We start from the raw sequence: 62,546 nt of genomic DNA, 5'->3' as shown, positions 1-62,546 counted from the left end.
CTCCATCATCTTATTAATACTCTCTTGCTTCTTCTTTTTTCCATGTCTCTACCAGAATAGATGTTTTATAAATAATAGCTCATTAGAGTTATGAAAAAACTTAAAGTGTTAATAAAAAAAAGTGTTTTAATGATTTTTACTTGAATGAATTAGAAAATAAAATAATATAATTCTCGCTTGCTGTGACCATGACGAGAAACTCCTTGTGATCTATTTTGTAATTAATTATGCAAGAATTAAAAAATAAGACATCGGCATGAAAAAAAAACATTATGTAAGAATTGTTTTTGTTAAACCTTTTTTTTAATTCATGTAATTTTTTTTTTACAAGTTCTTTTCATAAGAAGCATAATTGATTGAATAAAAAGTACCGGAGATTTGAAAAAAAAAATATTTGCAAGAGCTATAATAACACAAAACTTTATTATTATATAATATCTAAAACCTCAAACATAAAAAATAATATCTACATAAAAAGTTTACATATAATAACGAATAATATGATAAGCAACAATATAAAAAAGAATATAATTTTATTTGAAAATAAATGTTAAATCGAATGATATCTAATGAAATATTATCTTAAATCTATTTTTATTTATTTAATTATTATTGATTTTGGTTAAACTCTAAGAAAAATAATAATTATGAAGGGTTGTAAAAAAAGGCATTTATTCATATTATATATATAAAAAACTATTATAATCTTATTTGAAAATAAATTCAAAAGTAAGAGATATTTAAGGGGACAATAGCTTAAATGTTACAAGTTTTATTTTATTTTAATCAAATAAAAAAATATCATTAAAACAACTCAAACATTTAGACCCAATAGAAATAGGTTTTGACCCAAAATAGAGAGGGTAAAGTTTATATGGGCCTACAACACTAAACCCACATGACTATCTTTTTAATACTTTTTTTAAAAATATAACAAACGACGTGTTATTATTTATTGATTCAATTTCATCCATCGAAAGTAGAGGTTTGGACTTCTATAACCTAAACAACCTGTTTTTTAATTTTCTCATCTAAAAACATCTTAAAAAGACTGTTGAGACTAAATCTATTTTGGTTTTAAATTAACATTAAAGCAATTTAAAAATTATAAATCAATCTGAATCCAAAATTTTTCTAAACTTCAATTTATTTTTTTCAGGTAATATAAAAAGAAAAAAACACCTAAATAAAACTTATCTTGTCAAATAAAACATGGTAATATCAAAAACCGCTTGTTTTATTGTTAGAATTTAGCAAACTATTAACTTTCTTTCTCATTGTTATTTCTCTTTTCTTTTAATCCAAATACTAAAAAATTAATAAAATAAATTTTTAGATGAAAATTAAAATTTTAAAAACAAAGGGATTGCAAAAGAAGAAAAAGAAAAATAGATGCGTTAAACAATACCTTTTTTGCAAATTTGATATTGGCAACACAGTTTCCCCTTGTTCTATATTTTGTCCCTTTTCTTTTAATTTTGTTTTTCCACTGTAAACCAAAACTTCTGATTAAATTTCGCGAGGCTGCGGATGCAAGACAGGCTTTGAGTTCTGATGGTGTTTGCAATTGATTTTGTAAGGCGAATGTGTTTAGTTCAAATAGCAGAAAACAAACCTTCAACTGTTCAAGTCATTGGGTAAAATTGGATGGAAGGTTAGAATTGAGATCCTTCAGTAATGTTAAGGGAGAGGTAAAAATGACGGATTTTTGCAGTTAACCCTTTCTTGTATCTCGTATTTTTCTCAGATTGATCTACTGAATTAGTAGGGAAAGAAACAATAGATTGAAACAAGATTTTTCAGAGAATTGTAGAGTAAAATGACATGATATTTAAACACATCAAGTTACGTGAGAAGATGTTCAAAACATTTAATTCAATGAGATTCGACATCAAACATCCACTCCAAATAAACAGGATTTGGTAAGGGGGAAAAAAAAAAGAGAAGGAAATAAACGCTGTCTTGGCTTTTTCTACACAAAAGCTCCTGATAATCTTTGGTGGATAACAATGAAGGATGGCACAGTATTGTGCTTGATTCATAAATGGCAGTCACGCTCAATGTCACTATCAGACCTCAGCACGTTAACATTTACACTTCTACTGTATTCACTTTCGCTGCACAATCACTGCATGCTTAATTTACACAAGTATATAAGAATTTATGGAGTCCAACTATATCAAATCAATATCTTAGATACTTGTACTAGTGAGGTTAATTGGATTACTTTAAAGGTGCCTTCTGCAAAAAAAAAAAAAAAAAAAACAGATAATATAGAAGCTCAAGGAGTTCCCTCAAGCACTTCAAACAGTACCATGGGTTCTCAGCCAATTCAAACCTTCAGCGTTGAAGAGCAGCGGCGGCGGCATCTTAACATGGAAGATGCTACTAGTCAGCTTGAGATGGCACAGTGGGTGCTGAATTCTCCTGATCCACCAGGCCTATTGCAAGAGCTCAGTAGTTCAGTGAGAGAAATTATTTTCCCTCATGGAAAAAAGCACACTTCATCAACTGCGAGGCGAAAACAACAAAGCCGTGCCATGGAATTCTTGCAAGGGGTATTTCCGATCCTGAGATGGGGTAGGGATTACAAAGCTTCCATGTTTAAAAACGACCTAATGGCAGGTTTAACTCTTGCGAGCCTTAGCATTCCTCAGGTATAATGTGACTTCTAATTGTTTGGTCACAAAAGAATATTATGACCATGGTAAGGTTATATTTTCAGTCTCCTCTGACATGTATGTGTAAATTCTTTCTGCTAGAGTATTGGATATGCTAATTTAGCAAAACTTGATCCTCAGTATGGCCTGTGTAAGTTTCTGGGCTCAATTCTATCACTTTTTTGAGTTTTTCTGACTCTTATAATGCCTTGAAATTACTTCTTGCTAATATGTTGTCCTAAACTTTGGATTTATTGACTTAGATACTAGTGTTATCCCACCTCTGATTTATGCTATAATGGGAAGTTCAAGAGAGATAGCCATCGGCCCTGTAGCTGTGGTATCTATGCTGCTCTCTTCCATGATTGGGGAGATACAAGATCCTTTAGCTGATCCAGTTGCCTATAGAAACTTTGTTTTTACTGTTACCTTGTTTGCTGGAACCTTCCAAGCCATATTTGGACTGTTTAGGTACGTAATGCTTTCAAAATGAACTTTTAACTTCTCGTTGCTTTCTTCTCCAGAGACCAGACCAGTTGCTCAACCTTTATTATCTGCAGGTTGGGTTTTCTTGTGGACTTCCTTTCTCATGCATCCATTGTTGGATTTATGGGGGGTGCTGCCATTGTCATTGGTCTTCAGCAACTGAAAGGGCTGCTTGGAATCAGCCATTTCACCACCAAAACTGATGTGGTTTCAGTTCTTCACTCTGCTTTTACATCAATTGACCATCCAGTAAGTTCTGCTAGAAGATGCATGTTCCAAGCCAAGGGTTCATAATTAATCTTTCTTGAAAATTAATAAGAAAAAATGTCGTGAAACGACACACAGACATCACGAGTTAGCAAATAATTAGTGACTTGCTGAAATGATTCGTGCTTGGTTTTATTTTATTTTTATTTTTTTCCACTCTGTTCTTCTCCAGAATTCATTTGAGTAGATATATCAGAAAGAAATAGTACATCAGTTAAATTGTCACCAATTTGACAGTGTTCTTTTTTTTACCTTTCGCTGCTGATCATGACAGTGGAGCCCATTGAATTTCGTCCTCGGTTGTTCATTCCTAATTTTTCTCCTAATTGCCAGGTTTATTGTAAGTAATCACATGCTAGCATCCCCGCGTTTTCATGTTCAAGCAAGTTTTTTCTGTTTCATTGACTAATAAGTCTTGAGAAAACTGTTGCGTATGCAGGGAAGGAGAAACAAGAAGCTCTTCTGGTTCCCAGCTGTTGCTCCCCTCGTGTCAGTAATACTGTCCACTTTAATTGTGTTTTTGACAAAAGCTGACAAGCATGGAGTTAAGATTGTAAGACACATCAAAGGAGGCCTGAACCGGAGTTCAGTCCATGACTTACAACTCAGTGGCCCACGAGTGGGGCAAGCAGCCAAAATTGGGCTCATTTCTGCCATTGTTGCTCTTACCGTGCGTGTGCAAAACTTATGTCAAGTTTTTATCCAAAATTTTTTAGATAAGTTTCATGATGTTAGTTAAACATCTGCATCAGGAAGCCATTGCTGTTGGCCGGTCTTTTGCTTCCATAAAGGGCTACCACATTGATGGGAACAAGGAAATGCTTGCCTTAGGCTTCATGAACATTGCAGGATCTTTATCTTCTTGCTACGTTGCAACTGGTGAGCTCCATTGGCCTCCTATTCTAGTCACTAAATTCACACCAAATCAGTGGTATCCAATCAACTATTAGCCTGTAAACTCATATAAAATATTTAACTGATTTCGACATACTTCTGCAGGTTCATTCTCAAGAACTGCTGTGAATTTCAGCGCAGGATGCCAAACATTGGTGTCCAATATAGTAATGTCTATTACAGTACTTGTCTCACTAGAGGTGTTTACTAGGCTCTTGTACTACACTCCCACTGCGATCCTTGCTTCAATCATTCTGTCAGCTCTTCCTGGACTCATTGACATACGGGGAGCTTATTATATCTGGAAAGTTGATAAACTGGACTTCATCGCTTGCATTGGTGCTTTCTTTGGTGTCTTGTTTGCGTCAGTGGAGATTGGTCTTCTAGCTGCGGTAATTCCTATTAGTTTTCTGTTTTATTTAATTCCCATTCTATTCATTTACACGTAAGCCTCATCAAGAATCAATTAGCAAGACCATGAACAACAACAAAACAAAAAAAAACATCTATCGATCTTCAACGCAAAACTCATATATTAATGTGTCTTTAGAACCATGTCGGTCGAATCCAGATATTCAAATATAAATTTGGAGGAACTTAAGAATCTCGTGTCTGATGGGTGCGTCTCATAATTGAGTTATAATCATTCATCGAGCATCTGAAATTGATGGGGTATTCTCATCGTTGGACCCACTGACTTCCAAGTCAGCTGCCATGTTCTGTTTCTCACAACTTCGTGCCCACCACAACTTTTTGTCGTATGGATCTGATAGGAGTTGGGAGCTAAAAGAATCTTCACTTGACTGGTGAACAGTCTAGCACTTTGAAAAATGAGTTACTAGATGGGCTAGGATATAAGACCATATATCATATATGCCCGTGAAATGTGTACTGGTTGTGGAATAGTGGCTTGTAGTTGGGAATACTTTGGAATAGCGTAGGAATATTGAGAGTTTTAAACCTATCCCTGCTACTTATCAGTGCTTTCTGGCATCGAAATTTTTTTCAATGCCTTAAATCATCAAGTTGATTCGATTTTATATAACAAGTCAGGTAACAGTTCGCAGTCGTTTTTCTTGAAGCGAACACTGAGAGATTCCATGGGGGAACCTTAAAAGAAGTATTGTGGCTTCACGTATTTGCTATCTGTTTGATGTATAATGTGTTAACACGTGATCATAAATTACAGACCCCCTTCCCCATAATTAAGGCACTAAGCTAAATGTTCAATCAGCATATAGACTGTGTCTGACCCCAAATTTGATGGATTGCAGGTCACAATCTCATTTGCAAGGATATTGCTGAATGCCATTAGACCAGGCATAGAAGCACTTGGGAGACTACCAAGAGCTGATGTATACTGTGATATGAACCAATATCCCATGGCCGTTAAAACTCCCGGCATTTTAGCAGTCCGCATCAACTCTGCCTTGCTTTGCTTTGCGAATGCCAATTTTATAAGAGAAAGGTACAGATGTGTATGTATGTATATTTGGTTGTGTGTGTGTGTATATAGTCTGTACATGACACAAGAAGGCTGAAACGAATTAGTGCAGGTTGATTAAATAATTAGCTAAGAATTGCTCTTTGTTTCAGGATATTAAGGTGGGTGACAGAAGAAGTAAATGAAATTAAAGAAAGCACCGAGGGAGGGATTCAAGCAGTAATTCTTGACATGTCCAGTAAGTGTCTTGGATAAGATTGAAAACAAACCTTGTTTTGCTTCAATGTTCTTCATGAGCACAGATTGAACTTTTTAATTGTGTTTCGCTGCAGATGTAATGAACATTGACACGGCAGGAATTCTTGCGCTAGAAGAGCTGCACAAGGAGTTGCTCATTCATGAAGCACAAGTAAGACAAGTGACCTGCACAGCATTATATATATATATATATATATATATATATATATACACACACATACATACACCATCCCAGTTTTAATAAATTTGTTTCTGATATCACAAAATAAAAATAATTAATAAAAAAAAAACTCGTTCACTGTTTTCTTGCAGTTAGCTATAGCCAACCCCAAGTGGCAAGTGATTCACAAGCTAAGGTTGGCCAAATTTATAGACAGAATTGGAAGAGGGTGGATTTTCCTCACTGTCAGTGAAGCCGTAGATGCATGTGTTAGCTCTAAATTAACTGCCCTCGCAAACTGTTGATGCGGAGTTTGGCGGCCTCTTGCTTAACCGAATAAGCTCTTTTGCATGGAGTAAAAAAAAAAAAAAAGCCTCGTGAGAAATGAAATATTTAGCATAAATGTAATCCTGTGAGTCTACTTGGAGTTACATTTTTCATGGAGGTATGGTTGCGAAAAGTTTTTTTAAAAAAAGATGACTTGTTTAGTTCAATCCTATATATATTACAAGTCATTTGTTGCTTTAGAAAACAATAATATCAAGTACTTCATCACTATATTACAAGCCATTTGTTGAAATCAATACTCCATTTATTTACAATAAAAATATTATTCCAATAACAGTACGAGGGGGAAAATAATTTCCACTTGATGATGAGGAAGAAGAAGAAGAAGTGCGAATTACTTTGGAAGAAAAAAAAATGTTAAATTGAATTTGCTGGTCTTGAGAACGCATGATAGAATTTTACGTGTGCCTTATCATTTTCTTTTTAGCCATTAGACTTTAGAGTCGCAAAAATTATACAACACTTGCGTAATGAAATAGAAACTGTCAGAAACGCAAATTGATATACAGCAGTTAATATTTCATTATTGAACAGAAAACGAATCGATTTCTATTACACACGAACTACACAAACTATAAAGAGGACAAGGTCGATAACTATGCAAGTCACAACACTAGTTTAGATATAAAACAAACTGTATGCAGAATCCACGACCTTGGGCAAACATTGATGGCACTGCTTGCTTTACATGTATTTCCTTGCGTTAAAAGTTTCTGAAATTAACCTTACAATTCAAAGATTGTCTGGTGCTCTTGATCATCAAGTCGAGGTACTTTGTTGTCTTCATAGCTTGCGCCATCATTTTCCACCTGTAGATGGGGGCTGCTGATTGGAATCTCCACCTGCTCACGTGGCATCATATCTGGCATATTTGGTCCCACCATTTCATGCTGGTTGCATCATCATTTTTTCCATTATCAATTGCAATGTTTTCCAGAATTCTTAGAAGAAGAAGAAGAATAAAACTCTCTTTAATCTGGTTTTTGCATCAATGTTTTCACTTATGTTTCTTAAAAATGAGAGAAGCGAAAAGATAGTGATATTGGGGGGAAAAATAGCTGATGATGCCAGGTCCATAATTATAAACTGGATACTACTATGTTCTTTTGAACCTATCGATGTTAGAAAAGAACCTGAATTTGAGAGTATAAGGAAGGTGACATGGGGTTGGAGTGGAGCACCGTTGAACTATATGGTGGCCACTGTGGAAAGTTTCCATCACCAGGCCACTCCCTGAAGTTGTGTGCCTCTGCATTTGAGTGACTTCCTTGCAACAATGAATCATACATTGTGGATGAAAGATTCCTGCACACGGTAGAAGAATCTCTAGCTTAATTTTGTTGACTTTGGAAAGTTAATTCTAAAACAAACCTATTAATAGTATAAACGAGGAAGTAAATAGTTTTCAACTATAGTCTAGCCCATCTAGAACAATATCTTAGTTATTTGCATTAATTCAAGGAAATAATGAAGTGCGGAATTAAAACCTTAAAGCGTTCAGGGGAGTAGAAGCATTGAAGATTTGGGCGTGGTTGTGAGCTCCATGGTGCAAGATTTCGGCATGGTCGCTACCAGCATCAGGCAACCAATTTACCATATCATTATCGAAAGAGCTGGTTGGCATCCCATGCTGTGAATCGATCCATGTGTTTGAGTTCAATATTTCACTCGTAAAAATCGCTTTCATGCCTACATTTTAGTTACTTAGCATATCTAATTATAAGTAAGTAAATTACCTCTAGTCTTGATGGATTAAATGAAGATAGATGGTTGCTCAGGAGATACTCCTGTAACACCACAAACCAGACTCATTTTGAAAATTATAAATTAAAAGGGTAATTAACAAATAAGTATAAATTAGTTCTTCCAACCTTTCTTTGCATGACATGTGATAGGGTGTCAACAAGACGTTTTTCGCATGATTCTAGCTCCCCCATGGACGTGAATTTTATCGGGTCTGGCTCATATATCCTACGGTTTTAGAACCAATGAAGTTCACTTGCAGGTAAGTTTAGAACAAAAAAAGGCAAGAATAAGAATGGAGAACAACATACCCTTCTTCTTCTTGTTTTATATATATATATATATATATATATATTTCTTTAATTGATCCTAACCTTATCTGTTCCTCTGCTAGTTGAAGTCGCTGCAGTAACCTTGCAATTTCATGCTGGAGTTCCTGCAGTGAAAATCATTAACTAAGTTGGCAACTTCAAAAAAATGTTTTAACTGATAAAAAGGGTATTCCTTATCTCAACCTCCGAGTTAATTGCTGTTGGGCTTTCCAAGGAATGGAAGTGCATCGTTTAGGAACATTAGAACAAGAAGAAGAAGAAGAAAGATTAAGTTGTCACAAACAAATCATGAAAAATTAAAAAAACCAGAGAGATAGAATATAAAGAGAAATGGAGATATGAGTAGACAAACTTGGAAAGTTGAAGGGCGATATCACTCTCGTTCCTAAACTGTTGTAGTGTCCTAAACACATACTGCACCGGATAATGCATAACTTAATTGAAAATACTCAAAATCTCCGTACAATAAAACTGAGATCCCCCCTCTTCCCCGTCCTCTAGTTTTTCTTTTCCCTTTTTGGATGGGACTTGAGTGCACAAAACACAAAACAAGAAAAAAATGGCAATAGAATGTTAACTAAGAAATTTATAATTACTCAATTACCTCTTTGTTCTGAATATCACTGCAACAAGAGAAACTAAAAAAACTTAAATCAGGGCAGTATTAACCATACAAACAAAAAGGAAAAGAGATAAAACAAAGAGACTCGGCATGGCTAAGCCTACCGTTGATGTTGGCCTTGTTCAGGAAAAACTATAGCACTGCAAAGCGAAAAAAGAATACTGTGATATATATGTTAGACTTAGTAACTATAAAGAAAGAAAAACAATAAATTTAGTACATAATCTCTCTTTATAAAATCGTACAGTTGTCTTTCTTGGTCAGGGAGATTAACGAGACGAGCTAGCACATCCTCAATCCTGATTATCCAACATGGCAAATAAAATTACAGCAACGAAAAAGATGGTTCGAAGAAGAAAATGAAAATCGTGGAGTAGAACTACAGATGGACATGAATACATGCAAAAGTATATGATAAAAAAAAAAGTGAGAGTTTTATTAGATTTTTTGTTAGCTATTTAATGGTGGAATATCGAAAACACTGAAGAAATCTTGAAACCATAGGGGTAATATTAGAAAACGATAAACAGCTACGAGGAGAAAAGTGGAATATTAATGAATCGATAGGGGTGAAAGTGTACTCTACTTAACTTGAATAGTTCCAAAAATCGAATTCCTGCATGCTTCAAGCAGAGCAGCAGTAGACCATCAATTCCGCACCCATTATGCAGGGCCAAGAATATTGTTTATAAGTCTACCCAGAGATCCTCATTAATCCCTAATTAGGTTATTCACTTTTACAATTGTTAGTACTGTTAATAATCACAACAGTTTTACCAAGCTTGAATTTTTTCTGAAATGTGTCACCATTGTACTTGGGATTTCTCAAGCTAAGGAGAAAATTGCATGAGCTAGCTAGGATTGATCATGTTAAATAAACCAATATTTATAGGGATAATCTGATAATATTTCCTGGCCTTTTGACATAATTAAAACCGATTCTGGACAATCAACTGTTTATAGAAATGCCTTTATAATCAAAATATATGTTAAGAGCATTGACAATTTTATGACGAACTATGATGAGCTGGGACATCAAGAAGTGTAACAAAATCACGATTATTATGAATGAAAAGGGCTAATAACAAAAGCAAATTAATAAGCAAAGGACTTGGAGTTATCTGCGTAAGGAAATGATGAGAAGGCATAGGATGTATCACCTCTTTTTGCCAGAAAAGTGACTAAGACGGCCAGAGGGAGAGAACATGATAAGAGCAATATCAATGTCACAAAGGACAGAAAGCTCATATGCCTTCTTAATGAGTCCATTCCTTCGTTTTGAAAACGTAACCTGTCGATTGGTGTTGTTTTCTATTCTCTTGATCTCCAGCTTAACACGACCCATTTCTTGATCTGTCTCATTTATGTACACAAAGTCGCAAAAAAAGGAATGCTGAATCTTCTTTGAATCGCTTTAATTGGTTATTTTTAGAATAAGAGAGTTGTGCGTGACTCTCTCTCTCTCTCTCTATATATATATATATATATATATATATGCATGGACAAGGAGAGCCTTAAAATCAAACAAGGGCTGTTATTTACCTGTGTGCGTGAGAGAGAGGTAGAAGGTCATAAAATGGACGGAGATTGAGGGTTCTGTAAAAGAAGGGGTCATAGAACTGCGAAGATTTAGTGGTTGATTAGGTTCAGTTGTCTCTAGCTAGCATAGGCGCCTTGCTATTCTGGTGGTTGCAATCAAGATTTGGTTTTGTCGGTATTTGATATAAAGCCTCAAAATGCTCCCCTTTACTCTGATTACCAGTAATTTAAGAGCTAAATATTGTTCTCTAAACCAAACCGTCAATTAACTCATTATTGCATCTCATGATGATCCAACAATACGAGTAAATACCAAAGTTGCCAAAAAATCATAATATATGCTAAGCACGTAGTTGCTTATTAAACTGGACGTCCCATTTGGGATTTTAGTTGCCAAGTTCCAACGCCGAATTAAGGCCAAGTTATGGCTTTATCTGTCGGTGTTGTTTGATTTGTGTTCCTTTCCCATGAGAGCAGAAACGTGCTCGCCTAATAACAAAGTGCGACATGGATATACCAGAACAAGTTTCTCAGGATTCACTGAATTATCAACTGAAACAATCCATATATGTGGACTTCTTGGGGATTGGAGTTTTTGGACTCAATATCTTGTGATATGAGAACTCAACTGCGGCGCTCGCACTCTTCTGCAGCTTTATCATCCATGTCTCGGTTGTTGGGGTCAGCATATGATCTTTGGGCTGTTAGCCTTTTGTTTTGTGTAAATTGATCATCTTTTGCTCCAACGCCAGAGGATTTAGAATTCTAGTATACCAACCAATTGGACTTTTGGTCCATGTCGATTATATCGACTTTCCTTCTGCAGAAGAATAATAACCGGTTTAATATCGTAAACGATATCCATGGACCTTAAGCGTACAAGACACAGGGTTTGAATAAGCGATTGGGCTAACTCAACTTTGCTCCGCCCACCGGATAAATAGCCCCGGGGATCATGATCATTTCATACCTGGCGACGTAATTGCAAGTTTGGATTGAGCGCATCGATGGAGATGGAAGCCCCGCCATGTTGAAGAGTCCATTACCTTCAAAAGCCCCAAAGAAGGTGTAGTTGACTTCATACATCATACGATAACCTCCTCCTCATCCTCCTTTTTCCTTTTGATGATGCGAGAATACTATGCAATTTATCCTTAATAATCAAGTGTGTAGAAACTATATCAGTATAAAATGATTCCTCTGTAAGAATATATATGTTTAGTTGAATGAGTCGGTGAAATCAATCCAACAACATTGGCAAAAGATCGAGGGGATGTGTTAGACCTGCATCTGTATGCAGAAACGTCAAATTGTCGGTTCAGAATTAGTTCTTTTCTTGTAGGTGAGATGCTTTGTAAAGTCGAAAAATTGGCTAATCGCATTGAGTAATGATAAAAAAAAATGCCTGACGTTCCCTAATTTCATCTTCTCTTTCAACATACCAACTCGGATGGGAAACTCATGACTGACACTTCCATTGATATATATTGAATCCTTGCTGCACCAAGAAGCCACGAATTTAATAATGTGTTTTGGCCTTGTTGTGTTTGATGTGATGTGTTATGTCTGTCATGTTGTAAGATTGTACACATGAAGCTGTTCGGTGTCAAAATTATTGTGATAGTGTCAGGATTGAAAATATTGCTTTAATTGTTTAGAAATTTACTATCGTGCTCTATTTGAATTAAAATTATCATTAATTAAAAACATAACTTAAATTAAAATTAAAAAAACGAAAATATGAATTGCTTGAAAATGATTTGAAAAAAACATAATTAAATTATTTGATTTAAAGATATTTAAGGTTTTTAATTATATAATTAATAATTATATGTAAAGGAAAAAAGATTGAGATTGGTTAATTTTAAAATATTTAAGATTGTTTTTGTTACCTTTTCATCCCAAAATGCATCATATTCCTTGATTTTAAAGTGAAAGCTAATATATTTTTTAATTGTTTTTTAAAAAACAAATCACAATCCAGTACTCTCAAAATTAAGCAACTAATTTTTAAAATCTTCACTAAACATTTTTGTCACTTTTGCGGATAATCAAACCAAATTAGACAAAGAGTTGGGGCAGCCAGCAGTCTCGTTTCCTTTCTCTGGCGTTCCTGAGTTAATCCATCAAGCGAACCCATGTAATTAATTAGGAGGAGGAAGGTATTTATTTATAGTCTATGGTGACCAGAAAAGGCCGCTACATCTGCCCATAAACGTAAAAGAAGTGCCTCAGCATCATGCAAATGTCAATCACAGCAAAAAAGGAAGGAAAAAAAAAACACCACTACATAAATTATACAGAAGTAGCTGTCGCATAACCATGGATCCACACTCTTTCATCTACTATATTGGCCATATCGAAACCTCCACGTATCCACAACAAATACTCGAAAGAAAATTTTAAGAGTTTAGTAAACAAGATTATCAACACCAAATATCCTGATTAATTTAATTACCCTTCAACTTTACATTTTATTCTGCAGTACTCCAAATAATCTTACATGATGGAGCAGGCATTGGGGTTCTCATCGCTAAACATGTTGGTGTAGTTATCGTCCATGGTGGTCTCGCTGATAGTGGCTGTGACCGGAATTGCTCTAACATGATTCGGAGGTGCTTTCTTGTCATAAGCCTGTGAAACGTAGGGGTGTGCCACTAAAGTGTATGGCACATAAGGCCACATCTCTACCTTCTTCTTTGTTGATTGAGCTGCCTTCAACACTTTCTTCGGCTCTACGTTCCCAGTCACGGTCACCTTTTGTTGCTTCATGTCTACGCCCACAGATTTAACACCTGAAAGAAGTACATATTTTTGTAGGAAGCTCAATTTGTTTAGTCCCATGAAAAGAACGCAGAGAGTTAACATACAGAAAAGGTTACAAGAAGATGCATGTATATGCATGTAGCTAGAGAGAAGACAAAGATCAATCTATGCACAGATAACTACCTACCCTTAACTCCGGAGAGGACACTCTTGACCTTGCGTTCACAGCCCTCGCAGTCCATCCTGACTTTGAGAGCTACCGTTTGCATCTGCTTCTTTTTCCTTCTTCTCTTGACATTGCTCAGTAAATGAGAGAAATACTCCAAAGTTCCTGCAACTCCCATTCTGGGTTTCTTTTTCTCACTCTAGAAAGTAATGTAATTAATGGTTGATATATCTGATTTTAATTCGTTTCAAATATTGTGTATCAAGAGAAATGCATGAGACAGAGTACAAGGGGTGGAGAAGGATGATGATAAGTATTGACGAGAGGATAGTATTAACTCCAGCGCTCTATATTATATATGTAGTAACCAACTGATACATATATAGGTCCAAAAGAAAAAATATAAAAAATAAGAAAAAAAAATCTAGGGAAATCACAAAATAATAATGTGGGTTCTACACTAGCTAGAACCTGCAAGAAACTTCCTCCCAAGCTAGCTAGACCGTGTGGATTCTCTTCTTATTTAAAATTAAGACACATAATTAAGGAAGAAGATTTTGAAGGCTACTCATTTATTACTCTTTTATTTATATTTAAATATTAAAGTTGCTTGATATTTTTGGCAGCTGTTGTCTTAATCCGCTAAGTGAAAGCGATCTTCGATAACTAATTTGTTTACTCTTAGACAGATTAAATATATTTAAATTAAAATAAACCGCAGTGCTTTAGCTAAACAGATTAAAAAAAAAGGCCATAATATAATTAAGAGTATATATATATATACAATGAATATATACAAAACAAGTAGATAGACATGCATGGATATCTCATATATAAAATAATTAAACCAGCGCCTTGATAAAGGCTTCTTCTTCATCACAGGCGGCATCAAAGGGAGGAGGAGTGAATGGGTGGCTTTGAGTGAATCTCCAAAATCCAAATCTTTGTATGCATGCTTGGGTCCGGAGCTCGTCTCCTTGGGTACGTACACGAGAGATAAAGCAACAGTAAGAAAAGCCGATCAAAACGAAGACATGCATTCATTATTCAAGGACAAGTCTCTGAAGACGCATGCATTTAATAATGGGGTCGTATGGTATTGCACGGCACCATCAGATGCCACGTTCAGTGCGACACGTGTCCACGTGGGAATCTATTGGCTAAGTAGGGTTCCACGTGAGGCAAAAATACAAACATAGAGGTCTATCCTGGTAGCTTGGATGAGCCTGTTTGAAAGGAGTGTTGTTTACTGGTTATTGTCCACTACTGAATTGCTTGATTGATTGGAGAATTGATCTGTAATTGGGCGGTGGGGATGCCGGGGGGGAGGGGGGAAAAGGGGATAAAAAGAATAAAGAAATTCCCCGACGGAGACAGATGGCACCCGGCTAAAAGGTCAGTATTACATAAGCAACATCTTAACTTCTTTTTTCTTCCTAAAAGTTTTCACATTTCACTCCATTACTCTACTTCCATGAAAATGAAGTTTTTTTAATTATTCTTAAGGTTAATATATGGAAAATTATTCAGTTTCCCTTCTTCTCCCTAACAGCATGATAGGGTTAGTTAGTTAGTTAGTTATAAAGAGCAATTAAATGTTTTTGCGGTGCGTGTGCCCATGCTTTTCAAAAACAATAATTGGTATTGCAACCGTACGTTTCTTCTGGATTAAGGTTGTATGGAGCAGAGGAATGAGTGGGAAAGGAGAAAAGGCAGAATTCGTTGCATTTTATAAAAATTAATCACAATTAATAAGGTTTTAGATATTTGTTTTAAATATAATGTTAATCAAGTTTGCTAAATGATAAATCTCGGAAAAAACCAAACTCTTATTATTATTAAAATAATAACACATTCCACCACCTAATACTTTTTTAAAATTTATATTAATTTTTTCTAAATCATTCAAATACCTTCATATAATTTATATTATATTTAATATTTATCAATTTATTATCTTTATTAAAATAATATTTAACAGGATCAAAACATAATATTTTTTATATAAAATAATTTAATGATCTCAAGTTTAAAAATTACTTATACAATTATCCTCATAACCTGAAAACCTAAAAAAACAATCTAGATACCTTGATAAACCCACCAATAACCTTCACAAATCTAAAAAATTGAACAAAAACTCAAAATCAGTATGAAACCAAGAGTTTTTTCAAGCTTAGATTTGGTTTTTTAAGCAATTTAAATGTTAAAAAATCTAAGTAGAACTTTCCTCGTTAAATGGAGCATATAGACATCAAAATCAATATTTTGATGACCAAAATCAATGTTACTATTAGTTTTTTCTCTCTATCGCTGAAATCCAGTGATTTTTGTTTTTTTCTTTTAATCCATGAACTTAAAAATAAAAAAAATAAAATCTTGAATTAAAATTAATATTTTGAAAATCAAAAGGATCCGATATTTATAACTTGAAAAGTATAAGTTCACAATCCTTTGATTTCTTGTCTTTTAATATTATTATTTTCTAACAAATTTACTTAAATTAGTTTTCAATTTGGTCCTATAAAGACAAAATCAAAATATATAATGGGAAGGGAAAAAAACTAGTGAATCCGCAATGTTTTGTTAGAGCATATCATTATAATTTCACACAACGAATACTCCACGTCTTTTGGTGGTGGTTAATAAAGAACAGTTTGGCAAGCGAAATAATTTCGTCTGCTGAAGGCCCAATGTCCAAGATAAACATGAACCACTGAAGTCCTGTCACAGACGAGATTACAAGGCTAAAAGTAAAATCAATTATATTTGTTTTGCCCAATAACCCGTGCAAGTTAGTCTCCTTTACGAACTTGGAATGGCGAGCGAGATGCCAATCCAATTTGTGTCAAATGTGATCAAACACCAGGCGACAATAAAATGGTTTTTTTAGGTAAGGAATAAGGTGAAGGGTTCGAAGTGGAAGAACTTTACCCCTCGAAAAGTAAATAAATTCGAAATCCTAAACTACAAGGAAGTCGATTATTGTTCACGAGCATGCCCTTTTGGCAGCAATCCACATGAGCTCAAAGCAAATACTGGAAAAGCACGAGGATAATACATCAGATATCAGTTGCACCACAAGAGCTCCCGTCTGTGGTGTCACAAAACCAAAAAAAAAAAATCAACTGCATTGAGAATCATCGCCATTCGTTCAGCACTTTCTTTAGGCCGTTTCCACAAACACTAACTGCTCAAACCCGCCCCACCTTACTTTCCTACTTTCTGATAAAGAATTCTATGTCGAACGATAACTAAAAATAATTATGGTATGTTGACCAAATTATGAATCGTTTCTTTCATGTATTAAACATCTTTGTTTACTCCGTGTATCATCATTTCTGATTGTTCCACCAGGTTCTCATGTTAACATAACCCTACTTATCCTTTTTAATTAACAACAAAGAATTGGCCGAGTATTTAAAGACATTAGCCTACATTACTAATACCAGCAACAAAAATCATAATATCACATTCCACCTAAAGCCGGATCGTGAAACTATCAGTTCATGTCTTTAGTCAAACTACCTGTTTGAATAACACAATCACATATACAATGATGAAATGTCTCCATCCTTCCACGGGAAAAAGTGGCCAGCCCAATCACTAGGTTACTTAGGTCACTGGATCACCATAGATTAACCAGGATCATTAGCATAAGCCCTATCAGGTTTTATTTCATAAGCATACAGAATGTCTGCGCTCTCGGTAATACCTTAGCAAAACCTGGACCAAGGGAATTTTAGGAAAATACAAATAACTATACCTAGAATCAGCACCAGCACTAATAGATAAACGCACAAGAAAATGGGCAGAGCAAAACATAGATCACTAAATCAAAATGAGTCTTTCCCACCAACCATCACCACTACAGTGACCAGGAGAAAAAATGAAATTCCTTTAAAGTTGGGAGAGCTTGAAAACGAAAGACAGGATATACAAGTGAGACAGAAGAGATAAGCAAAATGGTTAGAAAGTTGAGATAAACATACATTTAACGAGTAGCAATAGCAATGAGATCATTAAATGGAGGAATGGAATGAGCAGGGAAGCCGCGGATGATTCAGAGGAAGTCCTTCCAGCAACAGCTGGAGCAACCGAAGGTGTCCTAGGGATGCTCTGTTGCTCATTTGTTGGAAGTGGATTTGGTGATTTATTATCTGGAGGTGGGGCAAGATGCACATCTGCACTGTCACTTGTATCTTGACCTGCAGACAGTACAGAATAGAATCAGTTTTTTTATGGAAATAGTTTAGGTTTACAGAGGAGGTATTGACAATCCTTTGAAAGCAGATTCGACAGTTAATGAGAGAAATAGAAACTGGGAGGACATTGAGAGGGAAGTAAAATCCAGTTGTATCGGCATCACCTGAATGATGTATGGTTGAAAAACTCATGGGAAAAAAAAAAGTTGAACAGGGACCTTACCTGGCCCCCAATCCACAATCAATTTCATGTAAGATCTGAAGTAGACTAAGGGGAATTGAAGCACAGCTAAGAATGGGCTCTGGTTCAGCACCATTGATTCTTGCTACTTGCAACCAATTGAAGTATCGAGGACACTTGGATTTCACAATAGACTTATAGGTTTCCAAAGTTGCATTGAAATGACAATATGATAAAGCTGCTTAGTGTGCACTAACTAACAAAAATTGCAAAACCCGAAGAAAAATTCTTCTGAAGACAGTCATCGAATTTCTTACAGAACCTCCCCTAAAGAGAATTCCATCCACTAATTTATATGAACTAACACGCAGTTTGAACTAAGAACCCGGTAAGAATATCCTAAGAATCAATGATTCATTGTCTTTTGAAACATTATACTTTAAAACAATGAAAAAGAATTCTCCATAATTAAACCAAACAAAATCACAGTATACTTACAGCTGGAATTAGACCAACCCAATTTCAAATTCTCTATGTCAAAAACCATGCGGTAACCAATCATGAAGTTTTCTGCAATTTATGTCAACCCAGTGTCACTATACCATGATGGTTAAAGAGAATAAGTAAGAAAACCCAACATGCCGAGGCGCGTACTCACGTCCAATAATACCGTAACTACCATCTGTTGGCTGGAGACTTAGACAGAACATTGTAAATCCCTGTACAACATAACATTGTGGGATGAGTTTTTTGCAGTAAGTCAACCACATGAAATTCTAAAAATTACAGGCCAAAAATGAAATGGTAGAACATATAGTTTATGCATAAAGCTGAAGGAACAGAGCAAAATTTGTCAAGTAAATCTCAGAAGTAAAGCTGAATAATTCCAGTAAGGCCAAATGCATGTATTGGAAGAAATTACTTTTTTTAACTGCGCAAGAGATTAGAGATTTACAATGGGAACTGTCTTGCTGGAAAGTTTCACTTTACCTTCCTTGCAGCCAATACATTTTTTGGATACATTGTCTCACAAGTTCAGATTCCAATAAATAAAAAGCTTAAATCAGCTCATACCTGATGGTGCGGAATGGAATATGTGGGGTTATGAACTACAAAGTTCTGGTTCCTTGGGAATTTAAGTTGAATGGCGGGAATGTTGTGTAATTCCTGTGAACTGTCCAGCAAAACAACACCCAACAATCAGTTTCCTGAGATACAAGCTAAAAGCTCACAAACTTTCAACAACTATTCACCCTAACCTGGCATTATAGCAATAGTCCCACAGGCCATCTTGAAAACTAATTCTTTTAGCGTTCACTTGTTTGTCAAACTGCACCAATAAACAAATAACACCTTAGCCAGATAAAAAGAAAAACTTGGATATTGCAAAACGTGGACTAAAATATGCACCTCTGACACAAGTTCATTATAAACTTCACTTGGAAGATATGTGAAAGACGAACCGCTGTCAACCAATGCTTTGAACCCGGATCTCTTAAGACAAGAATTACCAACACAATAAGATTCCACCCCGACAAAGTAAGCAGCACTGAAACAATTAACAAACTAATTGCAGTAAGAAATGCAGGAATAGTAAGCATTATCAAGCCATCTAAAACAAGTCAAAACGCATTTAAAAAAGGGTGGGTGCAACTGCCATACTAAGTTCCTTGTATTGGCAAAAATGGTGTTGACTGTTGGGAGGCATGCCCTCTATCACCAAAAAGAATCCTCCCAGAATCATTCTCGTCAAAACAGAGCGAGAAACAATTTTGAATTAATCCAGCTTTAGCAAGCAAACTGGGGACAGAAATGTCTCCAGGTCCCAGTCCCATAACACCATCTGGAGCAGCTCCATCAAAAAAGCTCCCACCTTGCTTCCTACCACACCTGCATTCCAATAAAAACAAAAAATAAAACCTCCAAGTCCAATCACCATGAAGAACCAGAGTAAAAGATGAAAACAACACAGCACCCTAAAACAACAGAAGCCTGCAACATTTTCCGAGCCGCGTGATCACCAACTGATGCCAAATGTAATTTATCCTCAACCAAAAACCCAGCACTCGTTGTATTTTCGAAATCATCATAGTTAAAAATGTAAGGGCAGGGATCCTTGGGATTTTTGCAATTCGAACCCCATTCGCATAACTGGTGATCACAAGATAAGTGCCTGCTTGTGCTTGATAAAGATGGACTATACTCGCTTAAATCTCTATCCTGCATAATAACAGGAGCACCTGCCAATCAATCATTCTAATAATTAAACACCATAAACCTCTTGCCCAATTTTTTCTCTCTTTTTTTTTTTTTTTTGGTTTTCCTAATCTTGATTTTGAAAATTCTGTTAACATGTAAAGTTATACATATAAAAAAACAAAAAATCAGTTATGGATCGCGTACCAGAGAAATATTGTAGTAACTGGCAGATAGGGGGGCACATTGAATACAATCACATGGGACCCATAACAAATCACTACCAGCATCCAATGCAACTAAAAACGACACGTTTGGAGTGCCGATATCAATCCATGTATAATGCAACCTAAATACAAAAGAACATTTAAAATTAATAATAGTGAAATTTATTTATTCATTTATTTAGGAGTGTTTTTTTATTATTATTTTAATTTTGACTGACCAGTCAAGTTCGTTTCCGAAGAAGAGAGCTTGGCTTCCTTGGGAAGGAAACAGCAACTGATTTTTCTGCGAACCGAGCTTCATTCTCTGTCGTTTCAAGTCGTTACCTAGTAACAATTGAAAGTACTCGAAACTGTACCGTTTCGGCCACAAATCACCACTCGCATTGCCCTTGCGCGAAATCGATAGAGATTTAGCCTCGTCGGAGAAACGGTGTATCAGCTTGGAGGAAAATGTGAGTCCAATTGAAGCTTCAAACTGACAGCAAAGCAGCACCACTACCACCAAAACAACCACGCGATCACACTCCATCGTGTGATCAATAATAATAATAATACAAGAGTTTGGGTTTCTGTAGAGAGTGAAGATGAGGAATGGGGAGGGAGGATTTTGATTTTTAAGGCGGACAAATACAAGGGAATGTGAGTGAAGTGAAAGGAGCGGGTGCTAATTTGCGCTGGGGGTGCAGTGCGGGTGTAGGGTGTTTGTGAGTTTTAGAGTTCAAACCTACGATTTGTAGGGGGGGGGCGTGGAAAAGGAGGGCTGGCGTCAATAGAAAGTCAAAAAGTTGGAATGATAATTTTGTGGGAGGGGGCGGTGAGAGAGCGACACGCAAGTGGGTCGTAAGCGATGTGTCGAGAAATGAGCGGAGGGGTTTGCTGTTTACACGTGGGATTCTTTGTTTTGTGCTCTTTTCAACTGGAAATGAGCCCCTCTGTCTTCTCCATGCCTTTCTGGGAGGCTAAGGAAAGGAAAGGCTTCTTTTTTGAACAAATTCAAGATTTTTAATATAAGGTTCGATTAACCCCTGTCGACTGTAGGGCCCTGGCCTGCATGTTAGACAGCGATTTAAGGAAAAGGTTGGTTTTTTTCCTTTCATGCACAGTTCAATAAAATTAAATAGTACGCACCCATAATTCATTATTTATATAATATAATGAAAACATTCATATTAGGTGTCTTTAAGAAAATAACACTAAAATTGGTTTGTGATTTTGATTTTGGACTTGGATGCGGGATTACACGGACCTCATGTCAAGATTTTAGGGGCAGCACCCGTCTTTTCATTTTTTATCAACAATGCAATAATTGTGTTGCCTTTAAAGACTAAATATTCATGACATTTGGTCCATCAAACATATAATAATTTTAATTTTATCATAAATAGTTTGAATCATCCGAGTACTTTTACTATGACAATTATTTAGCCTTGGCTTTCAAGACTTGATTGTTATTTTTTTAATATTTTTTTGTTATTGTTATTTAATTCTAAGGGCACTTTTATTTTTTTTATTTACTTCATTACACTTGCTATTCAAAAAATTTAGCCCTGGCTTCAACAGTGTGGTTGTAATTTCATAAGATTTTTCTGCTATTGTTGTTTAGTTACAGGGGCATTTTTATTTTGATGCACATAAAAAAGGCTGTTGACGCGTGCCTGACAGGCATCAGCCACTTTATAACCTTCAGCGGCGCGTGCAATAGTAACGGTGGTTGAAATCAAGCTTCTGTCATATCATTTGATGTGTCTCGATGTTCTCTTTCTTTTTGGGTGCCACTTGTATAGTAGTGAAATCTGGTTTGGCATCAATTGACTTTTCCCTCTCTTTCTTCCTCGGATTGTGTGCTGCCCATGTAAAAAATTTTACTAGTCCTTTAATTTATTTTTTCTTTTGATCCAATTCTTCTTCTCTTTATTGAAATTTTACATTGATTGTTTCAAATTAAATTTTATTTTTCAATTTCATCCCTGATTGTTTGAATTTGTTAGTTTTTTTTATCAATTTTTATTTTTATTTTTTTGGTTTTCAGCCATTTTCTTGATTTGTTTGTTTTTTCTTCAATTCCATCATTGATCATTTCTTTTCATTAAATTTCATGTCAAGTTTGATGTCAATTATTTTAATTATTATTTTTTAATTGTTATTTTTTAATTGATTTTTTTTTCAATTTCATCTCTAAACATTTAATTTTATTTAAATTTTCCCTTAACATTTAATTTCAGTTGGGTTTTTATGTTGAATTTAGTCCTCATTATTTTAATTGATTTTTGTTTTGTTTTGTTTTGTTTTTTTAATTGATTTTTTTCCTCAACTTCATCCCTCAGTATTTATATGGTTAAGAATCTTGTTTTTTTTTTCCAGGTTTGTCTTTAATGGGATCACCCTGGTTTTATGACCCGAGCCATAAATCTAAAAAATTAGTCCGGGTCGACTTTGAACTTTTTTCAAGGCATTTTTTCCAAATATTTTTTTCTCCCGTATTTTTTTCGCTTTGCTATTTATAGGGTCATCCAAATTTCATATCCTAGGTCATGTGTTTGATTTCTTCACCTGGGTTGACTGTCGGGTTCATTTAAGGCTTTTTTTAATCTTTTTTTTTATATGTTTCCATCATATCAACAAATGTCCATTTCTTATATTTTTCTAACATGTCTGACTGTTTGTTATATCTTTTATGGTATGAGTTTATTCAGTCATTTTTGTTTATATTTTTTAGGGTGGATTTATCTTTTATTTATTTAAATAAAAAAGTGTAGTAAACATAATCCAGTAAAAATCTCATCTTTACAATTTTTTTATTGGTCATTGTTAATGATTTTTTTTACTTACATAAATGATTGTCAATTTATTTAGTGAGATGATTGCATAGGCTTTTCAAATGATATTTTTATTTTTTCATGTAAAAATTAAATTGGAATAGACTGTATACCTGGTATTGTCTAAAAAAATTAGAACTCTCATGCCAAATTCCTTTAGTTTTTCCTTTTTTTATCTTTTTTTTTAAATTATTTTTTTTATTCTTTATACTTGACCTGATTATACCATTCTTTTTGTTCATTTATAATTTGTTTTCTTAATATTTTTTTCTTTACACCTTTAGTTTTTGGAAATTTATTCTACACAAGCTAAAAAAAATAGTATTTCACTTTAGCAATCGTAACATTGTTCTATTTTCTAGCTACGTTAAAAACTACCTTAAAATCTTATATATTTTTATCAATGCACGTGATTTTTATTATATTTTATTATATGTAAGCATCAACTTTGTGATTCACAATTATATTTTTTATTTAATATAAACAAAACACGTTAATAACACCAACACATTAATTCTCTTACGTTGGGAAAAAAATTATTCGACCTGCAACTAAACGAGTTGAATAAACACATTAATATTTTGTTTTTTGTATGTATTGACATAAATATTTTTCATAGGCTTTTTAATTTATAATTATATTTTTTTTAAAAAATAAAATTTAAAAACTTGTATATTTATTTTTTTTCAAAAAAAAAAGATTTACTGTCCTCGCGGAAAAAGCACAAATCATATAACTAATACGGTCTATACCATAGAAGAGAATATGCTTATAAAAACTTTTCTAAAATGTTAAAAAGTATAGTAATCACAGGGAAGAGCTTTGTGATCCAGGCGCGGTCGCTATCATTGTTCATTACTACATTCCTTCTTTTTTCACAAAAGGAAAAGGTAAATGGAAGAGAGATAAGACAGGATGATCCCCTTAACGACGAACTTGCATAGATATTAATTAATTAATTAATTTATTTGTGATAATTAGGTGTTGTTGAGTTTTTTTTTAAAAGGTATTTTTTAAAAAATATTTATTTTGTTTTTGGTTTCAGTGAGGTGTAATTTATGTTTTAAAATAATTGTATATTAAAAAAAATTAATCACACACTTAATGAGTTGGTATGGTTAGGTGTGCTTCTGCAGCCTTGTATTATGTGGGCTTAATTAAAATGATTTAGGTATCCTCGTGGTACAATTTAGGTTATAGCTTGAGATGGTTAATTTGAATTAATTTTAAATGAATATTTTAAAAAAATAATTAAAATAATTTTATTTAAAAAAAATCAAATAAAAAATTAACAAATTGGTAATCGAGTTTTGACCTAGATTGACTAGATTATAGGTTAACTTAAATTTTTAACTAGATTAAGTTGAATTAATTTTTAAAAATTTTATTTTAATTTAGCAAGATTTATTGACATGTATTACTTTTGTTTGATTAGTCATTGTTGTTGTTTTTTATTATATTATTATTGCTAATATATGGTTTTTTTCATAATCATATTATTTAATTTCAAAAACCACACATATATTATTTAACTCTAGCTCTGGTCATTTAGCCATGAGGTTGAATTCTCTTTCTCTCTCTCTCTTTTAATGGACTTGTAATTCCTTCTTATTTATTTTCCCAATTCCTATATATTCCAAATTAAATAGGCAGTTTTTGACCTCTGACTTCCAACCCAATTTAATATCATAATCAAATTGATTTATTTTGAGAAAGTGGTCGGTATCAAAGTTGTACAGCTCCCTCTTATCCTTGTCCTGTCATCAAAATCACCTTGATTGGATATTTGCAGTGAGAATCATATTTTATTTCCCGATATACGTTTCTGAAATTTCTTGTAAGGAAGTCTCTAATTTTTGAAGGAGGAAACTTCACTCTCCTCCTTCTATCTATACCCTTAAGAGGACAAGTACAAGGAACATGTTCATGATATACGTCAACCCTTGCTTTATCTTATCATAAAAATTGGTTAACAAATTCACAAATTTACTAATCTTCGATCATTGATTTTCTCTCTATTTCCAATTCATATTTTTGTCCTACTTGCTATTTTTTTTTCCTTTTTTGCTTATCATGTGAACTTGCATCCCGAGTGTAAGCAAGTTAAATGTGGATGCTCAGTCCTTAGATTAGTCATAAACCCACCAAGCTGATGATAGGTTTTAGTTTATGATATGATCATAAAACTGCAAACCTAGCCTTTGCGATCGGAGATATCATTAAAGTACAATGATAGTATAGCTTTGCTGCCACAAAAATGGTATCTTTAATTGCTTCTTTGGAAACAGTTTCCATTAAATCATCGCATGCATGGTTGTGGGATCAGTGGTTTGGGAACGAATAGGATTTTTTCTTCTGTCCGGTTGTCTCATGTGGCTGTGATAGTGGCATTGCTATTGAGAACTTGGCAACTACTACATCGAGGCTCTGTTGTTTTCTGGGATAAGACTTGGATTCAAATTACTATATATGAGGTTACAATCAATGGACTCCATAGATTTTATTTTGATAAGCCTCTTGAAACCTATGTTTCTATGCCATGCATGTACTGAACTTTTAGCTCCTCGCCAGTTAGGCTTTTGTCTGTGCTTTTAGACAACGTACGCGGATCTGGGAACAGCATGTGGCAAGAATTTTCGTGTATCATGCCTTAGCATTATTGACCCAGGTACGATAAATTTTCTTGATTAGTAGTTCATTGAGTTATAATTCAACGAACTATGTCCCATCATTATGTTGTTCAGGTGATTCAGGTATTATCAAGTCATTATTACCTGGCGAGCAGTGAGATCGATCCTTTTTCAGTGATTCTCCTACCAAAAGCTAGTGCTAGAATTTTATTTTTTTTCCCTTAGGCTCTACTTGAGTTTCAAAAACTTTGATGGGCATGTCAATTCTTATTCTAGGAGATATTGATCGTAATTAGTCATTTATTTCAAATGGCGAGCTCGATCGGCGAGCCGTTCATATTCTAAATGATAACCATTCTCGTCATATCTTCTATTTATTTCGTTCTTTTCATGGTCTGTGTATTGAACGCAGTGTCTCCTGTCAAGATGAGGACCGAGAACCGTAGGAAATGGGGGTTGCGCCGACTTAGATGATTCCACAATGGATTGGCCACCAATTTAGCTGAACTTTTCTTTTTTTCTTTTCTTTTTTGTACAAACCAGTTCGGTATGATAAACACTCATAGAACCTCGCGTCCAGCCAAAGCTGTCTATTTTCCACCCAGTAGGTTGGTGAAGACAGCAACAACGGATGGCTATGGCTTGTAACAGCCATGATGTTGGCATCGAGTAAATACGGATAGTAATGTGGATAACATACGCAATAGCAGAGGTGCCCGTGTATTAAATTGGCGGTGTGTATTTCGAGTTGAAGAGTTTAGGAGCATGCTTGCCTCTTGCCGTGTTAGCTCTGATAAGGGCCGTTTTTTCTGCTACCTCAAATTGGATTTGGCACAATTTTCGTGCACCGAACCGATCCCTTTATATCAATCATCTTATCAATTTTGGCTCAAAAATGAAACTTTCTGCTGCTGCTAAATCTATAAAAATAGTAACACAGCATTTTTTTTTGAATTGCCGTAAGAAATAAGTAAAGTTCGGCGAATAGTATTTGAAGTCCTAAAATAAACAATTAACAGGTAAGCAAGCAAGCGGTTGGCTAGAACCAAACTAATTAGCTGACCCCCCTTAATCCCTTAAAGCCCGGATTAAGATATGCGATTATTTTCCATAATTACTCTGATTTTCTTTCAAAGTTTTTCTCATTAATTATCCATCAAGCAAACAAAGAAAAATAAAAACCGACTTGAAAAAAAAAATATCATGAGAATAAAATCTGGCGTGCCTATATATACATGCCTCTCTGTCTTGGTGTCTCTCGTATTGTGAGTTATCCTTCCGGGATCATCAAGGATTCGAATCTTCCTCTATCCTGTGTAGTGTGTCTCTCTTTGTTGTAACTGCATGCCCTCGAGGCAATGTCCCAAGAGGCCACAATGACCCTTCATCTCCGCTCCGCTCCTCTTCTCTTTTATCCGTTCCTTGGTATGCTCTCTTTTATCCAAATTTGTGATGTCCCTTTTCATCTCTTGCGTGTGTTATTCGATATATGAAAACTTTATTGTGATGATCATATGTAGAAAGTAAATGCTTGATTGTTTTTGGATCTTGATTGTTTTTGGATCAGTTCTTGGTTTTTAATGCTGGGCTACCTTCTCATGTTTGTTTTTAAATTGTGTTGCATTGGTGTGAATTAGGAGTGTGTATGTTTTTTACGATATTGCTGTTCTTTTTTTTCTCTTTTCTTCTTTTGTTCTAGTTTTTATCATTAGTTTCTGTTTGAACTTTTAGTTTTGTTTTCTATACTATATTTTTATTAGAAGAAAACTCAACTGTAGAATCTTGATTATGCATGGTAGCTTTAAGAATAAAGGAAAAACTCATAACATGGAAACAAATTCGACGCATCATTAATTAATTACTTAATAAACTCTATCGCTGAGTATGATATGATGAAACACACAGGAATTTTTTAAATATTGTGAACCCCGACTGGTTGTTTTAATTCTGAAGTGTTAAAATAGTGGGAGATAATATGTTTTCTAGAATAAACAACAAATTGAGCGGTTTGACCTCCCAAAACAAGAAAAGTTAGCAAATAGTAGAGGATATGTTCAGGCTTTGTTTTCTGGCTTTTAGTCATCCCATCCTACTTTGCATGCCAGAAGTTTAGAGAGTGTTCAAGAAGAATATGATAGATATTATTTTTTAAAATGTTTTTAATTTAAAAATATATTTAAATAATATTTTTTAATTTTTTAAAATTTATTTTTGATATTTACACATTAAAATATTTTTTTAAAAAAAACATATTTTAAAAGAAATTCAAATTTTAACAAATAACGATTTAAATCTCAATGGCAATTACCCCTGATTAGTGATATTACGCAGCTGCTTCACAAAATCTTGTCTTCTCTTCTTGCAGGCAAGTTAGCAATGGCACCAGGTTATGAATAATTAAAATCCAAACCACACATGGAACCAAATCTTGACGTCACAGATATTAGCTGCTATCTTTCCCTCTCTTCAATACTACTGCTCTTATCGACACCACACTGTTCTCCCTCCCTCCCTCTATTTTGAAAAACCACGGCTATTTATTGACCAGCCACACTGTCAACAGTATAACTCTTCTTTCCATCCACATCTAGATTAGATCCCCAATCCAAGGCCAAATCCCCCTTCCCTTTTTCTTTCCTTTTAAAAACGCAGACCCAAAACCAAGAAACATCGATCAACGCAAACCCATAATTCACGACAACAGAGTCTTTTGGCTCTGGGACTTGAATCTCCGTGAGAGGGCGATGTTTCTTAATAGGTACGTGATAGCTTAAGTTCAAGCATGAACATGGCATCCAACTTTTCATCACCATCATCTTCAACTATCGTTGGTGAGTACATTGGTATAGAGAGCAGTCTTGATCTTAAGAACGAAGAAGATATCTTCACATCCTCATCAAATAAAGAAGAGACTAATAATTATGAGAGTTGTAGTCAACGTTGTCATAGCGAAAAGAGAGAGCAACGGTGGGCTAAGAAAAAGGAGTTTCCACCACCAATACCATTGTTGGCTTGTACGGAGAATTTGCCTTCCCATATGCCTTGGGTTTTAAAGAGGTACTATACAAGTGATGGAAGATTGATACTTAGAGAAGAGAAGGTCAGGCGTCATGAGTACTTTCGGGCTCACAGATCCAATGGACGTCTCACCTTGCATCTTGTTCCTTTGGATGGTATATGAAGTTTCGGCCCCTCCTTTTGTTGGTGATGAGAGACGTCATGGCATTGAGAATGATATTGATCAGTGCTATGATAATGAAGATGATGGTGAAGAAGAGCAAGTAGAGCAAGAACATGAAGCAGATAAGGAAGAAAATGAAAGCCTTGTAGAAGAAAGTATTGATGTGAAAGTAAATGACAATTATGGTGTAGATAATGATTATTTTGGTAATAATGTTGATAGTGGTGAAACTATAGAGGTGGAGGAGGAGGCTGTGCATGATGATCAAAGAGTTCCTTCTATGGAGAGTTCTGAGAGTGCAGGCAAATGTTTGGACTACAACAGTGTGAGAACAAGCTCCACTTGTATATTTGGGGTGCCAGTACCGGCTATAAGGCCAGTTCATACATAAGACACAAGCAATTAAAAAAAAAAAGGACTGGAATTCCATTTTTAGTTTCGATGAGCCTTATTTATTGAGAAATTTAGCAGCTCACTCTCATGATTTCGATGGAGATTGTAGCACAATTCAATATCTATATAGGTCTGGATGGCGGATGGTACTGTATTCTTATCGATTTTAGGTTCATTGGTATAAGAGAGGATGTTTTTCATTTTGAATTAGGGAGTTTTGTATTTCAGAGATACTCTGGTTCATCCTTATCCATTGATTACACCTTTCTCTCTGCATTTATGTATACATGCAGTTTATTTTCTTTTTGGTTTATATATATAAAACTAGATTATTGGCACACTTGTAGGTGGATAAACTTTTCTATCTAAAAAAAATATCTAGACATTACTAATATTTTTTCTAATAGAAAAAAATTTAAACCATATGGGAATTGACTCGATGTGATCTAATCATCTTGACGGGTTTAAAGACAATATGAATGACCGATAAAAATATAATTTGATTGATAAGATTTTTTTTATAAATATTAAGACGATAACAAATTGTATTGATTCGGGTCTACTCTTATTAACTTGTCAATTTGCATGCTGAGTTATGAGATCATGATAACCCTATATAAAGCAAATCAAAACAAATTATGAAACTTTATTTTTAATAAACTCAATGTTGAAGGATGAAATTGAAAAAATCAATTAAAAAATAACCCGAGTTAACTAGGTTAACTTGTCAAACTCGCAACTATAGTCATGAGACCAATACAACCCAATAGAAAGCAAATTAAAATAAATAATTAAGCCCAATTCCTAATCAACTCAATGTTGAAAGATAATTTCTTTTTAAAAAAATTAATTAAAAAAAAGACACAAAAAAACAACTCCAGTCAACCTGGACTAAACTACTAAACTCGTGACTCGAGTCAAAAGACGAGGAAAACTTCATAGAAAGCAACCAAAATAAATCACAAATCTTAATTCTCAATCAACCCATTGTTAAAGGATGAAATTGAAAGAGAAAAAAGATCAATTAGGAAAAGGGAAAAAAACTCGAGTCAACCAAGTTAACTCGTCAAACTCGCGGTTCGGGTTATGAGACAGAGATAAATTCATAAAAAGTAAATTGAAAAAAATTATGAAGCACAATCCCCAATAAACCTAATGTTGAAAGATGTAATTGAAACTGAAAAATCAATTAAAAAATGACATAAAAAACAACTCAAGTTAACCTGCTAAACCCGTGACCCGAATCATGAGACAAGAATAGCATTATATAAAGAAAACTAAAACAAATTGCGAAGCCTAACTCCCAATCATTCAAATGATGAAAGATGAAAGATGAAATTAAGAAGAAAAAAATTAGGAAGAGGGGGAACTCAGGTCAACTGAGTTAACCTGTTAAACTTGTGATCTGAGTCATGAAACTGAGATAACCATAAAAAAAACATATAAAAACTTAGATTGAAAAAAAACACTATTTTATTGAATAATTTTTTGTGAGAAGGGGATGTAAACCCTCCCTTCTCCTTTGTTTTTTGTTAATGTAATTGAAATTAAAAAATCAATTAAATACAAAAAAATAACTTGAGTTAACTTGTTAAACCCGTGAGAGGGATAACTTATGAAAATAAAATAAAACAAATCATAAAGCCTAATTCTCAACCAATCAAATATTGAAAGATAAAATTGAGGGGAAAAAAGTAAATTAGAAAAAGAAAAAAAAAACTTAAGTCAACCAAGTTAACACGTCTAACTCACAATCCAGGTCATGGGATAAAGATAGCCACATGTAAATTAAATTGAGGGAAAAATAATAGTAATCCTTGTAAGAGTATGGTTATGGATGTGATTGGAATGAATTAAGATTATATGGATGAATGTTTAATCATAAATGAAGAATCAAATACAAACATTGCCAGATTTTTTATCTTTTAAAAGATTTCAATGAATTATTATGAGATGAATGCACAAATAACAGTATATTCCCCTTGTCTTAGGATACAAGAAAACTGACATATGTTTAAATTTTGCATATTTTACTCCTTGAAAATACATATTTGACAAAGTACAAAACATGTGGGCATGCTTGGTATAAACTCATAACTGTCAGGGTAAGTATTTTTATCGCACATAGAAAACTTAGATACTTCTCAATCACTCATAGACTATAAAATTTATTCATGTCTCTAAAAATTATTGAGTGCATGACATGACATCATTTACATGATATGGTAGATGCAGTTATAGTGCACCCTTCTGATGGTAAAGCCTGGAAAAATTTTAATATGGTGTATCCTCAGTTTTTGATGAAACGACAGAATGTACATCTTAGGTTATATACAAATAGATTCAATTCATTCGGGTCATTTGCTACACCATATTCTTATTGGTCGGTGATACTTATGATTTACAACTTGTTATCAGAGATGTTTATAAGGCCGAAGTTTATATTTTTATCTATAGTCATATTTAGTCCTAATAATCAGGGTAGAAATATAAATGTTTATCGTCAACCGTTGGTTGATGAGTAGAAGCAGCTATGGTCATTTGATAATTTGACGTATGATATCTTAAGAAAATATAATTTTTAGATGAAGACAACTTTGATGTAGACTATTAATAATTTTCATGCGTATAGGATGGTTTATGATTGAAGAACGCATGGAAAATTAGCATGTCCATATAGGATGAAAAATAACAAGGGCTTCACCTTAACAAATGGTGGTAAAGTATCTTTTATTATTATTATTATTATTATCACCGACAGTTCTTACCAACTGATCACAAGTATAGAAAGAACATAAATGAATTAGTTGTAGGTAGAGTTTAAAGAGATGTTGCATCGCCGGTACCGTCGAGTGCAAAATTGCATGACATTGTCTCGTAGTACAAGGGCATTGTATTTGGTTTTCTCTTCTTACCTCATGCTCTTTCTTTTTCTTTATTGATAAATCCCTTTTAACAAGTAGTAAATAGAGGGTGTTTTTTTCCCCTCTTTTGATTCATGTTACATCTATGTTCATTCTCTTTACCAATTTCTTTGATGAGTTAAAGTTTTGAGCTACTTGTAGCAGCTCGTGATTCACACATTTCAACAGTGTTTTGGTTGCCTTTAAAAGAATCTCATCTATTCCAACAATTTCTAATCATCCTCAACCTTAGAGGTTGAATTTTAAATCAACATAATTTTTTAGATATGTTTACAACTTTATGATAAATTGTTAATTGTGATGGATTGATAATTTGTTGCAAATGATGGTGAAAATTTGACTAGGAAGTTGTTATTTTGGATAGGTTTGGGTTAATTGTTTATTTAGCTTATTGTTATTTTACCATTATTGTTAGCCTTCTTGGACTAGACAGAATATTTGACACAATTCATGCCTTCCCCCCACTTTGCACTTATCCAATCAACTCATTATAAAAAAGCACAATATGAAAAAGAAAAAAAAAAGATCATTTACTGACAATTAATAGTTTATTTCTATGATCATGTGAGAAGAAAATTCTTTGACAATAAACTCAGTTACTTGACAATAAACTCTCTCAAAGCTCTTGTGTTTCGTTTTTATTTCGTCTAAATCCTTTCTTGTTTACAAACCTAGTTACCACACAGTTTTTTTAAATGGCAGCCATCTTCCGCAAACTGGTACAATCACAGAACAAGATACTGGGTTCGGAGGACGGGCCTCGCCGGAAGTATCCACCGCAGCAGAACCACCTGCCAAGAAAGAACGCTTCTCGGTTTATACAGGGGAGACATTTTTGAGATTCATCTTGAATCCAAAGTCCAAAATATATCAAACAAGAAACAACTTTCTTTTTTTCTATTTTTTTAAATGGAAACTAAATAAGAAATCGTGAATAAATTGACTCCATCTCCAAGGAAAGGAAGTCAAGTAAAGTGTCCTTCCATGTTCACACGTGTCATACTATCCTACTTTTCAACGACGAACAGTTAGAGTAATATTAATATTAGAATAGGGCACCAGGCTGGCAGCACAGCAGCGGAGGTAAGGTTTCTTGTCTCTGTAACTTGGGTTTGAGTTTTTACATGTATATATGTTATTCTCATGCTATTTTACCTGTAGGTTCAGAGATTAATTATGATGTGTGTAAGTTGGTCCGAACATCCTAAATTAAAAAAAAATTAAAATAGAAAAAAAAATAAAATAAAATCCAACAAGACAGCCTGAAAACGTACTCCTAAAAATCTAAAAATCCATTGTCTTACATGAGACTGGGGATATTCCGTGCTCTATGGCAGGGCACCTTTCGCTAATCTATTCCGCCCGCCCGTCCAGACGCGGCGCCCATTTCCATTGTCATCTACTGCCCTTTCTTTCCTCCCGGCTGAATTCTTCTAAGATCCATTGCTCGATTTTGCAAGATGCACTATTAGTAGCCTGGCCCTGTATCTATTGTTCGAAATTTTTATTTGTGTAATTGTATTTTTTTAATTAAATTTAAAGATAATTAAATCAAATTTATTAACTAATGATAAAAACCAAAAATAAAAATAAAAAAATTACGCAAATATATGATGTGATCGTTTTGGAATTCACGCTAAAATCTTGTATATATAATTTTTTTTTTAAAGTAAATTATCTGACCTCATCAGAGTACTATATTGTACCTAAACTTGTAAAGTAAAACATCTATTCAGTATTTACACACTTTTTATTTGTGTCGATTTCTTCTTCTTCTTCTTCGCTTGGTTCTCAGCCTGCAGCAAAGGTAAATCCTTTCTTTATTTCTACTCATTAGATCCATATATAATGCACATCTCACAGTTAATTCTGCTGCTTTTTGTTAAAAGTTTTTTTTATATATAACCTTGGCTCAATTCTTGATCTGGGTTTTGCTGTTTTTTAATTGGGTAAGATCAGTTTTAATGTTGTAATTGCAGTTTTGGGGGAATTCTGGATCAGTGGACAATGATTGACTTGGTTGTGTTTTTGTTAAAAAATAAAAATAAAGTAGTGTTAGCTAATTTGTGCCTTATGTAGAAGGGTGATGGAATCTATTGATGCTGCTTTCTTATTGTATTTTGGTTGAGTGTTTTGACTTGAATTGTTCATGCTGTTTCTTTATTTTACGAATATTTAATTATTAATTTTTCTAGTGAATTGTTCGAGTGTTTCAAGACTGTTCTCGTATAAATGCTCTTTTTTCACTCTTGTTCGTTCATATCTTGTCAATCTGGTTTCTGATTCGGTGAAGTGTAAGTGTGCTCCCCTTTTTTGCAGCATATGCCAAGTTCATAATTGGTGTTGCTAAGCTGAGGGTTTCTTGATGGGGGGTGTTTTGAGTTTAGCTAGTCCCAAATGCAGAACCAGCGACTATAATGAGGTGTTAAATAATGGAAGCTGCAAGAGGCAAAAGACATCCTCAATTTTTTATGATGAGGAAAGCCCAAGATTGATTCCATTTCTTCCTGATGAGTTATCAATCCAGATTCTTGCTAGAATCCCCAGATGTTGCTACTTTAATCTGAGTTTGGTGTCACGCAAGTGGAAGGAAACGTTTGAGAGTGCTGAGCTGTTCAAAATTAGAAAAGATTTTGGATTAACAGAAGAATGGCTGTATGTATTGATAAAGGATAAAGCAGATAAATTATCATGGCATGCTTTGGACCCATTGTCAAGAAATTGGCAGAGATTGCCTCCAATGCCAAATGTTGTTTGCGCAGACGAATCTAAAAGGAGACTTTCTGGGTTTTGGTTGTGGAATGTAGTTGGGCCAGGCATAAAAATTGCTGAAGTCATAAGGAGTTGGCTTGGGCAAAAGGATGCGCTGGATCAAATGCCATTTGGTGGTTGTTCCATTGGTGCTGTTGATGGATGCCTCTATGTGCTTGGTGGGTTCTCTGGAGCTACTACCGTGAGATGTGTCTGGCGGTTCGATCCAATCTCAAACAAATGGCGCAAAATGGCTTCCATGTCTACGGGTAGAGCTTACTGTAAGACGAGCATTTTAAATAACAAGCTATATGTTGTTGGGGGGGTTAGTCAGGGCCAAGGGAGATTGACTCCTCTTCAATCCGCTGAAGTTTTTGACCCATGCACGGGTACATGGTCTGATGTCCCAAGCATGCCATTCTCAAGAGCTCAATTAGTGCCCACTGCCTATTTGTCTGACATGCTAAAGCCTATTGCCACCGGGATGACTTCCTACATGGGAAGGTTATTCGTGCCTCAGAGTTTATACTCATGGCCCTTCATTGTTGATGTTGGTGGGGAAATATATGATCCTGAAACAAATTCATGGGCTGAAATGCCAACTGGCATGGGAGAAGGTTGGCCTGCACGGCAGGCAGGTACGAAATTGAGCGTGGTGGTAGATGGTGAATTATATGCATTTGATCCGTCTACTTCTGCAGACAGTGGTAAGATCAAGGTATATGATCACAGAGAAGATACATGGAAAGTTGTCATTGGTAAAGTCCCCGTTGCTGATTTTACAGAATCCGAATCTCCATATCTGCTCACAGGTTTTCATGGAAAGATTCATGTCCTCACAAAAGACGCCAATCGGAACATTGCAGTTATGCAGGCTGACGTGCAAGATGTTTTGGGTTCCCCATTGAACTCAACTTCTGTTTCTGCTCAGTCCTTGCATGAGCATTCTGACTCATCGGAAACAGTTGTTTGGAAGGTCATAGCCAGTAAAGATTTTGGGTCTGCTGAACTTGTAAGTTGTCAGGTTCTTGATATATAGGGCTGCTTTGATTAGTGTTTTATTTAAGATATTGATGTGTCTTAGAACCTGCACAAGTGACCAAGCACTAGAAATTGGAATTTGGTGTCTGCCCATCAAGATGGCTTCCAATTGTATTCGTATTCTTAGAACTTGAAGTAAATTTCATGATCTGTTTGAATTGCCTGACAAGAAAGGTATCCGGATGTTTGCGAACTAAAGGTGTGATATATATGAAGAAGACGTCAACCAGTCTGTCATGTGTCATTTTCAATTTTAGATGTGGTTTTCTGCATTTAAAATCATTCGTGCTGCCAATTTTCTTCTCTGGAGAGTTGGACTTGTGAAGTTTAAAGGTGAACAGTAGCCATAACATTCAACAATTAGGATGTGGAGTAACGTCTTGAATTGTTGAGTTTACAGTTTTAATTTTTCTCAATAATGTATTTCTGTCTAAAGATTTCGTGTAAGAAATATTTAAGATGGTCCCTACCAAATACAAAAAAACAATCTAGTACAATAAAAGGGTGCGTCTGCTTTGCTTGGTGCACCGTAAGAAGATCTTGTGTCCCATATTTTAGGTGGTTTCTGCACTACACCTACCTCTGTATCGTTTCTGCATTACAATGTATAAGCCTACAGGTAGGCCGGCTTGACCCGAGAGCATATCTTGTCTAAACCGAATTTCTTACAACTCTTCAATTTGCCATCATAGGGAAGGATATCTTAGCTTCTTGCTCCATTTTTCTAAAAAAAATTCAGCGAAGTAAACTGTTTAATTGAAAAGCTGAGCAGAGGATCCAACTCTGCTATAAGCCTTCAGAATATAAACTGATGAGACCAGCAACCAGCTTTGGAGTTATTCAAGATACTGTTCGAGGCAAAATGGGTAGCAGAGTGCCACTATTATTCCTCTCTATCCATATACAGGAGTAGAAAGTAATCCCAAACAAGTTTCCTCTCCAGAAAATTCTTGACACTATCCAAGCTCAAGATTCTGGTCCCCAAAAACCATGCGAACGCCCACTATGGTAAGGATATTTTGCCAATTCATTTTAGTAATAGGACAAGCGAAGAAAACATGCTTCGCATATTCATTTTTATTTGATGGCCGTAGATTATTCTTAGGCTAGTTTTGTGCCATCTAGACTGAACCCATTTTTCTCTGAACTGCTCAAAAACAAATCATCTATATATTGGAATTGAAATATTCATGAATTTGGAACCTTGATTGACAAGGTGGGAATTATACCCGGTTGCCAATCAAGCCAACACGAGGCAATAGTTCATTGTTTGAAGCACATAACAGGCAAGAAAGATAATATTGTACCATCGTTTCGTGTGACAACGAAGCTCATCTCTTAAAGTTATATGACTCTATTTCATTTGTTTTGTGTTTGTCATACGAAAAACTACGTGCAGAAAACTGCTCCAATCAATTTTTCTTTATCTTAAAAGCAATATAAGAATATGTTAAATGTGTGACGGAGACGCAATGGACAATCTTTTATGTTATCCCTTAGTGGAACTCCGTTTCAGCGGTTGATGGAAGATTCAGTTCAAATGTGAGAAATCATTCCACTGGAAGGAAAAGGACAGCTTGAAGGCAAATGTTAAGTGGCAAATCTGGACAAGCTGGTGTTAGGTAACAAAAATGGACAGCTTTAATGTCTGATGTCAGGTCCTGGTAAAACGAAGCCCAGTGCATTCATGGCCTAGTTACAAAGTGTTGAGAATAGTACCATAGATGCCAGGCCTTAGAACTAGGGCTATCAACTTCAAGAATTGGTTTGGTGCCGTTGAGCTACAAACATATTGAAATGGCTAGCCCAGCACATTTACTGCGAGACTCATGGCTCGGAATTAAATGAGAATTGAGATGACCCAACTCATTTAAACGAATTCCCTCGTAGCTGGCCATGAAAGTTATTCTGGGCTGTGACTGTGCTTGTAGATGAACTGATTTTCAATCGAGAAAAAAGGCGTTGATTTCTACTTCAGAATGAGACCAATCAAAATGATGATCTTTAACCTTCTAAAATCACAAGAGTAAAAATCAATTCGTTCTCGTGGACTAACGAAATTAATTAATTAATCCCCATTGTTTCAACAGTTAATTAAGTGGCCGTGCAGCTGTGCTTACTGTTATTTCACCCATGCAGAAATCTGACTTCTCTCTTGGATTTACTTGCTAGTGGGATCTCCCTTGCTCCATTATCTCTTTCTCCTGTGCTTCTCTCCGAATTCAACCACTGAATGGGCTGACAAATGGGATAATAAATAAATAAAACAATAGTTATTGTCTTTTTTATATATATATATCTATAGTGTATTTGTTTTTGTTTTTAGAAAGTGTTTTAGAAAAAAATTTATTTTAGTATAATAATGTTAAAAATAAATTTAAAAAAATAAAAAAATATATATTATAAGAAAGCACACGGTCAAAACTATTATCCAAATGAGAAATAAAAACGAGTATGATACAACAAAACTGAAGTGTCATTTTCGATATTCTTTGGGTTGCATTTTTTCAGTTAGATTCAGGTAAAACAAAACAGAACTCTGACTCTGAAAGTCTCCCATTCGAGTAGTTTCTTTCTACATCAAGAAATTCAATAACCAGCCTCTCCTTCATTCTTTGGGTTGCTCCCATACTGTTCTCATCATTCACTAACATCCCTCTTGTTGTTGCATCAAGAAATAGAATCTTGCGGATTCAAAAGTTCATTCTCAAGTGTAAAGCACGCTCCTTTTCAGTCATAATCAGTTGAAAGATTGCTTCTTTCTTGGATTCCGAGGACGAAGTCACTATATTTGATTTGGGTTCTTGGTGTTTTGTTTTTTAGATAGTATACAAGTAGCGCTCTTAGGCACTGTTGTTGAAAGTCCTTTTCAAAGAGACTTAGTAGTGAAGGATACGTACTTGGATCTTTAGTAGAGTTTAAAGGGTGTTCTCTTTTGTTTTGGGAGTTTGTAGAAATCATTATAGAGGCGGGGTTTCAGTAAGAGATTCGTCAATGGCAACACCAGCTTCGATTGAGCTCAGATTCAGGCTACCAGATGGCAATGATATTGGGCCAAACAACTACACTGAAGCTGCCAATGTGGCGACTCTTAAAGAGCATGTAATTGAGCAATGGCCAAAAGGTTACAAATCTTTTTCACCTTTATTATTGGTTAACTTGAATGCTTCTTGAATTACTTGTACTATCTATGTGTTTTGCCTCTTTGATTATTTTTTTACGCTGTTTGATGCGTGTACTTCTTGGTTTTTGATTTATTGCTTCGAAACTGAGATAGCTTTCATTTTTTAAGGCTTTATTCTTGGTCTTTATGATTGTATGTTTCTAGGAATCTTTCATTTTGATACTTCTTATCTTTGCCTTGTAGACATTGAGTACATCCTGTTTACCTTTTAATGGCCTTAATGTAGTTTTGCAAGTTATTTACGAGTTAGATGATTTTATCCTTATTTTCACTTCTCCAACGTGCAACAATTCTGGTAATTTCGGGGTCTATTGGGACATTAAAGACTCTGGAAGAAATGGAAACCAACTAGATTTAGATAATTTACTTGCCAAATTGGTTGAACTAAAGAAAAAGTAAGTGCTGTTTCAAAAATAATTTGCTGGTTGCTGAAAGGAAACCTGATGTCAAGAAAGGCTGATGCTGTCCTTGTTAGTACCCTGTGATTTCCGGTAAATGTATGAAAAAGAACGAGAATGGTCACAATGCCAAGTTTTGAATGTTGAAGTTTGTAATTTTTGGTTTTTCCATTATTAATGGATTAATCAAAACTTGTGTTATTCTAATATTTTAAAGCTTCCTATTCTGCATTTTGTGGTAGTAAGCCCATAGTTTATGTGGATGGTAATTGGAAAATATCTTGCTCTTTCTCTTTCCCTTTAGTTTGCACTTGTACAAAAACGGGTAAAGGGTAATCATTTAGAAAGGGCACTTATAGAAGTCTTTCTTGCCCTAAATCTTGAAATGTTGTGTGGTTTAGTGTGATTACCAAATTGCATTTTGATGTTCAATTAACTTGCATTTTCTAATATGATCGTGTCTCACTTCACAGACAAGGAAAATGGCCCGAAGACTATAAAAGACGTGAAGCTTATATATGCTGGACATGTGCTGGAAAACCATAGAACACTTGCCGAGTCCAGACTTCCAGTCGGTGATCGTCTCGCAGGTGTAGTCACCATACATGTTGTTCTGCGTCCTCCTGGTACACGTATAAACAATGGTGGGTAATCCATGTAGCATGCTGTAGATAGTATTTCAGAATGTGCTTAAAACATGCATCTGTGTGGATTATGATGGCAATAAACTATATGACTCATGATAACTATTCGTGAATTTTACCTTGTATTACCACTATGAAGTCATTGATGTCTCATTTGATTACGTGTGTGCGCATCACTAAATACATTGCTCTTAGTCAGACTAATTAATTGAGAGGGGGGGAAGCTAAGATACTTTCTTTTTTAGTTTTCTTTCTGCGTGAGCTTGTGCTCTTAGTATCTCCCTTATCAGATGTTGATGTAGGGAAATAACAACGTTAATTGACTTCATTATCTAGATATTCGGTCCCCCGTCATCCTGCATGTATTTGACTATTACATTGAATATCCGCACTCGTCCGAGAAGCGTTCTTCCCTTTTAATCATAAGCTAGCATGTAGAGGAGGCAAGAAGTTTCACTGACAGTGAACTTAGGCAACCTCGCTGTTAACTTCATGTTTCCATTTTAAACAGCATCCAAAGGATTTGCCTGAAAAACAATGGAAGGAATGGATAGTGCTACTCAGCACCCGAAGAACTAACACTCAATGTATCTTTTACAGGTGATCAGCGCATTGATGTTGAATGGCGGGAGGGTTGCTCATGCTCAATCTTGTAGTTGCAAGAAGAAAATATTCTGAAGCTGCTTCAGTTGGTATAGGAGCCTTTCATGTGCAGTGTGTTAGACAGTAGATGAGGTGCAGTTTAAAATTTCAGGAACTCCAAATTTTAAGTGGCTTTAGAAACAAAAAAACTTGAAAGTCCACCACCAGCATGCCCTCTGTTTCTTTCATCTTTTGGTTTCTTTGGCACACTACTGTGCTGTTCATTCATTAGTGTTGGCAAATGCAAGGAAAGAAATTTGTCATTGTGGATTAGAAGTTTAGTTGATATATAGGGTTTATCCTACCAACAGAAAGAAAAAGGAAAGGAAAGAGAGAGAGAGAAAAAGAGTAGAAGCGCTTGCAGAAGAATTTATGATTTTGCATGGATCTGTTGTTATCACACTGGCTTCTGAAAAGTTACAGAGAAGGTACAGCATGCGATTTTTCACACAATCAATAAAACTTTGCCAGATATCCACTCTGGGTTGAGTCCAACTTTTTATCAACTTCATTTGATTTATAGCGACTCTAGTGGACCTTCCATTAGAAACGTTACTGGCAGTAACGAATTAATCAAGGATCATATTGTCACCATGTTCGCCGGGACGTTTCGGATTGCAAAATTTTATCGGTTCTTGACTATAATATTATTCAAACATCATGCTGTGTTTCTAGTTGGTCAAGTAACCTCTCTTATTATTCGCATCATTAGGCAAGTGCGCATATCAAGTTAAGTTGTATCTTTATCGAAGGTCACTTAATCATGAAACCTGTTCAATAATGGCTCCTGCATGCTCCGGCACCTAAAGGAAAATTTCATGAATGAATGAAAAAGGCACAACTGGTAGTTTGTAGGGGGAGACAGCAACGGGGAGGAATTGGCTCAAGGCATTTTGCTAGCTTTTCGAGTGACGAACCAAAATTGGTTTCGCTGGTCAAATAATTTGATTACTATACAGTATAATGAATTACAGCACAGAGCAAAAAGGTCATAATTTTATACTAACTATATATACTTATGATGCTAACAACCAGCAAAACACGATTTTATTTACAGAAGGTACAACTGCTTCTACGCTTTTGGCATCCCATTGCAGGCTTGTCGTATTTGAAACTTGACTTGTGCCAGCTAATTAGCCAGTAAATAGCAACCAGCAATCTACATAATTAATTAATCACGGGAGGCAGTATGGGGATATGAACTTCTGAACTCCATAAATGGGATTTCTGAGACTTCGTAAAAAAGGCACTAAAGGAGGCTTTTAAAGATGGCTACGAGGAATGGTCCCCAAGGGAGGCTGATGAGGAGCGGTTTAAGTATAGGGCTTTCTTTGATGCCGAGCATTCTTGAGAGTCATCATGAGCTTCTGTCTCTCACCTTCAACCTCTGCAAATTGAAGGCTTAGCTGAGAATAGCGGTCATGCATCTCTTTTAGTTCAGTCTCCACAGTGGTATACCTTCCCTTTAGTTCCAGCATGTCCTTAATCAACTCATTGATGTCTCTAAAGCTTTTGAATATGGCTTCCTCGTCACTGTGTTGTTTCAAGAAAGAACTGGAGCAGAATGGGAAAATTTTATATTCGTTAGCTTTCTTTTAGAGGTTTTATCTAGTGTATAGCATCACCAATTATAGGTTTCACATATTAAGGAAATAAAAAAAATTATGTGAAAATTTCACCCCTATCATTCTTGAACAAGTTTAACCATCTACTGTGCAACCTAGTGCATGGCTAATGGACAAGGTTAGAAAGAGAATTTTCTACGTTACTACCAATGCCAACAGGAATTCTAGTATCTCAGGTATTTTCACGCCTGGATTGAGTGGCATACCTCTGGAAGAGGATGCTTGATCTTTTCTTTGCTTGCAATGCTTCAGCAAGCTCAATTTCTAATGCAAGCACCCTCTCTAGAGCATTTCCACACCCTGAGAATTCATTGAACAAGGGGAACATGGTTCCTAGTTCTTCATTGGCCTGAGCAAAGAGCAGAAAGTTTAGTGTCCAGATGAAGAGAGCTATTACACTGAAAGGTGCAGATAGCGACCAACTTACCTTCTGTAGCTTCATAAATTCACTTTGTAAGCCGGGAAACTTTTGGTCAAAATCATTATCATCTTGCAGCAGAAGTGAATTCTCGTTTTTCATCCTTTCTAACTGCATGCAAAAGAGAAAAAAATAAAGATTTAGAAGTTAGTTTTGTAAATTTACATTTACTATCTAAGACCTATGTTCCATTTCCATTTCTGCGCATAAGAATGTTTGACAGATGAGCAATCTGTAGGCATCATCTCCCTGGGCTTCAGAGTGCAGATACGTGTACCTGATTACTCAAGTGGTCCATGCTAGACTTTAAACTTTCAGCTCTGAAATGATCATTGATGATAGCTAAATGCTTCATGTCAATATGCAGCAACCTGTCTTGATTTATGAGCGCAGAACTTTTCAGCCCATTTACACCACAAGATACACGAACATCCTGATAAGCAATTACAAAAATAAATGGTTAGAGGAAAACTTTCCAACATCATAAATTTTGCAATAGAGAGGTTGAAGGATAAGGATAGCAAAATTAAATTTTCTTTACAGAAATTCAAATATTTTACTGGCTCACACCAAAAGATATGATAAACTTTAAACCATTGACTATCAATAAATAGTAAACAAGAATTTCAAGGAAATATTTAAAAGATACTTAATTCTTTATGAAACAAAAACCACTAGGAGAAAATAACAGAGATATCTGATCACAATTATATTATTTTGTGTACTATTTTCTTCTTTTATTCAACAAGTTGTTCAAAAATTAAGTTACTTTATTTTTCCACTGGAAAGTAACAATACTTCAAAGACAGCAAATCTCAGACTTTTGAGACAGGAAGCAAAGGCTTGTTTTTGACTAACGCTCAACTAAATTATGAAATAAGTGAAAAGGATGAATACAGGTACATTTATAGCATCTAACAAATCCTAATTGTGGATATGTAACATGACTCATTTAAGAAAGAATGAAATTTCTTCTCAATTTATGGTAGGGCAGACAAATGTATGTTACCACGAACTAATCAAGTATATATTTAATTATCCTCTTGCAATAACATAATCGAACTTGAGATATACTGAACAAATTTTCAATAACACAACCTCCAAGTTTTTGTTCCATTGATTACCTGCTCAGGTTGCCCATTCATGAGGGTGCTTGAATGGTCAGCTCTGTCAAAAGAGGCAGGGAATGCATATTCTGCTTCTTCACAGTTCCTTGAACTATGCCTTCCCAAACACTTCTGGTTTGGATCCCCTGTTGGACCATTCAAAGGGACCGTGTGTACTCTTTTTCTTTCATAGCTTGAAGCATCAATGATTGAGTTTTTGTCGCTGGAATTTCTGATAACTGACTCATCAAAAGACAAGCAATCCACTTTGCAAGATCCATCATTTTGTTCTGCTTGTATGTCCACTTGTGATTTGGAATTCTCTAGCAATTCTTTCATCGAAGCAAGTTCAACAGCAATTTTTGACCTCTCCTTGTTGCATTCTTCCAAGGCAGCTTCAAGTTTTTGTTTTTCTTCCTTGCAGCACTCAAGACTTATTAATGAGCATTCCATTTCAGCCTTCATCAGGTCATAAGCATTCACTTTTTCACGTTTGTCAGAAAGAACAGATTGTAACTCAGCCTCCAATTCCAAGATTCTCATTCCCAGTTCTTCATTTTTCTTCAGATGAGAAGCTTCAGATTTCTTCCTATTCTCAATTTCATCAATGGCATCTTGTAATTTCCATAGCATCTCTTCACTGTGTTTTTTGGAGATGGACAGCTGCTGCTTCTGTTCTTGCAGCCTTGTTTCGCACTGCTCTCTGATAAATGCAATTCTCAAGGACTCTTGCATGGCAACTGGCGGTCCTTCAGGTTCTCTTTTTTCACGGGCCTGGATACATTCAGCATCAGCTTTGTCTTTGAGCTCTTTCAAATGGATAGACAAGTTTCTGAATTCTTCGGTCTTCAAAATCTGATCAGAAAGCCTCTGGTTCAGCTCATTGCAGTGCTTCTGCAGCATCACTAATTCATCATAGTATCCTTCAAGGGTGATGATATGAGCTTTCTGTTCATCTAATTTTGCTTCAAGTACTAGAAATTTTACTTCCAGCTCAACCTTAGAGAACACCAGATTATCAATCTCTTCTTCAGATGTCACCAACAAGCACTTCAGCTTTTCAAACTCTTTAGAATGCTGAGCTTTATCCTCAATATAACTAAGCACAACATTTTGAGAATTATTTTTGAATCCCTCGAGCTCATCTCTTTTTGTCTCGACAAGTAACCTGCTTTCAGCAATAGAAGCCTCTAGCTCAGACTGAACAGAGTTGACATTTGTCATCAGCCTTGCATTCTCTTCAATGTATTGTGTTTCACTTGCATGACAGTGATTAAGGATGATTTCCATGTCAATATGCTTCTTCTGAAGTTGGGCAAAGTGTCCATCTGAGGAGTTCAGTTTCTGAAGAAGCACTTCAACTCCACCCTCGTATTGAGTCTTCGCAAAAATGAATTGAACATCGGCAGCTATTAGAGATTTGTGCATCTCAGATAACTGAGATTTGAGAGTGGAAGCTTCTTCATGAGCATTTTTAAGACATTCCTCCGACTGCAACAAAAGTTGGCAAACTCTTGATTTCTCAGATTCTAGACCCGACACCAAGTGTTTAAGATGAGTCAATTCAGACTCGTGGAGATCAAATTGGAGCAACTGGCACTGCTTCTCATTTAATTGGGAAGTTAGATCTGTTACTGTACTCTGTAACCCCTCTCGCAAGCTTATCTCATCATGCAGTTCATCATTCAGAGATCGCAAACTCGCTCTCAAACTGATCATATCTGAAGCGAGTTGGGCAGACTCCTCAGTTTTATCCTGCAAAGACACCATCAAAGCTTGCTTTTCATCTTGCAAAGATTGCAGGCATTCTCTCAAACTGTTTAGCTCCAATGCAAGCTTGGCAGATTCCTCTGTCTTATCCTGCAAACATGCCATCAAACCTTGGTTTTCATCACACAAAGATTGCAAACTCTCCTTCAAAGTGTCAAGCTCTGATGCAAGTTTGGAAGCTTCCTCGGTTTTATCCCGTGAAGATGTCATCAAAGTTTGTTTTTCACCATGCAGAGATTGCAAACTTTCTTTCAAACTGTTTAGCTCCAATGCAAGCTTGGAAGAGACCTCCTCTTTATCCTGTGAAGATGCTATCAAAGCTCGGTTTTCATCGTGCAGAAATCGCAAATTTTCTTTCAAACTATTTATTTCTGATGCAAGGTTGGCATCTTCCTCAGTTTTATTCCGTATAGTTTCCATCAGAACTTGGTTTTCATCATGCAGGGTTTTGATGCTATCTTTCAAGTTGCTCAACTCTGAAGCCAGCTGAGCAGACTCCTCCTTATCTTGAGAAGATACCATTAAAGATTGGTTTTCATCATGCAGAGATCGAAAACTTCCTTTCAAACTCTCGAGTTCGTATGCAATCCTGGAGGACACCTCATTTTTATTCCGTATAGATGCCATCAATGCTTGATTTTCTTTCATAAGTTCTGCTGCAGTCAGCTTAGTTTTATCAAGTTCACTAGCGACACTATCTAATGCCAAGATTTCGTGACCAAGGTCCCTGTTTTTAGAAATAAGTTCTTTCAACTGAACTGCCAAATGATCAAAATCAGAAAAAAGTTCATTGTGCTGCTGTGCACATTTTTCTTCGACTTCAGAGCTAACCTTGAGTTTGTAAGCAATACCCTCAATGTCCAACTGAAGCTTCTGCACCAAAGCATTCGACACATCTAATTTATCCACCATGTTCCTCATATCACATTCAAGCTTCTGTTTCAACGATGCAAGCTCTGATTTAGCTGCAGCAATGGACACTTGTGCAATATCTCTCTCATGAACCAGACCTTTCTTCTCTTCCCTGAGCTGGAGAATCTTATTGCAAGAATTATGCTGAAGCTCTTCCAGTTGCATCATGACACCAGTTAAATCCATGGACTCTAAATCCTGATAGCCAGATTCACTAGAAGGCATTCCATTGATACTTTTGTCATAGGATGCCAGCAAGTTCTGCAACTTACTCTCCATGAAATTGACTAAATCCTGCAGTTTTTCCTTCACAGAAGCCAGATCATCAAATTCACTTCTGAAAGTTTTCAACTTTTCCTGCAAAGAAAAGATGTCATTTTGAAGACCACAATTTTCTAGGGTTTTTTTCTCCAATAAACATGCCAACTCTGTTTTCTCTGCAGCACAAATATCATACATGCTCTCATAACTTCTGTAGTGCATCACTTGAGACTCCCATTCGGCAATCTTCTGCAAGAGAAGGTGATTTTTGCAGGTGACATTTTGCAAATTTGTTTCCAAAACTTGGTTTTGTTGAGCCATCTCATTGCACTTGGCAATGCAAGTAGCCCTGTGCTCTTTTAAGGCATGAACATCATCCAATGCAGAGTGCAGCTTTTGTGATAATAACCCCTTCAACTCGGTTGAAAGCTCTAGCTGCCGCACAAGTTCATTTATTTTCTCTTTCATACATTTGACATCATCACTGGCTTCAAGCAAAGTTTCTTGTAGAGCCTTTGAAAGTACATCCAAGTATAGATTTGCAAAATGCATTTCACAAGCTTCTTCTTCAACCTTCCTGTAAAGCCCTTCCTGCAAATGTAGTGATCTTTTTAAGTCATCTAAAAGAATATCACAACCCAACTGCTGTTTCTTTGTCCCAACAAACTGATTTTGGAACTGAAAGAGCTTCCCCATATGAACTTCCCTTGAATCAGATCTCTGGCTCTCCGTGGTTACCGGGTTTCCTTCGAAGCCTGATTGTGAAGAATCTACAAAAGCTTGCCGGATGAGGTTCTCATTAGTTTCAAACATAGACAAAACCTGGACTGAGAGCAGTTCCAAGTCCCTTTGTAACTGGTCGACAGCAATAGAATAATTCAGGCGTGCCCTTCTGAGCGCTGCCTCTGCAGTAACAGCCCTTCTTTCAAGCTCCTTGTTCAGAGAATCCAAATCATGTTTGTCTTCAACAAGTCTTGATAGCTGATCATTCAGATCTAGGCGCATTGTCTCCATCTCTGCCTTTGTGGATGAAACTGTATACAAGCAAGTAGCATGCTCATTTCTGAGATTCTGCAACTCCCCCAGCATCTGCCTCTGATTTTCCTCAAGCTCCTGGACAAGAGCTTCATAGTAACACTCCATCTGGTCCATTTTCTTCGCAAGGCTCTCTCGTTCAGCTTTTGATTCATCCAACTCCCTCAGAAGTTCAAATATTTTTCCATTCATTGCGTTGGTAGTATTTATAGAGTCAGTCTCATGAGACACCAGTCCAGGAATATTAAGACAATGAAGCATGCCTAGTTCTGGTTGATACGAGTCAACATCAAACCCTGATTCACTTACAAACTGGCCATTTTTATGTACACCCATTTCTCGGATCTCCTTCAGGCTAGATCCTTCAGAAGGTACCAAGTAGATGCTGGAAATTGGCAGCCCTGTTGCCTGCTTGAGATTCTGCAGCACACTGAGCAACTCCTCTATGTCTGAACGAAGGAAACTGAAATCGCTTTCATGGTATCCCAAGCATGCCTTATTTTTAAGCTCTTTTATCTTATCTTCCATGGGTAAAAGCCCATTTAGCCATCTGAGCTGCAGATCTTGAAATCTGTGATCCTGCTTGGGCTCTGTAGCATTTCTGCTGCTAAATGGAGGGGATAACTGAGAAACCTTTAGCTGTTCAAGTTCATTTTTCAACTTTGAACACTCCGACTTCAACATGGACACCTCTTTGGTCATCTCTTCTCCAGAAGCAATCTCAGAAGCAAGTTGCTTGGCAAATTTTTGGGCTTCATAACCTATTTCATCAGCATGACCCTGTAAGGAGCTTACCTCCTGTCTAAGCTCAAGAATAGATGACTCCGCCACTTCCAAGCTTCCTCTAAGTCTACCATTCACTTCATATGCAGCTGCCAAGTCATTAGCTGCATGGTAGTCTGAACTCCAGGCATGAACCCAATCATTCGTTCCCTGTTCCGAAAATTGATGATCAGAAAGATCCCCTTTCTCCAGCTGAGGAACCTGGCTAAGGGAAAGTCCAGCTAAGTCACCAGAGACAGTGCTCTTAAGGCGATCAATTTCATGTGTACTGGAAGTATCATGCTTCTCTGCATATAAACTCTCTGAAGTATTGGAAGAGCCATCAAAGCCAGCAGCTGAGTCTGCATATTCTTCGTTTGACCCCACCTCTTGTTTCAGTGAAGCAAGGTCTTTAGATTTGTCTTTAAATCTAACTCTGATATTTACCTATAAATCAGGCCAAAAAATAAATAACCTTGTTATTGATTGGAATCACAGTGAAAGAGGACCTTTTCAATCATAGAGAAACACCATGCCAGCAGAAAAAGGACTTCAAATATAAATATGAAGTTGCTTTGTTCACAGGGCAACTCAAAAGGTAACAAAAGTACGTACATGCACCCTTCCTCAAATTCTACAACTGCATCGACTCAGTTGTTAAATCAAACACAAAAAAAGGCACCCTGCTGATTTAAAACAGATCTTATTATCCAACAGCTGACCAACATAAGGCATAAACAAAACGTGAAATTTGAACTACATAGTTTTAAGAGGAAAATGTGTAAGCAAGAATATGCAGCAAATAGTCAGGTATAAGTTACTGACATGGATACAGAAGTTAATATTTACTTACAAGGTTATGTCAACAGGCCACACGAGATTTCTTAAGATTCAAGAGAAATTGAGAAACCAGTTCATAATGTACAATATAAGCAGGGATATGTATACAAAACAAATGACCTTACCTTATCCATCTGATCATTGTTAATCTCTTCAGAAGATGATACTTTTCCACCAGAGGATTCATTGGGACTATTTTGGTTAGTCTGCAATCCCCTTTCTCTGTGTTCCCTCTGCTGCTCAAACTCCCTAAAAACAAATAAAAAAAATTGCAGATAAGTGGTTGAAGTAGATAAAGCATTAAGTTTGCAAGTTGTTATGTACTATTACCGGAAACCAGTTTTTGAAGTGAGCAGCTGTACAGTGACCTGGAAATGAACACAACAGGCAAGACATGTTGGAGTAAATGATAAATCTCCAAAACAGAAGAAAATTCCTAGATCAGGCCAGAATAAGATATATCTTAAGAGCAAATACAATTAGGCTCTCCCAATTATACCATTATATGGCCCAATCAGGAAGTATATTCTTAAACTAACTTGCTTAAGACAATTTTATTTAAGAAAGGATATTCAGAATTTCTCACATGCAAAGAAGTTCCAGAATCAGATCCATGAAGAGGCAGGGCAACAACAGATGGTTTTAATGCATCGGCATAATCAGCAAGGTTGATGGTAGCCTCCCCAAGGACACTAGACCGTGATGAACCCTGATGTTAGTCAGATTCAGATCAAATAGAATTAATCTCAATGAATTTACATGAAATAAAGAATGATCTGGTACCAAGATGGCAAGCAATCACATGATAAAATGGGGGAGAAAAGATATTACCATTGATATAACAAGCTTATAGAGCTTTTCATCGTATTGCTTGGTTTTAACGTCTTGGAGAAGTCTTGTGGTCTCGTAGATAGGATCTGCCCATTTGCAGGTCCCGTTTCTTACATTAGCTTTGGTTGTTTTTCCAGTTGCTTTTCCAGAATCAGCAGGAATGAAAGATATAAAAAGCTTATCCCATCCTGATTGAGGAATCTGCATTGAGTAAAGAGGAATGAGAGATTTAGTGATTGCAGAGATTACTATGTGCTGAATAAAAAGATAAACAATATTTTCCATCAAGCAGGAAATATGCAATTAAGCCACAGTAACAACAAAGCTCAAACTCAATATTATGCAAAACAGTGACTGATGTGAGCTGCATGCATCACCATTTTTGTTAAGCATCAAACAGCACTTCTACAAATCTTAAGGTATCTGGTTTGATTACGGTTACAGGATAATAAACTTCTGTATAATTGAAAATTATAAAAAAAGAATATTATTTTCTTTTCTTGCTTGTATATTCTAGAAAGCTGAGTATTTTTTAAGTATGCCAATCCCCACTCTCAGGGGGTTTTCACCGAGCCAATGCTCTGATTTTGCAACCTGGATGATAAATACTTGTGCCATTCATCACTCTATCATATTATACGATAGAATACATGGAATGCGAGAATCGGGACATTGATGAATATGTCAGCTAGGTGAATGCACATCTGATTAGTTGATTAATGTAGCACGTTATTGATTGAAAAGCCTGTGTGTATGTATAAACAAATGCGATAGCTATATACATACACCTAGGTCAATAAAAAAAATTAAAAATCGATGAAGTTCTATAAGCAAATTTTTGCTTGTGTCAGTGCGTGATTTAACAAAATTCATCAAGGTAGTAGCAAGTAACAGCAAGACAGATAACATATTGTTAAGACCAAATCTTACCTGTGTAGCATGGAACTGCAGCCGAAAGACAACTTTCACTTTAGTCTTCTCGAGCTCCCACTTGGTAATCCTCGACATTGCTGGAAAACAAAACTAATTTATTATCTGCTGCGTCTCAGTTCAAACGCTGCAAGATCACGCACAATCACCAGACAAAAAAACAGTATTCACAACTCTGCCACCACTGCGATCCTGCAAATCCCAGAACTAGAAATCATAAACACACACAAAAATCACCAATGAAAAAAAAAAACCCAAGCTTAGATCCTTGAACTAGCCACAAATGATCAAACTATTTGATCAGGTCAATTTGAGTAAGCAACAGAATGAACACCACAGTAACTTGTTTTCCGTCATTTCCTCGGCAACCAAAAGAAAATGGGAGAATGCGTGTTCAAGAAAAAAAAAATACCTTGTGCACAAACCTCTCTGAAACGCTAACCCAAAAGGAGTTCAAAAAATGCCGGCTATTAGAAAAGGCAGCTCCGATCTAAACCCTGTAAAAGAACGCAGAGAATATTTTTCAAAAATTAAAGAGTACAAGACGACAAATAAGAACCAAATGCACCACCCACCACAACAGTGAGAAGACCGACAAGAAAGAGCGATAGAGTAAAAGAGAATCCAAAACCAAATGTTGAAAAAATTGCACCCTTTTTCAGTCCATTACGCTGTTAAAAACAAATCACCCTTTTCTATTCCAACTAAAAGCTAAAAACAGTACAATAAATTTACCCGATTGACCTTGAAAAGAAAATAAAGTAGAGAGAAAACGCCAGGAAATGCACAAAACAGAAAATGCAGGCAGGGGAAGAAAAATCTAAGTGGGACTTGAGATTCAGTTCATACAATAAATAAAAAATAAAGATGAGAGACACTTACAGTTCTCGAAAGTGAAAAGAATAAAGGGATGAGAGGAGGTGGGCACTGAGTTGTGGACATACATGCAGGTGCTTAAGATGGAAGCAAGGATAGGAAATCTTTACAAGGAAGGTTCTCCTTCTCTTTGTGTTGGCTCACACGCTCTGTATCTCTGTCTTCAGATTATGGGTCAGTCTATGTTTTACCTTGTTGTTTGAGTTTGAGGTGGTTGGGATCTTTGAAGAGCGTGCGTGGTCTGTTGTCTAATCTATAACGTAGATTAGCAGTCAATGAGGATTTAAGATTGGGTTACAGAGAGGCTTGCGGGTTTAATTATAATTGATTTATAAATAATAATAATAATAATAAGGTGCGATGGAAGTGTGCTTGAAGGTGAAATATCAGCTTTCAAGATTTCTAGATTTATCCCGCCAAGGCTTTGATAAAACTGTTCTTGTCTAATTAATTGTTGGATTATTGGTAATGATGGATTTACTTTTGCTGAGTGATTCGAAATTACTGAAATGGCCCCTTCGTTGTTATCTTTCCTGGGCAGCTATGTTTCTTTTTTGCGTGTTTTTTTATAATTTTAATATATTAATATTAAAAATCTTGAAAAAAACTCAAGAAACATATTTAATTATTTTGTACTCATTATCAAATATATATTTAAATATGCTAATTTAATTTAAACTTGATAAATATTAACTAGATCCTAAGTGAATAAATAGATTTTTTAAAATAATTATTTTATTAGACAAATAATAAATAGAATATAATATTATTAAACTATACTTGAAACCTGCTTAAACCTAACCCAAAATATATATTTGTACTGTATAGATATATTTGTAGAGCATTTAAATTTTTTTCTTAATACAGTATTATATATGCATATTTTAATATTAACATAAAACACTTATATATATATAATATTTACCACATATATATAAGGAAAAGCATGTAAAATTTGCTTTTAACGGTGGCTTTTTGCGTATTAAATAAATTATACATATATATATATATATCAGACCCAAACACAGCGTAGTAATACTGGACATGGTTGGGTTTTGTTGACAGGTGGAATTTAAATGAATGAACAGAGGATAGATTGATTGACTGGTTGGCCCAGCTCCTGTGTGATCCCTGTTTGGTAGATTCTCATCCAATTCGTCTGCTGCGTAAGGCCACGATTATTTCATTTCATCAATTTTTCTTTTTTTCAATTCTCAATCATCGGCACACTAACCATAGGACTTTCAAGTGGTTTGCGTTCATTTCGGAGAATTTATGTTTAATTGAATGTTAATCTCGTAAATAAAGACAAGAGGCGATTCCGTCTTTTTCTTCTTTTTTTCCTTTTTTTTTTTTTGAACTTTTAGGAATTTATTTTGGCTTGTCTCGGTTCTAGAATAAAAAAAGCGTGCATCAATCTTTGTCTGAATGGAATTACCCATTTCTCAGTTTCGTTCTAGAACAAAAGCTTCTATCAATTATGTCCCTCGTTCTTCATGAATTGCTCAATTGGATCCTTTTTTTCCATTTTTCTGCTGATTTTCTTTGAAACGGTAACACCATGTTGCATAGAATATGCATATTGGATGGCAAATAATAATAGACATTCATCGAAGGCATGATAAATAAATGTATGCCACGTTACTTGAAAAAAACATGATTCTCCTAATGAAATTACTCTTTTTCGAGAATGATAATATTACGATTAAATTCTTTCAAAGCTATTAAATACTTGGTTAATCAAGAATTAAAATTCATGATTTAAGTCGTATGTTTGGTAGATTGACTCGAGTTTTAATTTTAGATCCCCTTTCTATTTGATTTTTTTTAATTTTATTATTTAACATTAAGCTAGTTAAAAATTAGATTTGATAATATATTTTGATTTGTTTTCTAAGAAGTTATTATGATCTCATGACCCGACATGCGAATTAGTTAGTTAACGTAAGATAACTTGAATTGATCTAATATATTGTTGTCTTAATATTTATATAAAAAAATCAAATTTAAAAATTATTTTGAGTTAAAATATATTTTTATCGCTCATCCGGGGCTTCTTTGGATTTCATGGGTTATGAACTCATAAAATTAACCCAGGTTTGAGAGATTTGCTCGAGTTTGTTTGTTTTTTTTCTATTTTTTCAAGCTCGTGTTTTTTTATTTTTATCCCTCATCAATCATTTAATTTAGAATTGGGTTCTATTATTTATTCATTTTAATTTGTCTTCTATTAGGTTATTCACTAATTTTGAAAATAACTTGGATTGTTTTGTCTTTCAACGTAAGATTGTTTGATAATTAAGTTTTATAGTTTTATTCAATTTATTTTTGATAGTTAAGATCCTTCAACGTTTGATTTTAAAAAAAATAATTATCAATTTTAATTCTATCCTTCAACGTTTGATTGGTTGAGAGTTGCTCTTTATATCTTTTTTGTTTTTTTTCTATAGGGTTTTTTCAATCTTGCACCCCTGATCGCGAGGTTAAAGGGTAAACTTGGTTTCGAATTATTTTTCATTGCTTTTATTTTTTTCACAGCTTTACCCTTTGATATTAGGTTCTTTAATAATTAAGTTTCGTAATTTTATTCAATTGATGGAATTACCCTAGTGTCACGTTGTATATTCAACATACTAACCTAGATGAGCTCGGGATTTTTAACCTTTTTGTTGTCTTTCCTTTTCAGTTTATTTACTATTATTGTATATTTTTATTTTTGTTATTAAATTTGCTAAGTTTATAAAAATCAATGCTCACCTATCTAAATTTACTCTGTGTCCAAGCTTACCATTTTAGACTGGGAAATATCGAGAGATGACATTACCTCCATCAGACTATTTTATGACATGAAAACCCTTTTGTTTTCTTCCTCTTGCTTCACATTGGTCCACGAATATTTTGTTGGGAGATCGTTCCATTTCTCGCTTTTTGTTGTTACTATTTTTTTGTTTATCATTTCCGACGACATGTCACTTGATTTCGTTTCACGGATGAAACAATATGGATCGTCAAATACACAAATTGACTTTTTATTGGAGTTTTGGAGGCTTGCAAGTGTAACTTTAAAAAACACTAGAAGACATCATACTTTTACTGTACGGTCATTTTATTATGGATTACTATAATAAATTTACTATTTTACCTTTGTTAAAAAAAACCCAGTTAACATAGTTTTAGAGGTAAAAAAGACTTGTTAAAAAAACTCAGTTAACATGGTTGTTTTAGAGGTAAAAAACCTTTTTCCTATGATACGTTTGATATTTTCAAATTCTACAAGGATAAAATTTTTTTTTTTGCTTGATGCACAATGTAATGATTTTAATATCTCTACAAGTTTTTTTTAAAAAAAATTGAGACAAGGTTTTTTAATCATTTTCCAATTTGAATGTGGAATGAATTGACCACCTTGGCTTTAAAAGAAAAAAAAACACAACGCTTACATTTAGGGTCACTTAAGACTTTTTAATGTGTTTTTTTTTGTGTGATTACCAATTTAGACGAGGGGCAATTGAGTCTTTGCACGTATAAAGTTAATTAAAAAAATTGGTGGTTCCCATGTCTTACAAATATGCTAGTTAATAGGAGGCACTCGCGCACATGACGCTTTATAGTGGTGAAATGCCACCGTTCATTATGTGATTTGAAGCAGTGTGACTTTCACCTTATGGTGATAGAGCGCGTGTTAATAGTAAAGATGTGGTTGAGCTCTAATTATCTTTTTTTCTCCCCTCTTTTTTTTTCTCTCCTTACTTTGATTTTAACGCTAGCCTTTTCAAAAATCAATTACGTCCTCCAATTTATGTTTATATCAATTCTCATCATCATTCTCTTAATTTCTCTTTCTTTTGCTTTTGATGTTTTTATAACTTTATTTTTTTTTCAATTTTCATCCCTAAATATTTTATTTTATTTTATTTTGTGTCTAATTTGATCCTCACTCATTTCATTGTTATTTTTTTCTCTCTCTCTCTCTTTGTCAATTTTATCCCTCGTTATTTTATTTTATTTATTTAATGTTGATCCTCATTCTTTTGATTACTATTTTTTATTTATCATTTTCTTAATTTATTTTGATTTTCAATTTAGTCCCTCATTATTTTCTTACATTTTTTTATATCAAATTTAGTCCTTATTTTTTTTATTGCTATTTATTTTGTTTTACAATTTTCTATGATTAGGGTTTTTGCTTTGTGAATTTTTTATTTGTCTTGAATGGGATAATCTTGATCTCATGACTCGGGTCATAAATTTTAAAGGTTAGATAGATTTAACTTCGGTCATTTTTATGCTCTTTTTTAAATTGATTATTTTTCAATTTCATCATTTGATTTTAGGTTATTGGCCCTTGAGCTTGGTGATTGTTTTCATTTTTTCTTGTAGGGTTATTTTGGTCTCATATCTTGAGTCGCAAGTTTGTTGAGTTAATCAGGTTCATTTATTTTTTAATGTTTTTTTAATATGTTTTTTTCATTTTTCTTTTCACTGGGTTATCCAGATTTCATGTCCCGAGTCGCAGGTTTACCAAGTTAACTCAAGTTTTTATTTCAAACATTTTATTTATTTAGCCAACTTTGGTCTTTTTTCTAGTCCTTTTAAAAATTTATTTTTTTACATCGATCTCATATCATAGGTGGTGAGTTACTAAAGTCAATCAACTTTTTAATTTACTTTTTTTTTCTTTCAATGTTATCATTCAATATTAAGTTATTTGGTCTTAGCTTATTGGTTTGTTTGCTTCTTCTTTTTTATGGAGTTATTCTGATCTCATATCCCGGATAATGGGTTAGTCAAGTAAACCTGGATTGACTTGATTTTTTTTTCTCGATGTTTTTTTATGAAATATTTTTTTTTCACTTTCATAATTTAACATTAAATTATTGGTCCTTGAAATTTGTAATTTTTTTTGTTTTTTCTTTTCATGGGGTTATCCAGGTGTAGGTTAATCATTCACCTAGATTGACTCGATTTTTTTATATTGATTTAACTTCAGGTTTTTATCAAGTTTTTTTAAAAATAATCTTTTAACCATGATCTCATATAACAGGTGACATGTTAATAAAATTATCTCGAGTTGATATTTTTTTATTTTATAATTGTACGTTAAATTATTATTAACTTTAAAATTTATAATTTGTTTTACTCTCTTTTTTTGTTTGGTTACCCTAATGTCATATCTGTGGGGTCTCCTTCGATAGCGTCCGAGGACACACATGCACATGGGTTTTGGTCTCGCGTAGATGGCATTATTCTTGAAAATGGAGGGGATCCAGTCGGAAGAAAGCATGATTACGTCACAGCTAAGCCAATGGCCCCTTTATCACGTGATAAGCCCTTCCCATCAACTGCCTGCCCCTTGCCTTGAACACGTGACTGTATTCAGCAGAGAGCTATTCCCTCTACCAAACACAGGGCATCTTTATTGTTCTAAACGAGTCCGGCTCCCCTAGAATTTAAATTTCTTCCATTTTCCTCAAGTTGAAAAGTGAATTAATAGAATTTTATTTAAAAATTCAGCTAAATGGTATACCTTTTTTTCACTCTTTAGTCTTCTTTTTTTCTCGTAATCTATAACTCTTTAAATCCAAAAAAAAATAAAAATTAACAATATTTATATTGAAAAATAAATCTTATTTCATGCATGTTTAAAAGAACCTCTTTAGATGTCAAGTTAAAGATTCTTGTTATGAAATTAAGTATTTGTTTAAACTGAGATTTAACCTTTTTTTTATTAAAATTAAAATTTTATATTATTTTAATATACTAGTGTTAAAATAATTTTTTTAATATATATATATATATATTAATATATTTTTAAGCAAAAAATATTTTAAAAAATAATTTTATTCACAATTCCAAACAACAAGAGAAGCCTAAAGAGAGAGGATTGAAGAAGTTTAATTGGATAATAATAGGTGTTGATTTTGAATGGGTAATATAATGGTATTTTTAGGGTAAAGAATTATAGTGTTTTAGTTATAATTGGATTTTTTTGTATTTGAGCATTTAAATTTATATAAATAATAAGAATTTACTTATTATTTCCATTATTAACCTCTCACAATTGAAAATTATCTATACAGGTTTAACGGTTAATATATCATGTTACTATCGTTTTATATCAATAGCGTGCTGTGACTGAATCGGTTACCGCGTGACGTTAATTGGCTGTCGAGCCGTGGCTCATCTGCTTTATTTACAACCCTACCGTAATCTAGGAACTAGGTTATCTAGTGGTTGACGTTGACATGGCAGCCATATTCATACTTATGGTGACCTGCCTCATCAGCGTTAACGTATGTAACTCGGGTCTGGTGGGATATTATTTTCCGTCAGATCAACCTATTATCACGCCGGGAAAGAAACCCCACAGAATTAAAGTCGCATCAAAACCCACGCACGGTGATATGTACGAGATGGATCTCAGTCCCATGCATGGATTTCAGAGCCAGTTTGTCTCATTTCCGGCTGATCTGCGTCCAGCCACAGTACCTTGGCGTGGAAGTGGAATCTGATTCTGACTCCATTTAACCTCCCTTTTATAGATAATGGGAGTGGTTGATGAAAAAGAATGCAACATTCCATTAATTAATCAACGAAGGATTTTCACACTCAGCTTGGAGTTCGGAGAGCTGCCCCTTGTGGTTTTTCACCTAATATTCCTACCCGCACTCTCGCGATGATCAGAGCATTTCAATATTATAAACCAGTGATTAGTTAATTGATAATGCTGCAGATCATTAATTTGTAATCGCCTTTTAGAAAAGTAGCGACAGAAATTATCATCACCAACAAGAACCATATCGTGCAACACAGCTTTTACATTTCTTTATAATCACCTTACAAATAAGGGTAAAATTAAAGGCTGGAATAAAAATATAGAAAGAAAAAAAGAAGAAGAGACTTAGTAGTTTATCGAGCTAATTAAGCATAAAACTACGAACAATCTCTAAACCAGGCAACGGCATGGTATGCAACCCAGCACTAATTAATACTTACATACATCAACTTATATCATAATCTCAAATAAAATCAAAAACTAGTTAAAAACCACACGAAAGTGACGAAACATATATATATCACAATCTCCAATCACAAACTAGTTAATTAAAAACCAATTTTTTGTTTTCTCTGGCATGCTTTTCTTCACAGTCCACTTTGGCAGGATGGCTCTTCTTAGACCCCCAGAAGAAGCAACCTGTAGGGTTCTCACCCTTCTTCTCAGTACCAGCGAAAATCCCTTTCTCTGCTTGCTCTAATTTCTCCATCTTTTCCTTGTGTACCTTTCGCATCACATAAGCTTGTGCAAGACCAGTATCAATAGCTGCCATTGCTAGATGGTATAGAGTTTAATTGAGAACTGTGTGTAGAAATCTGAAGGTGATAACTGATAAGGTAAGGAGGCTGAAATGGCTAGAGCTGGATAACAGAAGATCGGGAATGTGCAAGGCATGGGGTTAGGAGGCTCTTGGGGTTTTAATTTTATAGGCTCGTCCAGTGTACTACTAGTCGGACGGGGACAGAAACTTCTGTGGGGACACGCTGCAGGGTCCAATTCTCGACTTTCGAGGGTGGCTTGGTGGCCAAGACACTAGCCGGCTTCATTGGAATCCCCGTGGCCATATATAGTTGAGTTGTTATTTTTTTATTAAAGTAATTTTATTTTATTTTTTTAATATTTTTTTTTAGTTTTGACCCGTCACTATTTGACTAACGGTTCAATCCCTCTAAATTTGCTCAAATCAATATTAAAATTGATTAAACCTCGATTTAGATTAAACTCCAAGTTATAAATTTGTTATTTTTATTTTATCAAATCGGATCAAATTTAATAGCGAGGAGTCTCCGGCTAGTTAAACTCTATGTTGAGAATAAACGTGTTAGATTTGATCTCCTCGAAAATCTTAATTTGATGGTGGTTGAGGTTGAATAACGTAAGCAAAGATGTGGCGCTGGGGGCGTTGTGTACGTAAGCCAGTTTTCTTTCATTCCGGTGCCTCTCTCCATGGAATTTCTTGAAATTTCCTGAGCGTCAAGGATGACGTGTGTGTGTGTGTGGATTGGGGCCTACAAGCCGAAATTGACTAGGAAAGCACCTTTAGCAAACCAAAGAGAAAGGAAGAGATGCTCCATTTTTTAGGCATGCCGTGCCCTTTCAGGGCTTCGACAGGAGTTTGTTACGCTCCGCTTGATTGCTAAAAAAAATATATTTTTAAGTGATTTCTTATGGACATTAGATTCATTAAAATGGATTATTTGATCATTTTATAAAAAAAAAATTAGAAAATAATTTTTAGTGTTTGATTATGCCATAAGAAGTAAGATAGCAAATAATTTGTTAATGTTTTGATTTATTTTGTTAAGTTTATTAAAATAATAAGCATTAAATTTCACAAATAAAAAGGATGAAATTGAAAGAAAATTTAATTTTATAAATTATTTCAAATAAAAAATAGCAATTAAAAAAATAAAAACCAAATCCGATAGATAAAAAAGTTGAAAGATAATAAAATTAAAAAAATATAAAACAAATAGCAATTAGAAGAATATTACCAAATCTGATAGATAAAAAAGTTAAAAGATGATATAGTTGAAAAAAATATTTTAATTTTATAAATTATTTAAAATAAAATAAATAGCAATAAAAAGAATAGGGATTAAATCTGATAAGTTAAGAAATTTCAATTAAAAAAAATAAGAGAAAAAAAATTTAAAAGAATAAGGATTAAATTTGATATTAAAATCAAATTCTAAGGGAAAAAATTAAAAATTAAAAAAAACAATTCAAAATAAAATATATAACAATCAGAAGATTGATGACTACATTTGATATAACTAGTAAATAACATGATATTTTTGAATTTTTTACATCTTTTAAAAATTAAGTGTATTATATTGAAAATAAAAGGAAACACTTTTCAAGAAACCAAATCAAACTTTTTTTTAATTGAAAAATATTTTTTATTAATCAACTTTTTTAATGGTAAATAACTATGAAAAAATTTAAAAAATTATTTTTAAAAAATCACTTTCTACAAAACAAATAGGGGTTTAAGTTTTTTTTTTTTTTTTCGTTTGCTACGAGGTTTATTTAAATTTGGATTACAAAATGAGCTCTCATCCTTTCTTAATGATTTAATTTGAGATCTTGAGGGGATTTTTTAAAAAAGAAAAGTTGATGTAATCGAAGACTAAGGAAGAGCAGAGGATGGATTTATAATGTTTCATTCAAAGCTGTGATGTGAGCATGTTAATTGCTCCAAGCCTACATGCCGACACTGTAATTTCCCCGTCTCCGTTTTCTAATGGAAAATCGCCACGTCATTTTCTTTTTCGTGTACAATTGAAACAAGAAGGAAACAGTATCTACTCTCTCACAATGACATCATTCATCAAGTCACCTCATCAATGGAAAATTAAGTTCAGGTATTTACACTGAGATAATTAAATTTGTTAACTTCAACCTATGCTAAAATATCTGCACAAGATTTTTTTTTATTTTTTTTAATGAATTCTAATCCGCAGAAGAAGTGCCCATGGGATGGTTTACGCACCACACCAATCACGGATATTAAAAAAAAAAACTTATAGAGGATATGATTTAATTAGTTAGGCTTTAGGTTTACTCTCTAGAGATTATCAGTTCGAGCCTCGCAAATCTCAGGTCCACTGGAGATTTACATGGTTGTTAACTTTAGAGCCCGTGAAATTAGTTGAGATACGCACAAACTGGTCCGAATACCCACGTTAATAAAAAAATATTAAAAAAAAACAAAAAACAAAAGGAAATCCATAGAGATGATTAGTAACTTTAGGGATAATGCTCTTTTGTTATTGAGGTTAAACTTTTTTAAAAAAATTAATTTTTTTAGTGTTTTTTTAATTATTTTGATGTATTGTTATTAAAAATAAATTTTAAAAAATAAAAATATATTATTTTAATATATTTTTAAATAAAAAAACATTTTAAAAATAATTTTTACGACGCTCTCAAATATCCATTTAATTAAATTACAGCACCCACCCAAGATTCCAAGGTGAGGTGTGGGATGCAAACTTGATGGTTACATAGATGTCGATAGGAA

The 62,546-nt window shown here is 34.7% G+C and overlaps 8 protein-coding genes across 10 annotated transcripts; 4 read left to right on the top strand and 4 right to left on the bottom strand.

Annotated features, from left to right (window-relative positions):
- The first annotated feature begins 2,191 nt into the window (after positions 1-2,191).
- LOC133690694 (low affinity sulfate transporter 3) lies at positions 2,192-6,663 on the top strand. Its single transcript, XM_062110950.1, has 12 exons — positions 2,192-2,657; positions 2,763-2,811; positions 2,924-3,131; positions 3,221-3,395; positions 3,688-3,753; positions 3,853-4,083; positions 4,166-4,292; positions 4,413-4,699; positions 5,582-5,775; positions 5,904-5,989; positions 6,084-6,160; positions 6,322-6,663. The coding sequence occupies exons 1-12, from the start codon at positions 2,316-2,318 to the stop codon at positions 6,472-6,474; spliced, it is 1,995 nt and encodes a 664-aa protein (XP_061966934.1). The 5' UTR covers positions 2,192-2,315; the 3' UTR covers positions 6,475-6,663.
- A 513-nt stretch (positions 6,664-7,176) lies between these two features.
- LOC133690540 (agamous-like MADS-box protein AGL104) lies at positions 7,177-10,559 on the bottom strand. Its single transcript, XM_062110766.1, has 12 exons — positions 10,375-10,559; positions 9,460-9,513; positions 9,319-9,354; positions 9,197-9,215; positions 8,945-9,006; positions 8,776-8,797; positions 8,635-8,696; positions 8,389-8,488; positions 8,254-8,304; positions 8,005-8,147; positions 7,651-7,822; positions 7,177-7,407 (listed from the first exon to the last, which is right to left on the bottom strand). Exons 1-12 carry the CDS (start codon positions 10,557-10,559, stop codon positions 7,243-7,245), a joined length of 1,071 nt encoding a protein of 356 aa, XP_061966750.1. The 3' UTR covers positions 7,177-7,242.
- A 2,418-nt stretch (positions 10,560-12,977) lies between these two features.
- Positions 12,978-14,168, bottom strand: LOC133690914 (heavy metal-associated isoprenylated plant protein 24-like). The gene is made up of 2 exons (XM_062111193.1): positions 13,707-14,168; positions 12,978-13,548 (listed from the first exon to the last, which is right to left on the bottom strand). The coding sequence occupies exons 1-2, from the start codon at positions 13,861-13,863 to the stop codon at positions 13,253-13,255; spliced, it is 453 nt and encodes a 150-aa protein (XP_061967177.1). The 5' UTR covers positions 13,864-14,168; the 3' UTR covers positions 12,978-13,252.
- A 3,325-nt stretch (positions 14,169-17,493) lies between these two features.
- Positions 17,494-21,217, bottom strand: LOC133690808 (aspartic proteinase-like protein 1). 2 transcript variants are annotated; one of them, XM_062111070.1, is made up of 10 exons: positions 20,713-21,217; positions 20,475-20,616; positions 20,047-20,291; positions 19,734-19,961; positions 19,482-19,620; positions 19,331-19,401; positions 19,146-19,245; positions 18,730-18,790; positions 18,570-18,641; positions 17,494-17,893 (listed from the first exon to the last, which is right to left on the bottom strand). In XM_062111070.1, the coding sequence occupies exons 1-10, from the start codon at positions 21,021-21,023 to the stop codon at positions 17,655-17,657; spliced, it is 1,608 nt and encodes a 535-aa protein (XP_061967054.1). In that variant the 5' UTR covers positions 21,024-21,217; the 3' UTR covers positions 17,494-17,654. The 2 variants fall into 2 exon arrangements, with proteins under 2 accessions (XP_061967054.1, XP_061967055.1); XM_062111071.1 differs by having other exon boundaries at positions 20,047-20,311; positions 20,713-20,851.
- Positions 21,218-28,728: 7,511 nt separating this feature from the next.
- On the top strand, positions 28,729-29,512 carry LOC133690536 (uncharacterized). The gene is made up of 2 exons (XM_062110762.1): positions 28,729-29,113; positions 29,202-29,512. Exons 1-2 carry the CDS (start codon positions 28,729-28,731, stop codon positions 29,510-29,512), a joined length of 696 nt encoding a protein of 231 aa, XP_061966746.1.
- Positions 29,513-33,757: 4,245 nt separating this feature from the next.
- LOC133692498 (F-box/kelch-repeat protein At1g22040-like) lies at positions 33,758-36,462 on the top strand. 2 transcript variants are annotated; one of them, XM_062113499.1, is made up of 2 exons: positions 33,758-34,245; positions 34,738-36,462. In XM_062113499.1, the coding sequence occupies exon 2, from the start codon at positions 34,804-34,806 to the stop codon at positions 36,226-36,228; it is 1,425 nt and encodes a 474-aa protein (XP_061969483.1). In that variant the 5' UTR covers positions 33,758-34,245; positions 34,738-34,803; the 3' UTR covers positions 36,229-36,462. The 2 variants fall into 2 exon arrangements, with proteins under 2 accessions (XP_061969483.1, XP_061969482.1); XM_062113498.1 differs by having other exon boundaries at positions 33,759-34,245; positions 34,758-36,462.
- A 2,220-nt stretch (positions 36,463-38,682) lies between these two features.
- On the top strand, positions 38,683-41,593 carry LOC133692994 (membrane-anchored ubiquitin-fold protein 3-like). Its single transcript, XM_062114182.1, has 3 exons — positions 38,683-39,354; positions 40,286-40,456; positions 41,057-41,593. The coding sequence occupies exons 1-3, from the start codon at positions 39,225-39,227 to the stop codon at positions 41,110-41,112; spliced, it is 357 nt and encodes a 118-aa protein (XP_061970166.1). The 5' UTR covers positions 38,683-39,224; the 3' UTR covers positions 41,113-41,593.
- Positions 41,594-41,968: 375 nt separating this feature from the next.
- LOC133690576 (uncharacterized) lies at positions 41,969-52,782 on the bottom strand. The gene is made up of 12 exons (XM_062110800.1): positions 52,471-52,782; positions 52,001-52,085; positions 51,589-51,780; positions 50,659-50,859; positions 50,414-50,536; positions 50,158-50,195; positions 49,953-50,076; positions 44,266-49,434; positions 43,419-43,574; positions 43,151-43,252; positions 42,930-43,072; positions 41,969-42,652 (listed from the first exon to the last, which is right to left on the bottom strand). The coding sequence occupies exons 3-12, from the start codon at positions 51,664-51,666 to the stop codon at positions 42,412-42,414; spliced, it is 6,375 nt and encodes a 2,124-aa protein (XP_061966784.1). The 5' UTR covers positions 51,667-51,780; positions 52,001-52,085; positions 52,471-52,782; the 3' UTR covers positions 41,969-42,411.
- Between the last annotated feature and the right edge of the window lie 9,764 nt (positions 52,783-62,546).

This window comes from Populus nigra, chromosome 4 (assembly GCF_951802175.1).
Source record: "Populus nigra chromosome 4, ddPopNigr1.1, whole genome shotgun sequence".
Taxonomy (NCBI): Eukaryota; Viridiplantae; Streptophyta; class Magnoliopsida; order Malpighiales; family Salicaceae; genus Populus; species Populus nigra.
This window is presented reverse-complemented; position numbering and strand designations above follow the sequence as displayed.

Bases quoted from the DNA above. Each gene is read 5' to 3' on its own strand.
- LOC133690694 (XM_062110950.1), top strand. From the start codon at position 2,316: ATGGGTTCTCAGCCAATTCAAACCTTCAGCGTTGAAGAGCAGCGGCGG. The intron at 5,776-5,903 runs GTACAGATGTGT...TCTTTGTTTCAG, and splicing joins GCCAATTTTATAAGAGAAAG to GATATTAAGGTGGGTGACAG. The intron at 6,161-6,321 runs GTAAGACAAGTG...GTTTTCTTGCAG, and splicing joins TGCTCATTCATGAAGCACAA to TTAGCTATAGCCAACCCCAA.
- LOC133690540 (XM_062110766.1), bottom strand. From the start codon at position 10,559: ATGGGTCGTGTTAAGCTGGAGATCAAGAGAATAGAAAACAACACCAAT. The intron at 8,305-8,388 runs GTTGGAAGAACT...GTGGTGTTACAG, and splicing joins CACATGTCATGCAAAGAAAG to GAGTATCTCCTGAGCAACCA. The intron at 7,408-7,650 runs GTTCTTTTCTAA...TGATGCAACCAG, and splicing joins CCTTATACTCTCAAATTCAG to CATGAAATGGTGGGACCAAA.
- LOC133690914 (XM_062111193.1), bottom strand. From the start codon at position 13,863: ATGGGAGTTGCAGGAACTTTGGAGTATTTCTCTCATTTACTGAGCAAT. The intron at 13,549-13,706 runs GTAGGTAGTTAT...TACTTCTTTCAG, and splicing joins TGTCCTCTCCGGAGTTAAGG to GTGTTAAATCTGTGGGCGTA.
- LOC133690808 (XM_062111070.1), bottom strand. From the start codon at position 21,023: ATGGAGTGTGATCGCGTGGTTGTTTTGGTGGTAGTGGTGCTGCTTTGC. The intron at 19,402-19,481 runs GTGCATATTTTA...TTATTGGTGCAG, and splicing joins ATAATGAACTTGTGTCAGAG to TTTGACAAACAAGTGAACGC. The intron at 18,791-19,145 runs GTATGAGCTGAT...TATGTTGTACAG, and splicing joins ATTCCATTCCGCACCATCAG to GGATTTACAATGTTCTGTCT.
- LOC133690536 (XM_062110762.1), top strand. From the start codon at position 28,729: ATGGCATCCAACTTTTCATCACCATCATCTTCAACTATCGTTGGTGAG. The intron at 29,114-29,201 runs GTATATGAAGTT...ATGATAATGAAG, and splicing joins GCATCTTGTTCCTTTGGATG to ATGATGGTGAAGAAGAGCAA.
- LOC133692498 (XM_062113499.1), top strand. From the start codon at position 34,804: ATGGGGGGTGTTTTGAGTTTAGCTAGTCCCAAATGCAGAACCAGCGAC.
- LOC133692994 (XM_062114182.1), top strand. From the start codon at position 39,225: ATGGCAACACCAGCTTCGATTGAGCTCAGATTCAGGCTACCAGATGGC. The intron at 39,355-40,285 runs GTTACAAATCTT...CTCACTTCACAG, and splicing joins AATTGAGCAATGGCCAAAAG to ACAAGGAAAATGGCCCGAAG. The intron at 40,457-41,056 runs GTGGGTAATCCA...TATCTTTTACAG, and splicing joins TGGTACACGTATAAACAATG to GTGATCAGCGCATTGATGTT.
- LOC133690576 (XM_062110800.1), bottom strand. From the start codon at position 51,666: ATGTCGAGGATTACCAAGTGGGAGCTCGAGAAGACTAAAGTGAAAGTT. The intron at 43,073-43,150 runs GTAAGTTGGTCG...CTCTTTGCTCAG, and splicing joins AATTTATGAAGCTACAGAAG to GCCAATGAAGAACTAGGAAC. The intron at 42,653-42,929 runs GTATGCCACTCA...ATTCTGCTCCAG, and splicing joins TCAAGCATCCTCTTCCAGAG to TTCTTTCTTGAAACAACACA.